Source organism: Fistularia commersonii, chromosome 15 (assembly GCF_037954325.1).
Source record: "Fistularia commersonii isolate RoL2024-O1a breed Wild chromosome 15, RoL_Fcom_v1.0, whole genome shotgun sequence".
Lineage (NCBI taxonomy): Eukaryota > Metazoa > Chordata > Actinopteri > Syngnathiformes > Fistulariidae > Fistularia > Fistularia commersonii.
Window position 1 is genome coordinate 18,194,567 of NC_141298.1, and position 68,249 is coordinate 18,262,815.

The 68,249-nt window shown below is 55.0% G+C and overlaps 5 protein-coding genes across 9 annotated transcripts; 2 read left to right on the plus strand and 3 right to left on the minus strand.

The window, feature by feature from the left end:
- Nucleotides 1-3,483: 3,483 nt before the first annotated feature.
- bhlha9 (basic helix-loop-helix family, member a9) lies at nt 3,484-4,816 on the minus strand. The gene has a single exon (XM_086160764.1). It carries the CDS (start codon nt 4,700-4,702, stop codon nt 3,872-3,874), a length of 831 nt encoding a protein of 276 aa, XP_086016890.1. The 5' UTR covers nt 4,703-4,816; the 3' UTR covers nt 3,484-3,871.
- A 9,566-nt stretch (nt 4,817-14,382) lies between these two features.
- On the plus strand, nt 14,383-38,188 carry sptbn4a (spectrin, beta, non-erythrocytic 4a). The gene is made up of 20 exons (XM_086160274.1): nt 14,383-14,947; nt 15,162-15,316; nt 24,548-24,811; nt 25,418-25,651; nt 26,407-26,496; nt 26,571-26,849; nt 26,930-27,060; nt 27,187-27,391; nt 27,567-27,812; nt 27,956-28,090; nt 28,426-28,667; nt 29,904-30,042; nt 30,138-30,222; nt 30,629-30,840; nt 31,203-32,491; nt 32,623-32,683; nt 32,776-33,044; nt 33,276-33,446; nt 33,551-33,593; nt 34,686-38,188. Exons 2-20 carry the CDS (start codon nt 15,194-15,196, stop codon nt 34,983-34,985), a joined length of 4,518 nt encoding a protein of 1,505 aa, XP_086016400.1. The 5' UTR covers nt 14,383-14,947; nt 15,162-15,193; the 3' UTR covers nt 34,986-38,188.
- Nucleotides 38,189-40,268: 2,080 nt separating this feature from the next.
- On the plus strand, nt 40,269-52,486 carry micu2 (mitochondrial calcium uptake 2). Its single transcript, XM_086160189.1, has 12 exons — nt 40,269-40,535; nt 42,952-43,087; nt 45,150-45,181; nt 45,259-45,334; nt 45,721-45,768; nt 49,355-49,437; nt 50,335-50,397; nt 50,475-50,572; nt 50,645-50,816; nt 50,889-50,997; nt 51,067-51,224; nt 52,092-52,486. The coding sequence occupies exons 1-12, from the start codon at nt 40,326-40,328 to the stop codon at nt 52,191-52,193; spliced, it is 1,287 nt and encodes a 428-aa protein (XP_086016315.1). The 5' UTR covers nt 40,269-40,325; the 3' UTR covers nt 52,194-52,486.
- A 55-nt stretch (nt 52,487-52,541) lies between these two features.
- Nucleotides 52,542-57,391, minus strand: LOC147226725 (interferon regulatory factor 2-binding protein 1-like). The gene is made up of 2 exons (XM_086160188.1): nt 55,288-57,391; nt 52,542-53,408 (listed from the first exon to the last, which is right to left on the minus strand). The coding sequence occupies exon 1, from the start codon at nt 57,080-57,082 to the stop codon at nt 55,310-55,312; it is 1,773 nt and encodes a 590-aa protein (XP_086016314.1). The 5' UTR covers nt 57,083-57,391; the 3' UTR covers nt 52,542-53,408; nt 55,288-55,309.
- Nucleotides 57,392-58,473: 1,082 nt separating this feature from the next.
- On the minus strand, nt 58,474-67,706 carry hnrnpl (heterogeneous nuclear ribonucleoprotein L). Of its 5 annotated transcripts, none has more exons than XM_086160282.1 (14): nt 67,588-67,706; nt 67,050-67,168; nt 65,856-66,093; nt 65,652-65,737; nt 65,456-65,552; nt 65,295-65,367; nt 60,610-60,645; nt 60,253-60,321; nt 59,901-60,151; nt 59,669-59,790; nt 59,384-59,585; nt 59,243-59,300; nt 58,885-58,980; nt 58,474-58,804 (listed from the first exon to the last, which is right to left on the minus strand). In XM_086160282.1, the coding sequence occupies exons 1-14, from the start codon at nt 67,669-67,671 to the stop codon at nt 58,746-58,748; spliced, it is 1,590 nt and encodes a 529-aa protein (XP_086016408.1). In that variant the 5' UTR covers nt 67,672-67,706; the 3' UTR covers nt 58,474-58,745. The 5 variants fall into 5 exon arrangements, with proteins under 5 accessions (XP_086016408.1, XP_086016407.1, XP_086016411.1 ...); XM_086160281.1 differs by having other exon boundaries at nt 58,885-58,988; nt 59,242-59,300; nt 67,588-67,691; XM_086160285.1 differs by having other exon boundaries at nt 67,050-67,129; nt 67,588-67,690.
- Nucleotides 67,707-68,249: the final 543 nt, after the last annotated feature.

Below are 68,249 nucleotides of genomic sequence, written 5' to 3' on the forward strand. Positions count from 1 at the left end.
GCTGTTCATCCGAATCCCGTCCATTAGCCGTGCGCTAACTGTATCCAGATTAACCGCCGCTGCAGCCGGTAATCCGATTACAGTCCATCAGCTGTATTCAGATTACCCGGCCGCAGGCCCTTAATCTGAATACCTTCTATTAACTGCATTCAGATTAACGGCCTCTGCAGCCAGGTAATCTGATTACAGTCCGTCATCTGCATGCAGATTATCAGCGGCTGTAGCCCGGTAATCAGATTACAGTCCGTCAGCCGCTCCGTGTTCCGGGGCTGAGATGCTGTCAGTTTAAGAATCCACGGGGGAGCGTGGAAAGCCTTCTGCGCGGCACCGAGCCCGACGCTCTGGCGCCATCTGGCGGCCGCCGGCGGAACTGCAGCTTTTATTGTGCGTGTGAAACCAAACAGATCAATAAAACACGCCACGGCTTGTTGTGCGTGAGTGTGTGAGTGTGTGTGTGTGTGTACATGCGTGCGTGTGTGCGTGTAAATCCCTCAGTTTTTCCACAAGGAGAAGGAAAAGGTGTAACCTACTTAGATCCACAAAGCCCATCACACATTATACTGTACTCTCGATGAAGGGATGGTGGGAATTACGACTAGACGTGTGTGTGAAGGTGGGCTGAGTGTGTGTGTGTGTGTGTGTGTGTGTGTGTGTGTGTGTCTCAGACATGAAGTAATAATCCGGGCATAGTGTTTGTACATGTCGTGGGAACTAACTGGCACATCGTGTCCCGCGGGACCTTGGCTTCCTGCATCTATGCTAGTGATGTCACTGCACTGAATTGTGTGTGTGTGTGTGTGTGTGTGTGTGTCTGTGTGTGTGTGAGAGAGAGAGAGTGTGCGTACGTGCGTGTGCATGTGTGTGTGTGTGTGTGTGTGCGCTCGGGGGCATCCGCAGTATGTAAAGCATGGACGTGCACCTTCTCCCGAGGCTGACTCACCGCCGTAGATCACGTAAACGTCCTGGCGCCGTTTGCTTGTTTTGTTTTCCTCGGGCTGGGAGGGTGTCGGAGGCGGGGCGGCTCCCGGGGAGGAGGAGGAGGAGGTGGAGAAGATGTGTCGCTGACAGACCGGCGTGTCGGCTGGGTGAGGTAAAATCTCTCCGGTGAGTCACCGTTGGGCAGGAAGTCACGGATCCTGTAAACGGCGCGGCCTCAGAGCCTCCGGGATCATCTCCGCCCTCTCTGAGGGACGAGAAGGTCCCGCGAGCCCACCTCATCGATCCACCCAAATATTTTCTCCACGTGACAAATTCAAACTAGAACCCCGGTCTCGGCGCAGATGATCCCGATGTTTGCGAGCATCGTTTCCTGACCTGGCGTCCGCTGACCGTGGAGACCTCGGAGACCTCGGAGACCACGTCCGGCCTCCTTTACGTCTGAAGCTCACATCTTCTCGCTCTCTTTCCTTCATCCTCTATTGTCCCGATCCAGCTTATCCGGGGTCGCGGGGGCCGGAGCCCATCCCAGCTGTCATCTGACAGAACTTCACCCTGGACCGGTCCTTCACAGGGGTCCAGATAGAGACCTCCAACCATTAACAATGCAGGGGCTCCATGAAGCTCCTGCATGTATTTGGGCTGCGGGAGGAACCCAGAGGAACCCGGAGGAACCCGAAGAACCCCGAGGAACCAAGAGGAACCCCGCGCAGACACAGGGAGAACGTGGAGGATCCACACAGGAAGGAAGCCTTTAGGAATCCAACCAGGGACCTTCTGGCTGAGAGGAGGCGGGGCTAAGCTCTGCCCCGCTAAATACATTTTCAGGTTCTTCAATGATGGAGTGTAAAAACGATACTAATAATCATTTAAAAACAAAAAATAATCCTTTTTAATTTCCGCAGCGAGCAGAGGCGAGCGGGGGAGGAGGAGGAGGAGGAAACGTTACACTCCCTTTGAGGGTCTCAGGAGGCGAGCAGGTCCACTTTGGAAGGTGACCTTCAGGACGTGACCTCAATACAGTAAGTCTCCCTTCCTGCTGCTGAACTGTGTCGATGTAGAACGCCGGTCAAATCCAGGTGAACTGCAGAGTGCAAGTCATCTAAGATCTACGGGCCCACTTTCTCCAGGTTCTCCTGGTTCTCCAGGTTCTCCGCTGACTGGAGATCTGCTCCGCTGCCAGAGTGGGAGGGTGAAGAGACGTGCCGTCACCTCGCGCTCGCCTCGCCTCTCATTGGTGATTCAAGGTTTCCCAGTGATTCACGTCTGTTGAAGGTCGGGCTCTGAGCGCCGTCACTGCCGCCGCACACCTCCAGCACTGCACACCTCCACCTCCACACACCACCACCTCCACACACCACCTCCACACACCACCACCTCCACACACCACACACCTCCACACACCTCCACCTCCACACACCACCTCCACACACCACCTCCACACACCTCCAGCTCCACACACCACACACCTCCACACACCACACACCTCCACACACCACCACCTCCACACACCACCACCTCCAAACACCTCCAGCTCCACACACCACACACCTCCACCTCCACCTCCACACACCACCACCTCCACACACCTCCAGCTCGACACACCTCCACCTCCACACACCTCCTCCTCTTCCTCTCCATTCATGCCTTTGTCTGAACCCTCTTCACTTCCTGCCTGCTAATTGTTGTTGTTCCTGCGGTCTTGCAGCAGTTCTTCTCACTAACATCTCCCCTCCTGTGTGTGTGTGTGTGTGTGTGTGTGTGTGTGGGTGGACGGGACCTCCAGGATGTTCAAAAACCCCCCCAAACCCGTCCCTCCTCCCCTCCTTCTCCCAGCGGCCGCTTCCACCGGCGGGCCGACGGGGGATTTTGGCGCTGATGACGGGGCTCACTCTTCCTTCCTGCACCCACATAAATCTGTCGGTGTTCTGCGTCCCACGGCCTCATATTAGAGCTGTTTCCATGACACACTCCTCGGCGGGGGGGGGCGGGGGGGCGAGGGGGGGCTGCGGTCGGAGTTTACGCTTCCTGATCCGCCGCCGACTCAGGGCGGGACGGAACCCGGCCAAATAGCATGGAGCCGGAGCCTCTGCTGTACCTCGGGCCGCCGCAGCATCCACACCACCGGACGCACCGCGACACGGAGCCGCCGACCGCGGCGCGTGCACGTCGACGTGTTGGGCGAGCGTTGGGTGTTCAACCCCCCCGCCTGAGGAGCACAGAGGTGAAAAACCCGCGGGTGTTTTTCCGTCCCGGCTCCTAGTTTTGCCGTAAAAAGCAGCTCGGAGGAGAAAAGAGATGACAAGAATGGACTTGTGAGGACGTTTCTCTGCCGGCTGAAGGACCTCTGTCATCTCCAGGCTGAGTGGAGGAGGCCGCTGACCTGAGGCTATAATCAAATACCCCTTCTCACACACACACACACACACACACACACACACACACACACACACGCACAAGTGTGTGTGCTCGCATATTTGAAAGGCAGGGAGTGTGTAGCCACTCAGACGGCGCAGGGAAGAATCACATCCTTTATTTTTTCCATTTAATCCTGACGTTTAATTTGAATAAAATCACGTACAAAGTCTTTACAAATGTACAGGTGGGACTTTCAGGGCCGAGAAGACAATAAATACATTTACAGCGTTGGCTTGGAGGGCGTGTCGGAGGAGCTCCTGAAGCGACGGGGGCGGGAGGCCGGCGTGGAGCGCTGGATGGAGAGCAGGACATTCTTATGTGCAACATTCTGCGTGCAGGCCGGCCGGGGTCCGGATGGGAACTGGTCCCGGTCCGGATGGGAACTGGTCCCGGTCCGGATGGGAACTGGTCCCGGTCCGGATGGGGTCCGGCCGGGTTCCGGCCGGGGACCGGTTGGCGAGACGGCGAGGAGGTGAAAATGCTCCCTGAGATCCCTCCTGGCCGGCGTCGGTGGCGGTCACAGTATCTCGGCGGCGAGCGGGAGGCCGTGCTCGGCGTCCTGCAGGTAGCCCACCTGCCAGGGCAGCCCCAGGGCCGGGGCCGGCTCCGCGAAGGGGTCGGCGTAGGCCTGGGCGCAGGAGGCCCATCCCCCCGCCGGGTACCCCGGGCCCTCCGCCGCCCCGGGGAACCGGCGGGGGCTGCCGCAGCGTCCGCGGTGGCCGAACGGCGGCCCCTCGGCGGGGTAGCAGGGGTAGTGCGGCGACGGGGGGCAGGAGGACGCGCCGCCGTCCGGGTACGGGTGCGGCTCGGCGGGCGGGCGGCGCACATGGGGCTGCTGGGGCGCCATCTGATGCCAGGGGACGTAACCCCGGTGCTCGTGACGCGGCGGCGGCGGCGGGCCGGGCCGCTCGGGTCGGGCGGCCGCCGCCGGCGCCGGCCTGTGGCACTCCCGGTGGCCGCAGGGCCTCCCGGGGGGGTTGGAGCTCAGGAACACGGACAGGGCGGAGATGCGGTTGATGGCTCGCTGCAGCGTGGCGATCTTGGAGAGCCGCTTGCCGCTGAGGTCGTGGTTGAGGGCGACCCGCAGCGCGTTGAAGGCTTGGTTGTAGTCCATGATGCGCTTCCGCTCACGCACGTTGGCGGCCATGCGGCGGGCTTTGGAGCGCACCGGGCGGTTGCGCTTCTTGGCGCGGCCCTCCTCGGGGTCGCCGGGGCTGCCGGCGGGGCTCTCGCTGTCCCGGAAAGACGCCTTGGGGCTGGCGTCGTCCTCGCCGCGGCTCAGGGCGCCCAGCTCCAGCTCCAGCTCCTCCTCCGAGAACTCCGACTCGGCCACGCTGCTGCAGCTCATGGCGCCTCCTGAGATGCGCCCTCACAGGCGGCTGGCGGGGGCTGTCCGTGTTCGCGGCGCCGCCGACATCCCAGGTCTCCTCCTCGGTTCCCCGCGGTTACCTGCGCCTCGGCGGGCGGGACGGCCCTTTTAAAGCGTCCGGAGTCACATGGTTCAGTCACCTGGGAGGAACGCCGCACTCTCTCTCCCTCCGCGGGTTTACGAGCGCCCCGAGGGCTCGTGGCGCTGTCGCCTCCTCCTCCTCCTCCTCCTCCTCCTCCTCCTCCTGCTCCTCCTGCTCCTCCTGCTCCTCCTGCTCCGGACTCTCCCTCACATCTCCTCGCAGGAGAGTGTCAACACTCCTTGTCAACAGCACACCAGAAAAACACACCTTTTATTGGCGTTTTTTTCACTCCGTCGCCCCTCGACCGTCCGCACCCGCCGCTTCCGTCCCCCCTTCGGCCGCCAACATGTTTTTCACGCTTCTTCTCCTCCGTGTGAGCCCGAGACGTCTCCCGCCGTTTGGATTCGTCCTTGCAATTAGCCGCCTCCGGAGCGGCCGTTCCCCCGCTCCCCGTCTCTCGCCGCCGCTTTTTAAGGGCCGTGTAATTTAACTTTGCTTCCCTGGAAACCGCCCCATAAATCAGGCCCGGGCAGCACCCGAGGACAGGAGCGCAGCGAGCCGCCGCTTCAAAGAGGGGAACAAACAAGGGCAAATATTTTACAATTAGAACCCGCAATCGCTCCTGGCCGAGGCCATCCATCTCCGTCCCGCCGCTCGGACGCGGAGACCTCTGCGGCTCTCAGATGTTCCAATGTTCTCCGAGGCCGGGCGAGGCGAGGCGAGGGGACGGACCGGGGGGGTATGAGAGTCAAACGTGGCGGCGCGCGGTGAAAGGTGGCGGCGCCGACCTTTAGCTCCTGGCCAAGGTCAGGACACCAAAGGGCAGGTTCTCAGGAGCGGCTCTGAGGCTTGTCGAGAAGGTTCCTTCCCGCTCGCCGCCTCTTTATTGTTGGCGCTGCGACTCCGAGACGCCAAACCCCGAGCAATTACACCGCCGGGTTTTGGGCGCTTTGAGCTTTGAGGGAACGGGAGCGGATTCGGACCCGGAGCTTCAGACCCGGAGCTTCAGACCCGGAGCTCCCCTGAAGGCCACGCATGTTGTTCCAGACCCGGACCTCCTGCGGCGAACGCCCAAAGAGCCAAGCGTTTCAGAGCCAAGATGGCCGCGGAGGGGGTCGAACATCTCCGCTCAGAAGATCCGAACGGGAGCGATGGTCATCGTCACCGGTTTCCCCTCCCCTCCCCTTCCTCCTTCCCTGGAGAAGCTGTAAATTAACCAATTACGCGTCTGGGCCGGCCACGCCCCCCCGAATGCCCCGCTATCCCCGCATACCTTTTATAAGCGTTTGAAACGTCGCCCCGGATGATTTACGGCTTCGCAAACATGTCAGATTTACTGCGCCGCCGTAAAGAGCGCGAAGACGGCGGCCTCGGACTCGCACTCTCCCCGTCCCTTCGTTTCTGACAGCTGACGAGACACCGGTAATTATCAGCCGCCGGGAGTAAATCAAAGATTTTATCGCTACCGTAGAATAACCATTTTCATGCGGCCCGTCCAACGCCGCCGAACCCTGGGATTTGTAAATCTCCTGCCCGAGCCCCGTAATGACGGGTTGTTAGCGGCGGGTTATTAGAGGTCTGCGAGCCAAACGCTGGAGATGCGCCTTTGCAAAGGGGTGGTTAGGGCTAATAAGTGAGTAGGGTCCGGGTTCGCTAACCTTGGCTTTGCGAAGGTATGTTAATGCATGTTTTCGGTGGCTGCCCAGGAATTTTCTCACCTCAATAAAAAAAAAGAGACCCAAAAGGAGAGGGGGGTCGTGCTCCTCCAACCCCCGGGACCCTGAACGCGGGTGAAGATCGGCCCGTCAGAGGAGCACGTTGCACCTCGGGTCGGGGACCGCCATCAGGACCCCAAGGGTCCATCCATCCGTCCGTCCATCCATCCATCCATTCCTTATCTTCACTGCTTGTCCTCCAACCTGAGTTGCAGTGGTGAAGGAGACATGCAGCCGTTCACCTTCTCAGCCACAGGTCTGGACATTGAAGGTTCTCTAATGAAGCTCCTGCAGGTGTTTGAACTGTGGGAGGAACCCGGAGAACATGCATGTTTACGTCTCCCTGGAGGTCCATATTCGTGCAGAGGGTTCGGAACCGACCCCCGCGCCCTTCCAGTCCTTCTCATCTAGCAGAAGAACGAGTAGAATATGTTCTGTTCTTCCTCCCTGTACTAGAAGGTTCTCTGCTTCCACTCCACCAAACCCCTCTCGGGAGCCGGGCCTTGACCGCCGCTCGTGTCCCCCGAATTGGACACACAAATGTCGGCGTTCGCCTCTTCTCAGGTCTGGACTTGATGCGGCAGCCCCAGGAGATGGAGGCCTGGGCTCCTGTGCAGGTGCAGGTGTCTCTGCAGGACCAGCAGCCAGAAGGTAGACTTCTGTCCACTCCTGATCTGGGCTGTCAGCAGCAAACCCAAACCGCCCGAGTGAGGCGCGAACCCGGGCCGGCCCGTCCACGACGCCGACGGCCTCCGTGAGGCGCGTTATCGCCCGTCAGGATCGACGGCGGCCTGGCGCTCGTCCCGGCCGTCAGTGAGAGTGGGCGCGGCCTCTGAGATCACGTCAAACGCGCTAAAAAACAAAAGCCGTGGAAACACGAAGCCCCGCCGCCGCAGCTATTGTGAATCACCGTCTGAAACTCCCGGTCCCTGGCGGCGTGCACGCCGGCTATAAAAGTCGGGTTAAAACAGCGCCCCTGGTATTCTGGCGTGGAGGCGTGCTCTCATTCCTCAATCACAGAGGCGCGGCGGCGATTCCATCCCGTCATGTTTCGCTATAAAAGGGGTTCGCGGGTCGCGACCCCCCCCTCCGATGGTGCGATGCCAAGATGGAGGTCGCGGGCACGCCGCGGCCCCGTCGGCCGCCGACTCTCTAATTTAGCCGTGACAAGAACCCGAAGGCCTCCTCCCTCCGCTGATTTATACCTCGTGACCAAAGCGTGCAAATCTGTCAGCGCCGATGTCACGACATGTCGGGGCGCTTCCTGCGCAGGAAGCGCCCCGACATTCCTGCGCGGCCCCCCGAACACGCCGACCGCCGTATCAATCACTCGCTCCGACAGAATGAGCCTCGGTGTCACGCGGAGCCCGACGCGAAGGGGAAGCCGCTGTATTTACGGCGCTGGGCGGCGGCGGCCGCGCCCTGGTGAACGGGTGGATTTTTGTGATCTTTTTTTTTTCTCCGTGCGAAAATGGGGGTTGGGGGGGGGGGATGGCGAGCAGAGGTGTGCACGCCGCATTCCTTCCAGAGGAGCACTCAGTCATTACGGCGGGTCGTCATTAGAGGGTCCGCTCGGACGGCTGGAACATGTGGTCAAGGTTAACTGTCTGCAGGCTAGTTCCCACACTAACTGAATGCAGAAGCGGCGTCGGGGCGCCGCGGCGACCCCGGCCCGTAAACGACTCGTAATAAGTTTACGACACACGCCTAAGTGGATGCGAGCGAGGCGTCTCCTCCCGGGGACGGGCTTTGACGGACGGCCGCCGGAGACCCCGACCTCCACGGGTCGCGGGAGGAGAGACGGGCCGGGAAGAGGAATTTACACACAAAATGGCCGACGGCCGGAGAGGCGGACGGAGGTTCGCGGCGATCGCAGCTCGGCGCTCCGGACGGTCCCGAGAAGATCGAGACCTGCCCGGCGGCGGCCGTGGAGGAGGAGGAGGAGGAGGAGGAGGAAGAGGAGGAGGAGGAAGATGCTGGGCTGAGAGGCTGTAGACGTGGCTGCAAGAAAAAAATAAAAATAGGAGGGGGGGGTTTCTCTTCTGTCTTTAACAAGAAAGGATTGACTTTGACCTCATTCCATCACTTCCAGCCCGCAGGGGCATCTGGAATTAAATATTCCCTTTTATCCAAAGAGCCAAACACTCGACGGCTGTCGTCGTGACGACCGCGACCGACCGAAGCCCGTCAGGTTTGGATTCCAATCCAGGATGTCCAATCATTTTCGTCATGATTCCCCTTATTTCTAATATTCCAAACGCGTCAACAAAGAAATACAGACATCCGTTATTTTTAGTCAATACTAGCACACACACACACTCACAACCACACACACACACACACACACATACACACACACACTGGGGACAAACAAATTCCTTATGTTGGAGCAGATGGGGGATTCACAATGGCTGCATGTCTCGTGGTTTCACACACTTCTTTTTGTGTGTGTGTGTGTGTGTGTGTGTGTGTGTGTGTGTGTGTGTGACCCCAGGGTCACGGCGGCTCCTCTCCTGCCCTCTCCAGGGTTCTCAGATGAACCAAACAGCACATTTATTCCCAGATTACCATCCTGGTACCTGGATGATCACCTTCTGCTGCTGCACGCAGCAGTGTGACTCTTGCAGACACACACACACACACACACACACACACACACACACACACACACACACACACACCCCCTTCCGTCTTGCAAGCTGTTCCCCCTCGACTGTGGATTTTCTGTATTTTATCTGCTGCCATTTTTTTTAATCTGCAGTCCCGTCTGGCTCAGTCAGCCGTGCACGCCGGCCCCGTTTGATTGAGTATTAGCCCGACGTATGTTATCGCTCCTCGCCGGCGCAGACACACACACACACACACACACACACACACACACACACACTCACACAGAGCGAGCGCAGAATATAAATATTATTGGTGTCAGATTTACGGGATGTAACGCCACCTGGAGATTAACGCCCACTTTATTTATTATGAATTGCATTTAATGGAGGGAGTGTGACGTCTTCCCGCCCACATCCTGCAAAGTCCTTCCAAGCCTCCTTGAAGGAGAAGCACCAGGCAAAGGACGCGTCCACAGAGACCTCCAGTGCCCCCCCACCTTCTCTTCTTCTGAAGCGGCTGGAAAGGAAACACCTGGGGAGATGGCGTCCTCTGGTGGTTCAACGATTGCGTAGCAGCCATAGTGGATTGTTTGTTTGTTTAGAAGTTTATTAGGACAATGTAGAATTACATTAAGCACAGAGGTAGAGATGTTTGTACCAGATTGTAGCTCATAGCTAATTTCCATCTGTAGTCCTGGACAATACAAATATAAAACTGGATTCCAGCCTGCTGGAGATCATTTCAGATGTTGTTTAAAGACGTCGAAAGAAATACTGAACCGTCCAATCATGCCGTGTGATAATGGTTTGATCGTTCCTGAAGGTCCAAACCTCCTTCTACCCACCTCTGAGGAGCAGAAGCAGATCCGGAGGGAGACCGATGGTTCGGACCAACCGTTTGTGCGTTCGTGAACGTTTGCGAGTCGCTACGTCCACGTGCTCCAAAGGACCCGCACTGATGCCTTCTCTGTGGGAGCGGGTTTTGGACGTCGCCTCTGGTCCTCCACGCAGATGTTGCAGAACGTCACCCGCTGAAATGGAAGATAGGATCCAGCTCGGGAGAGTCGGGACAGCTGGATCCGGGGTAAGTTCTAACTTCATCTGCGGCGCTATGTTTATGTTTGCAGACTCACAATGAGGATGCTCTTCTACACTTTGCTTAGAACTTCCATCCTGTGTGTGCGTGTTTTTGTGATGTGCATCCTGTTCATGTGTCTGAAACCTAATTGAAAACAAGAAGGACTCACCTCACGTGGGCTGGACTTCACCTACTGGACTCGATTGTCAGGAGAAAATCAAGTCCGGTTGCTATGAGAAGAAGATTTTGACAAAACGATCGACTGCGACCTGGATGACCCAGAACCTCCGTGGACATCATGTAGGAGGCGCCTCTCCGCCAGCTTGGTGGTGCATCTCCACGAGATCCACTGAGCAGGTCCAGCGGAGGATGCCGGCTAGAAGAAAGGCCATGCTATGCTATGCTAAAGAACCTGCTTGCTTAACAAGCCATGAATTGGCTGGTGTTTACGGCGCAGCCAGTGATAAATACCTCCACTGTAGAAGTCGGGGTGTGTCGCCCTCCTGTGGATGGACGAGGTACTACAGTAACATTTCAACACTCCAAAGACTTTCCTCCAAGGAGGTTCGGACACAGATTAGAACAAGTTTGGAGGAGAAAGGCCTCAAATTACAATTGCAATTGAGGTCAAGCGTTGGAGATCAGTCTCCAGGCTGGCGTCCAGTCGGAATCCAACCAGGACGTCTCGCTGCGCCGCCTGCGCCTTCATGTTTTTCAAATAATGTAAAAACCTGGAACCCGATCCAGCAGTTTGAGGCCGCACTCCTCCTTCTTCTCCACACGGTGGTCCGGTTCCACATTCTGGCAGCGTAAACCTGCTCCACGTGCAGGGTGGTTCCTCGGTTCAGCTCCACTGATATATATCTACTCCCATCTCCAGCCTCACGGTGCGTCACTCCGACCCTCCCTGAAATTTCCTTGGCAGAGAAAATCATCCCACGCATTTTCGCAGGTCACACTGGAATCCCATGTGATCATAAGGATGTCCAGCCACACCTTCGTCCCCGACTTCCTACATCAGTGTCTCCGTCTTCTTCTTGCGACGTGTGTGAGATGTTTCCCTGCAGGTGTTGGGTGTCACCTGCCTTCCCCGATGCTGACGGTGGAGGTTCTGTGTGGCAGCTTTGAGACACACCGTCACGCTGACCTTTTCTCTGGTTTCTAAACAAACCCAAGACCTTGTGATGAAGGTCTGCCCGCCTTCTGCCAGGACCCGCCTTTGCCACTAGAGGGTGCTGTTCAGCCGCTTCTCCTCCAATCACCTGTTCAGCATCTCTGTGAGGTGAAATTCACCCGCGTAGAGGGAGAGCCAATCACCTCAGCCAATCACCTGCCTCCATCTGACCCTCAGCCAATCACCTGCCCCCATCTAACCCCAAGCCAATCATCTGCCTCCATCTGACCCTCAGCCAATCACCTGCCTCCATCTAACCCTCAACCAATCACGCGCCTCCATTTAACCCTCAGCCAATCACCTGCCTCCATCTGATCCTCAGCCAATCAGCCCCCATCTAACCCTTAGCCAATTGCATGCCTCCATCTAACCCTCAGCCAATCACCTGCCTCCATCTAACCCTCAACAAATCACGTGCCTCCATTTAACCCTCAGCAAATCACGTGCCTCCATCTAACCCTCAGCCAATCACCTGCCTCCATCTAACCCTCAGCCAATCACCTGCCTCCATCTAACCCCCAGCCGATCACATGCCTCCATCTAACCCTCAGCCAATCATGTGCCTCCATCTAACCCCCAGCCAATCACCTGCCTCCATCTAACCCTCAGCCAATCACCTGCCCTCACTTGACCCTCAGCCAATCACGTGCCCCCATCTACCCTCAGCCATCTACCCCCCCTGCATGGAGGAGCCTCCCCTCATGTTCTTCCAGACCTCCTGCCATGCAGCTGCAGCCTGGGCCTCCTTCTGCCCAGATGTTCCCAGTGACCTTCTCTCTGCCAGGCTTATCTTCAGAGAGCTCTGGTACTGGAGAGCTCAACCCGCCGAGGGAGGCGGCCGAGCACCAAGTGCTCCCTGGATCCCCTGCATCTGCTCGGGGTTCATCCAGGTGCAGGAGCAGAAGACTACTTGGGGAACTGGATGTGTCTGAATGAAGAACTTCCTTCTTCCTTCTCCTCTTGTCCAAATCTTCTTGTCGTGGCCACAGGATTTGAATTTCTTCCCTTGAAGACGTTCCGGCCCTCGTCCCGGAGGCTTCTTCGGCTCCGGTGACCTCTGGATGTTTCCCAATATAACCTCCAGATCCAGGTTAGGGTGGATTGTTATGGAAACGGTAGATGGCGGAAGCTAGGTAGCTATGCTAATGGAGGTTGTTATGCTAACAGTTATGCTAAGAGTGTTGTAAAGCTAAGGGAGTTGTTGTGCTGTCGAGGGTGTCATTGGTTGGGACAAAGGAGCAACCATTGCTGGACTGGGATGTAAAGGAAAGGTCAGTCTAAACAAAGGAGTGAAAGCTGTTCAGACGGACGTTAGCGGGGCAGCTTCTGGTGGTGGGTCTTATCCACCACCACCTATCGGTCTGGAGGGTGCAGAAGGTCCCGGTCCGTCTCCGTATCGATCCAGTTTGGCGTCGAACGTCTGTCAAGGGTGTTGTCTGAGGCCTCTGCTCTTGTCTGAGATGCTTTTTCTGTTTTGACAAAGATGTCTTCTTTGACTCCTCTCTGGAACCATCCTTCTTCTCCGGATGGAATACCGACATCGCTGCTTTTGAAGGAACGGCCCTCGTCCTTCGAGTGGAGACAAACCCCGGAGCACCGTCCTGAAGCGGAGGCTCTCCAGGGTCGGGCCTTCCGTTTGTGCCGAGGTAGTTTGGTCTCTCGGGTGTCTTTTGGATTGTTGTGGTGCGCCGGTCTTTGTCTTGGGGTTTGAAATGTACCGGTATCTGGTGTTTGCCAAACACCCTTTGGAGTTTCTCCAAAACACCAGTGACGTACGGTACAACGACGTTCTTGGGTTAGCGGTCGTCTTCCTGGTCTACGTCCCTGCGCCCGGCGGTTTCCTTCTTCTCCCTGACCTCCTCCTTCCTGTTCTTCTGCCGGTCCAGAAGATGGAGCCGTCAGCAGCGTCGTGCAGCAGGTCCCGGCCTGCCGTCCGGGCGCCCGATGGCCGAAGCGCTCGGTTTCACGGGCGGCCGAAGTTCATCCGAACCGGAGCCGAAACGTCCTCCTCCCCTCGGTTGGAGCGGCGGCTCGTAAATCCAGGGAGGAACGCGGGAACGCCTTCCTGAATTATGAATGTTTTATGACGCTGTGAATGTTTCTGTCGATACGGCCCGCGGAGGCCGAGGTGTTACGGGGCCGCGTTCCCGTCGCGGAGACGTAAATAATTAACCGGCTCGTATCGACGCCGACGAGGTCTTGGGGGCTCGCCGTGGAACCGGGGCGTCTTCAGACACCAACGGCGAAACCACGCCACGCCACGCCACGCGGGTCGGGTTTGGGCTCGCCGAACGTTCATCCGTTCGTCCGAGTCCCTGGCCTGCTGGGCGCCGTGGAGACCGGACGCTGGAGGTCAGGGGTTTTGGAGGCGGAGGAGCTTCTGCACGTAGCTTCATGGAAACGTAGAAGATCTTGGCTCGCCTCGCCCCAACACCGCTCCTACACCTCAACACCCAAAGAAGGAAGGGATCCACATCAGTTCCTCACTCTGAGGGCCACCATGTGTTCACACCTCCTCCTTCCCTCTACTTCAGCTGTTCTACAACACCTCCTCCATCTCCTCCATCTCCTCCTCCTTCTCCATCCCATCTCCATCCCAGCTCCAGCTCCCGCTCAGAGCGCATTGGTTTCCAGTGCAGAGAAATGTCCCTGGTGACACTGAGGGATGACGCAGACTCTCTCCTCCTCTCTGCTTCACCTCCCCTCCAAAACCAACACCATCTTCTCCCTCTTTTGACTCGCTCTCTCCTTTTTTCTTTTTTTTTTTTTCTTTTTGCTCCGGCGCTCCCCCTTCCTCCATTTCCTCTCGCCGTCTCTCCCTCTCCACCCACCTCTCGTTCCCGCTCCCTCCCTCCACCTCCCTCTCTCTCTCTGCTCCGGCACTGCAGTGCTGATTGTGATTGCACACACACACACACACACACACACACACACACACACACACAGAGTCACACACACACACACACACACACACTCACACATGCACGCTCAGAGGAGCGTAGTTGCGAGTGGAGGACTGCAGCAGCGTGCACCAACCGCGGCCGTGCGGCGGTGGGACGCGGGGACGCGGCGGTGAGGAGCGGCTGTTGCGAGGCGCCTCCCGGCGTCTCTGCGGAAACGGCGGATAGCTTTTGTTATCCGGCCTCCTGCGCGCCGCCGCTGCGTCCCGTTCATCCCCGCTCCTCCCACAACGACTCTCGCTCCTCTTCCTCCTCTTCTTCCTCCTCCTCCTCTTCCTCCTCCCGTCTCCGGCTCCATCGGACGGGACCGCGGATCGAGCGGGACCAGCGGACGGGCGAGGTGGGTCGTTTTCCGCCGTGCTCCGCCCGCGCCGCCGCCGACTGGATTGTACCGGCCGGCCGGGGGGCCCGAAGAGACCAAACCCTCCGGCCCCCGCCGGCGTCATCCTTGGCGCATCCCCGCCGCCCGGCCCGGTTGTTTTGGCCTCGGCGAGACTGCGAGCGGGAGCACTGCAGCATCAGGACCGCCGCAGGAGCCGTGAAGCGGCGGGGCATGAGGACCCGGGGAAGGGCTTGACCGCTTCCACTGCCACCACAGCTGCCGAGGTGCTCGTCTTCCTCTTCTTTTTTTTTTTTTTTCCACATTTTTCCTCCAGAAAAGGGTGTCCGGCGGGGCGGGGGTGGGGTGGGGGGGTGGGCTCGGCGGCCGGGGGTTCGGGCTCCGGCCGGGACGGGCGGGACGTCCTGTGGGAAAGGAGGGCCGGCTGCGGCTCCGGCACCGGCTCCGGTTCCTGACGGCGGCTATTTTTGTGTCCCCCAGCTGAGCGACCGGGACGGCGGGCGGAGGAGAAGATGCTGATGGCCCGAGACACGGCGAGAGATGAGGCTCAGAAGCTGCACAGGAAGTGGCTGAAGCACCAGGCCTTCATGGCCGAGCTGGCCCGCAACAAGGAATGGCTCGCCAAGATCGAGCAGGTGAGTGCAGGAGGCCGAGGACGCCGAGCGGGCGGCGCGTCTCCTCCGCCGCCGCGTCTCAAGGTTACGCCGCGTCATGTGACCGCCTGGACTCCGGGCTTCCAGGTGGGGCAGCCGTGTGGCGTTCAGGGGTCCGGCTGGATTTCAGGCAGTGAGGAGAGTTACATAAAGGACACACACACACACACACACACACACACACACACACACACACACACACACACAGGAGGCTTCCCATGACAGCCAGCAGCTGAGGGGAAGTCAATTTCAACCATGAGAACCTTCTCCGCTTCTGCTGTCCTTCCTCGGCTTCCCATCACGCAGCGCCGACAGAGCTTCTGCTCAGAAGGTTTCCCAGCTTTGCCTCGCTGACGCTCAGGAGGCCTCGTGCACGTAGCGTAGGATCGGGGTTCCCGTTTGGGAAGAGGACCCTCAGGGGCGGGTGAGGGCCAGAAGAAGGTCCAGGTGGTTTTCTGTTGGCGTGTTTCTGCTCACGATGTGGAAGTGAAATGTGAGGCGAGCTGCACCGGATCTGGACCCGGGATGTCCTGAGGAGGAACGGGCCGTGTTCTCCTGCGCGGACCCTCTTGCCTCCGGGGGGTCTGGAGAGGGCCGGTTTCTTCGGCGCTGTCCTCGTTCTCCCCCCGAGGAACCTCCACCCTCAGGCCGAGCAGATCCCCGCCGTCCTCCGGGCCTCCGCCCCCACATTTGTTACCAGGCTAGAACACAAAGGCCCGTCGGCTCGGGTGTTGGTGAAGTTGGTGTTGTCCGACGTCCGGGCAGCTTCTGCCCGCTTCTTGGTGCATGTCGACCACCGGCGTTCTGTGGGGGGGTCTGGAGATCCGTCTGACCTGGTAGATCTTTGCTCGTTCTTCTTGGTGGAGTTTGATATGGAATATTGATGAGAAAGCAGTGGAGTTGATCATAACAGCGGCGCCTTGAAGTGACGCCCCACAACTGCACGAGCTTTGCCTCAGCAGGAGGTCCTCATGTCCCACCAAGGTGTTTCAGGGGCCACGAGGAGGACGTTTACCTCTGGCTGTTTCCTCTTCTTCTTCTCACTTGTTTGGAAATGCATGTGGCGTTTGAATGAAATTGTCGTTTTAACTTCACCGTCATCAGACACGGGCGCGCCGGCCGGGGGGGCGGAGCCAGAGCCGCAGCTAGCTAGCGTCGCCTCAGAGGCCTCCGAGAAGAACCACGAGTGGTGGTTCCCCTCAGTGATGGTTGAAGAATCCAGTTTGTTAAGACAGTTCTCAGCACCGGCAGCCCTGAAGAGCCCGAACCCCGGGCAGCGGCACCATCTGAGGAACCCATGACGACCTCCAAACTCCAGCCGGAGCGTCCAGACAGATGGTCTGCTAGGATGAAGGGAAGGGAGAGTCAGGAGGACGGTTTGGTTCTAGTTGGGGACGCTAAACCCTCGTGGTGGGGAGGGGGCGTCTGAAACCGCCTTGTAGTTAGAAAGCCCTCACTGAAGTGAGGTTCTGGTGAAGGTCTGGCCCAGAGACCAGGTCAGAAACTCTGAAGCTTCAGTAACGCCAAGCTCTGCGGGTCTAAGCTCGCGGGTGGCAGCAGCAACCATCCACAATCACAACAGCCTTTATCCTCAGATTGAGATTGTCCACCAACCCTTCCACCTATATACTCATCCATCCATCCATCCATCCATCCATCCATCGTTCCATCCATCCATCCATCCATCCATCCATCCATCCATCCATCCATCCATCCATCTGTCCCCCTCGTTGTTGCCCCCCTGATGGCACCGTGTACAAGGTTGTGGTCATGTGACTAGCGGTCAGCTGAGACGAGATGTTCAGGGTTTCTGCTGAGAGTGGAGGCCTTCAACCCCAGGCAGGGACCAGAGCTACGCAAAGGGCAGCGTAGACCTCTGCTCTGCAGCAGTGACACACACACACACACACACACACACACACACACAGGCCAATCCTTATCGTCAGTATCTGCAGGTGACGTGTCTGAATCATTCTCCTGTTCCACCACGCTCTGCTTGGCCCCGTCTCCACCTCCTGCACATAAATCGGTCAATATGGCTCCACGGCGCTGGTGCTGCTTTATATTTAGTCCTTGTCAAAGTCACAGGCGGTGTTCTGCTTCTAGAAGCTCCGCTTTCACTTCAGAGAACGACCCCTGTCCCACATCCAGACACGGCGACTCATGGATCGGTCCATCCCGCCATCGCCGCTCGCATCGCCGATCCTGCGGTCAGGGTTGCTATGGGGGCGGAGCCTATCCCGGCTGCGATTGGAGAGGCGGGTTCACCCCGGACCAATCAGAGGGCCTCTTAAAGAGACACCCGACCATTCACCTTCTCAGTGGAGGGTCTCCAGTGAAGCTCCTGCATGTGTTTGGACTCCGGGAGGAACCGAGAGAACCTTGAGGAACCGCATGGAGACGAGGAGAACATGGAGGCTCCACACAGGCAGGAACCCTTCCCGCCGTCAGGTGGAGGTGCTCGCTAGAGATGTTCCATGTTGCTTCGTATCCCGTAGATGTGATCCGGAGGAGCTGAGTGGGTTCCTCGCTGCAGACTCTGTCCGGCAGAGACCCTGCAGCGGCTGTGGGTGGAGGTCTGGTGTGCAGGAGTGGAGGATGTGTGGAGCAGATTGATATTCGTGGGCGAGTGCGTGTATGATTGACCCCTCTGCTGCCGCGCTCCTCGCCACGCCGCCTCCCTGCCGGCGACACAGAGGTGCCACTCTGCCGGCCGGCGCCCGGCAGCATGCTAAGGAGGGTTAGCGTCTCCGCAGCGTCTCCGTCTCCAGGCAGACGCAGGGAAACCACTCCCACAGCGCCGCGCTTTACCCCTTTTTTTGCTTTTCCGACAAAATTCGCTGAACTTTCTCCACGCGTCACATCGGATTTGAAAGTCGCCGACGTGGTCAGACGCTCCCTCGCCGGGCCGCCCGTCCACGGGGGGGTTTGCAGCCGCTGACGTCAGGAGGCTCCAGGACGAACGGGCGTCATCGTCCCCGAGAGCCTCAGAAGGTCCGACTCCCGAGGGTCTGACCTCCGGCTCGCTCTGGAGGGAATAACGGGACGGGAAGCAGGACCGCATTTATGTGATCCTCCCTGCAGAAGGTTCCTCTGCTCCTCACCGGACCGGTGGACCGGGAGGGTCACGCGGGGCCGGATCTGCCGCCACCTTTCCACGGTCCATCTGTCCCTGCTGTGGTGGGACCACGTTCTTCTTGGGTTCTCCTGCCGAGCTCGTCTGAACCAAAGACGGAGGTCGACGGGCTTCCCTGTCTTTTCCAAGGACAATTCTAGACGTTCTTCCACACACACTCTTCCTGGGTGTGTTGGACGTGACGGTGACGCTGTCTATGACTGCTTCAGTGGCCTCCACCGGTGCTGCTCTGAGTGAGGAGGAGCTGTTTCAGCGGCAGGTTTGGACCTGCGAGGGCGGACCTGCTCTGTCCGCCACTCTCTCTCTTTCCACTTCGCCCGGTCGAGGCAGAAGGCCGCCCACACGGAGCCGGGATCTGCAGGACGTTCTGGTAAAATGATCTCCAAGTGCTGGGGTTTCTGCAGATCATCAGAGCCGGTCCAGACCTGCTCTCCGTGGAAAGCGTCCGCGGCGACGCGAGCCGACATCAGCTCTCCTGCGGGAGGCCGGAGGACTCCGCCGGCGGAGAGCCTGCTCGGCTTACTCCTAAATATGCCGTTTGAATTTACCAGCTAGTTAAACGGCGGGCTGAGCCCCTTATCGCTCGTCCGTTGGCGCCGATCTGAAATGCGCGGGTTCGTTCATCTCGGAGCGGCAACGGCGTTTATTTCATCTGAATTTAAAAGGTCCATCACGCCGGAGTGAGAAGAGGATTTGGATTCAGACCGTTATTTCAGGAAAACACAAGATTCGGCCTCCTAAGCCGCGTGGGGGTCGACCTCCACCAGCTGATGCACCTTCGGGTTTGGAGTCTTTGTCCAAAACATTGCATCATCACACACACACACACACACACACACACACACACACACAGAGGTCGGTCAGAGTGATTCTAAAAACCTGATATTTCCAAGCGTCTCATCAGGCAGTGAAATATTAAACGTCACCTGCGGGCGGCGGAGAAACAAACATCCTCTGGCGTCACTTCAACCCACCAGGCTTCTCCTTCCCTGGGATATCCAGGTTCCTTCCACGCCGTCAGATCGGACCTCCAGGCTTCGAGCGATGGCTCCTTTCCCGCCACTGACCGGAGGAAAGCGTTGTGGAAAATAATCCGCCTTTTGGTCCAAGTGTCCTGTGGATCTGGACGTGCATTGCAGAGCCGGCCGGTCCCGGGCGTATCTTCTGGCCGGTCCTCGACTCAGCCCGGCCGGTTCTCCCCGATATTCCTGTGTATCTGTGATGTCGGAGACAGTTTCGGAGACCCGACGAGCACCTCTTCACGTCCGCCGGGAGGACTCGGCGTCCTCTGGCCTCCCGCCGTCCTCTCTGGTCTTACTCAGCGCATGAGGTTCAGCTCAGAGCTCCGGGTCGGCCGGGGTCGCCCCGCCCACCGGAGGCGGGACCCGGAGGTGACCTTGGCGGCGGCTCGGGCGCCGGGGCTGTGCGGAGGCGCTAATGGACGCAGCCTGGGCGGAGTCGGCGGGGCTCCTCCCGAAGCCACAAACGTTAGGAGGTGCTCGCCGGTCCGGGGTAGCTCCGCCTCTCGCTGGCTGATCGCCGGGATAGGCTCCGCCCCCGCCCATGGTTGTAAGATGGGCTTCACAGCAAAGGGCTGGATGCATGAATGCAGTGCAGGCCCCCCCCCTCCCTCCCAGCCCTCGCTATGGGTTCTGGTCCCAGTAGGTGGACTTGTAGGAGGTGTGGTCCCCCTGGGCTCAGCTGAGGCCCCCTGGTCCTCCTCGGATCTCCTCGCCGGCCCTCCACCTGTGAAATGTGTGCACGGCGTTCCCGGGCCACGGCAGAGCTCAGCTCTTTAACCAGCCGCTCCCAGAATGCTGCATCATGATCAGAAGTCCGTCTCCGACGGCCGGAGGCCTCGACGTCTGTGGCCTCCAGTGGCTGTCGGCCCAAACAGTCAGATGTTCCCGGGCTTGTGGGCCTCCATGTCTCTGATGATGACGATTAGATGGTCGTTGCTGTGATCACTGGCTCCCTTCAGAGGTTCCTCAGCCAATCATCTGCCTCCATCTCACCCTCTCCTCTCACGCCAACGACCTTCCTGTCCTCCTCCCTCCATCCGTAAACCTCCTCTCCGGTCTTCCTCCAGACCTCGGCATCCTTCTCGTCAGATCTTCTCCACCCCGTCTCTGTCGAGGTCCGAACCATCTCAGTATGACTTTGCCACCAGAACATCTACCATGTGCTGTCCCTCTGATGGACTCCTTCCCAATCCTCTCTATCCTCCTCAGTCCTGGAGAGGAACCTCCACATCTCCATCTCTGCCTCCCATCTTTCCCTCAGTGTCTCCAAACCAGACGCCATGGCAGATCCTCTTCCACCCTGACGCGATCCTCCACCTCCTCCACCTTCTCCACCTTCTCCACCTTCTCCACCTCCTCCACCTTCTCCACCTCCTCCACCTTCTCCTCCTTCTCCACCTTCTCCTCCTTTTCCACCTTCTCCACCTCCTCCTCCACCTCCACGCATGCAGGCTCAGGTGTCTCTTGTTGTTTTCCAGGTTTTTTTTTCAACCCCAGTGAACGGCGAGAGCCGCCCGCAGCTTTTTGAAAATATTGAATTATTAATGTGTTTTGTTTTATTTAACGTCTATTTGGCGAGACTCCTCACGTCAAGCGTCCGCCTCCTCCCGGGCCTCGGACAGGGACGGACCAGATCCACCGCAGGAGCAGATAGATTAGCTAAACACAGCTCCAGATGCTAGCGAGGGGCGCGGAGGAGATCTGCTCCACGTCTCCACGGTGGCACTCCGGCTGCTCATCCCTCCATCCTGAGGTTCTTTCTGAATGCGTGAGACCTTCAGAGACCTGGAGAACGGATCTTCACCGTCAACGATTTGAGCTCAGCGTGGTGAAAAGGTTCACGCCTCCTTTCCCGTGGTCCTCCAGACCCGGATTCAGGTCCGTCCGTGATCTGCGAGGACCAAAATCCTCGGCCACATGACCGGGGTGGGTGATCTCCAGCGCGGGGCTGCTGGCTGGCATCCACGCCGGCGTCCGGTAGCGACGTGGGACGAGAGCGTGCACGTGAGCTTCGAGCAGCTTCCGGAGCAGATGGCCGTCCGTCAGTCCCGGTCACCTGTCCGGTGTTCCGCAGCGGGTGAAGTGACAGCCTCTCCGCGGTCATGATCTCGGGTCCTTGGCGTCAGGAGTCCTCGTCACGTGGTGAAATGTGAGCGGCTTCGCTCCGGCCGCCGACGTCCAGATGACATCCGAGGGCTTTCGGCCGGCGACGTTCGATTCTGCTGCCGCGGTGGAAACGCTCGGCTGCATCTGGTGGGAGAAGCTGTCAGGCAAACACAAGCCGATCAGCTGGACCCGGGACGCGTGGGCAACGGATCCGTGTCCGTGGATCTTTTGGAGAAACGCAGGACCGCATTCGTTCTGCGCTGAGATCGCACTCGGATGAAGCTAACAGCTAACAACAGAACCCATTTAGTTAGCTTAGCTGTGCAGCCGACGGACGGATTAGTGTTGGTACGCGCTGTTAAAGGGGTCGGCGCCGCTACCGAGCTAATGGACGCTCACGGGCGTCAGCTTTGACCTTCTCGCCGGTGAATTGTATATTGAAATTATCAAGATGGCAGCACGGCGAGAAGGTCGCTGGTCGGATTCCGCCGAGGGGCCTCTCCGTGCGGGTCATCTGAGAACATCTACGTGACACGAAGCGACCTGCGACATCTGTAGCTCGCACCTCCACCTCACAGCAAGAAGGTGGGTTGCCACGGGGAGCCTTCCTGTGTAGACTGTCCACGTTCTGCGTGGGGTTCCTCAGGGTTCTCCGGGCTCCTCCCACAGTCCAAACACATGCAGGGGGTTCATTGGAAACCTTGCGTTGTCCGGCCGTCCGGATGAGAGGGTGGATGGTTGTACTAGAAGTGGGAGATAAAGATGAAAAGATGCCTTTTTGAGAAGAATACCCTTTCTTCACCCGAGATGAGGCCGTATTAGTCCGGATTCAGCAGGAAGAGAAAAGATAAACAGTTCGGTTTCCGTCCGGCTGCTCGGCGTGGCCGTAAACACCTCGTCCCCCGTAGTAAGACGAGTCCTCCATCCCGGCCGCTCCGCTGCTGCGTCAGCGCGAGCAGAAAGCCTGCAGAATCTGGTAACACGCCGCCGTGATTCATACGTGTTGGCCGGCCGAGCGCGGCGCGGCGCGGCGCCGGCCACCGGCCACCGGCCACCGGCCACCGGCCCCGCCAAGATTCACTTAGCAGATGCCCTTTGGATCTCGGTGTGCCAGGCCTGTACCAGCACCCCCCCGCCTTCCGCCTCCCTGCTTCCCCCCTCCGCCTCTGTGTGTCAGTAAAACCAAGAGATTGTGGGGGGGTGGAGGGCGGGGGAGTGGAGTAGAGTGGGCGGGGGGGCGCTTTCTTGCTGGCTCTGCATTACGAGGGGAGGGAGGCCGAGGGACGGCGGCGGCGGGAGGGCGAGCGCGAGCAGCAGTTAAACAGAGAGCGGATGCCAAGAGGAGGATTGCAGCACTGCATCATGGAAGCGCCATCGTCATGGGGTCCGGCTCGCGGCTGCAGGAGCACCGCCATTATTGCAATAGTGTAAGCGAGCGCCACCCCCTGCTGTGCGCGCCGCACGGATTCTTGTCGTGGCAGTCGGACTCGAGGACGTTCGCAGCCGCCGCCACCAGAATTCACCGCGACCCGGGTGACCGAGACCCTCCGGAAGCAGGAAGGCGCTCGGGTGTCCGCGAGGCCGCCTCTCCTCGGCGCCCGGGAGCCGGAAAAAAGAGGCGGGTTCATCGGCGCAGAAGAAAAGGCCACGGGCTCAGATCCCGCCGCGCCCCCTCGTCCGGATCGCGACTCCGACGAAGGCAGAGATTTGTGGATCGCGAGACTCGCCATGCATGATTTTTAGGTCAGCCCCGGGCCAGAGTTTGCTCCGTGCACGGAGCGCCATACCAGCCCTGGCGGGGGCCGCTGTCCAACACGGCTATTTTTGGGAGCAAACACAATGTGCGGCGTTCGTCTGCCGACCTCATCCAGTAGAAACTCCCGATCCCGAACGGGATGACGATCATCCTCGGCTCACGCCGGCCTGGAAGGGAGCGCTTTCTCTTGGCCCGCCGTGCCGCCGCCCCCCGAGCCAGCGCTGGTATTAACGTTTGCCGGTGAGAAGTCGCTGGGCCGAGAAATGACGGAGGAGGGGTTGATCATGAAGTCATGGCAACCTCTGCCTTCCATTTCCTCTCCTTACGTCACGATTTATGTAACGTCAGAGAGTTTGTTTCTTTTCTGGTGAAGATTATCAGCCGGATGCGTGAAATGTGCGTTTTGTGTCGAATTGGCTTCACGGTCAAATAGTGAAAGTGAAAGCTGCAAATTCACTCATAACAAAAGCCTCTTTCTCGCTGCAGGAGCTTTCTGCTGCTCCCAGAACCATCTCAGCTCCTTCTCCGAGTCGGGGTCTTCTCACACTTCCGTAGGAGCTCGTCGGCGCTCGCCGACCGGTGGAGCTCATAAGCGGCGTCCATCACCAGGGACTTCCTGCGTCCTGCAGAGCCCCGTCTTTCAAGGCTCTCCTGGTCGCTGCTCAGATGTTGTCATGGGAAAAAATGTGTAGAAGCAGTAATAAATGGAGCAACAAGGAGGTCCAAGCTCTTCTGTCCTGCTACGCCTCAGAAGGGTTTCCGGGGCCCGCAGAGGAACATCTACATTAGCAGAGTCAGCTAATGGCTAACGGGGGCTAACGGTTAAACAGAGCAGGGAGAAGATAGAAACACTCCAACCGTCCACGAACGCTGTGGCGGCTTCACCTCCACGGCCTCCACGGCGTCTTCTTCTTCGTTGGTTTGTTTCTGAGTGTGGAGCGGAAGGTGAACATCTCAGCGGTCCATACCGTGGTCCCTCACCGCCTGTGGGAATGCGCAGCTAGATGGTTCCTCTGCAGGAGGCGACTTCCCGGAGCCGACTTGGATGTGTTCTGTCTGAGAGTGGTTCAGATTCTGTGTCCAAGAAACCATCATGTCCTTGATAATGTGGATGAATTGTCTTTGTGATTTGAAGCAAAGGTCATTCGGAGGAGAGGTCGCCCCCCAGCTCTAAGTGTCCTGTCTATCTTCAGGAGGGTCTGGAGCTGATCCAGGAGAAGCCCGAGCTACGCCCAGTGGTGCAGCAGAAGCTGGAGGAGATCAGGGAGTGCTGGTCCGACCTGGAGACCACGACCAAGGCCAAGGCCCGCCAGCTCTTTGAGAACAACAAGCCGGAGCCGGCGGTGAAGAGCTACTCGGACCTGGACGACCAGCTCTCCCACCTGGAGCGGCAGCCGCCCCAGCTGGAGCAGGCCCACCAGCTGCCCACCTTCAACGAGCAGCTCCAGAAATTCCAGGCGAGTCTCAAACGAAGCCCGATAGACGTCCCGTCGGTTCCGGACTATCGAGGTCGTTACCACGGTCTGCAACGTCGTATTCAAAACATGGGTGACGGAGGAAGACGGTGGCCAGAATGATCTGACGGCGGATCAGACCAGTGAGCATCAGTTTGCTTGAGTCTGCGTGAAGGTGCTTCCAGCGTCGCCATCCTGAGAGCTTCCTGCTGGCGCCTCCGGTGTGTGTGGATAGTGTTAGAATCAGCTGACACACCACGGAGGGTCGAATAAAACACGAGCGGACGCAACTAGAAAGGATCGTAGTTGAGGTCTGCGATAGAAGCTCTGCATCCTCCTGGATGGAGCCGATGCTCCTGCCAGGCGCTGGACCTCAGGGACCTCAGGGACCTCAGGGACCTCAGGGACCTCAGGGACCTCTGGGACCTCAGGTCTCGGCTCAGTGTTGTCGCTGAAGTGCTTCTGACGCGTCCCGAGAGCCAAAATGACACCCGACGCTCCCCTTCTCAAACCCAGGGATGCCGTTGCGTAATCCTCAAACGTCCCGACGGGAGAGGAGCACGTCCACCCTTCGTCCGTAACCTGACCTTCCTCTTCCTCCTGCCGCAGGCTATGGAGTCTCAGATAGGCGACTTCTACAAGGATGTGGCGGAGCTGGGTAGCTTGCAGGGGGTTTGCCTTCCCCAGCGAGGCGTCATGGCGGACGAGAGGGAAGGCGGCGAGCAGTCGCCCGTGGTGGAGACCCGCATCGTGCGCCTCATCGAACCCCTGAAGGAGAGACGCCGCATCCTGCTGGCCTCCAAGGAGATGCACCAGGTCGCCCAAGACCTGGAGGACGAGATCGTGAGTCTGAGCTTCCTCTGGCTTCAAACCTCCGAACGCCGCCGTTGCTCGGACGCTGGTCTCCTGTGTCTCATCGGGAAGGTGCTTGTCGTTCCGGCTCGTATTCGCTTTCCACGATAACCAAATTTACCATTTGAGGTGTTGAGAAAACGTCCCGGCGACTTCATTACGTTGTGAAGTAATCGCCGGAAACACGGTCGACTGCGGCGGCGTCCGCTGAGCGAGCCCGTATTGATCAGGGCATCACATGTCTCTTCCGTCGGGGTGGAAACAGCCTCCTCCTCCCCGTCCAATGTGGGCTATCCATAAGGACGTGATTGTGCGCATGAATAATGCACAAACGGTAAGGCAAACACAAGATGTGAGCCGCTGACGGTGTGAGCCAAAGTACACCGTAGGGAACGGCAGCCGGCGTACGCTCGCTTTTTCCCCAATCACTAACGACTTCGCTCGTCGTATTAATCCGAAGTCTGCTCGTGAAACGCCACGATAAACCCCCTCCGTGCTCTCGGCCGACCGCGACACTACTATTGTCCCGAAATCACCGTGGAAACCGCAGACGCTGCATCCCGGAAGTCAGGCTCTGCATTTTATACTAATGTTTCCCCGCGGCAGAATGAAGACATTACTTGAGAAACCCAGGTTTGCCGTTCAGGGTCGATGAAGTCGCTATCAGAGGAAAATCGATGATATCAAACCCGAGCGTTTGTGAGGCCTCCGTTTTAACATCTGAGGCGACTGTGCTTTCTGGACAGATGTGGATCCAGGAAAGGCTCCCGGTGGCCTCCTGCAAGGATTACGGAAGCAACCTCCAAAACGTCCAGCAGCATATCAAAAAGAACCAGGTAAGGGTCGAAGCGCCGCCTCCGGACCGCCGCCGCCCCCGACCGGCTCTTACCGAGCCTTTCTCCTTCTGAAGACCCTGAAGAGGGAGCTGGCTGGGCGGCGCGCCCGTGTGGAGGAGGTCCTGGACCGGGCCGGGATCATCGCCTCGCTGCGCACTCCCGAGGTGGAGTTTGTGCGCGAGGGGGCCGGCCACGTCCGGCAGCTGTGGGAGCTGCTGCAGCTGGAGACGGAGAGGAGGTCTGTGATGCTGGACGCCACGCTGCAGTCCCAGCGGTACTACGGCGAGGCGGCCAAGGTGGAGTCCTGGCTGTCCGGGCAGAAGCTCCAGCTGGCCAATGAGGAGAAAGGCTCGGTAAGGACGCAGCTCGTCGGCTCGCCGCCTGAAGCGAACGCGAGACGACGACATGCCAAATCTCCGCGGGTCACTTTCAGGACGAGGCGAGCACCCTGCAGCTGCTGAAGGCCCACCTGGCTCTGGAGCAAACGGTGGAAACGTACGCGGAGACGGTGGGCATGCTCTCCCAGCAGTGTCAGATCCTGCTGGAGGTGGGACATCCTGAAAGGTACGGCATGACTCATCTCCACACATCACACGGAGGCGGAGGGAGGAGGGAGGCTCGCCACCGCCCCGCCGCCCATCCTATGGCCGGCTCGCCCGATGATTCGGCTCCCTCTTCCCCCCCGAACAGCGAGCAGATCACCAAGCAGCAGTCCCACATCGACCGGCTCTACGTGTCCCTGAAGGACATGGTGGAGCACAGGAAGACCAAGCTGGAGCAGCAGTACTGGCTCTATCAGCTCAACAAGGAGGTGGAGGAGCTGGAGAAGTGGATCACTGACCGCGAGTCGGTGGCCAGTTCCACCGACCTGGGCGGCGACCTGGAGGACGTCACGGTCAGTGCCCTCGGCGAGACGCCTTCTCCGAAATCGCGGCGCCTCAAGTAGCACCTATTTGTAGCTCACTTCTCGGCGCGCCCGGACGTAGCCCGGTGTGCTCGCGGTGCCCTAAACCCACACAAATCGTACGGCACGTTACGCCGCGTATCAACTTTGCGCGACTTCGTTCCAGGTGCTTCAAGAAAGGTTCATCAAGTTTGCCTCGGAGACCAACGGCATCGGCCACCAGCGGATGGAGCAGGTGAACAAGATGGTGAACGAGATGATCGACTGCGGCCACGCGGACGCGGCCACCATCGCCGAGTGGAAGGACGGGCTGAACGAGTCCTGGGCCGACCTCCTGGAGCTGATGGAGACCCGCAGGCAGATGCTGGCGGCGTCGCATCAGCTGCACAAGTTCTTCACCGACTGCAAGGAGGTGCGACGGCAGCTCCGGCCCGCCTGTGAATCAGCCGTAAGGCGCTCGGCCTCGCCTCTTCGGAGGCGGGCCGTCTGGCCGTGACGCAGGCGCTGCTATTTTTAAAGCGCCGGCGATGACGCCGCCGCTGTCCTGTGTTGTAGGTCTTGGCTCAGATCGCAGGCAAGATGAAGCAGCTGCCAGAGGTGAGGGCGTGCCAAGCCAACATCACCAATCCAGCCACCCTGCAGAGACTCATGCACTCCTTCGAGCATGCCCTTCAGCTGCTCGTCACACAGGCGAGTGAGAGGACTTCTTTCCAAACACCTTCGGTCGCCCTACTTTCTCAGAATGAGCGGACGCCGGATTCGCCGGCCTTATCTTTGACAAAAGTGTGCTTAGCGCATCGTCCGAGGAGTAATTCCTCCTCGTCGCTTTCGCCCTTTTACTCTCGATCTGCTCTTGTAAATCTTCAAGGAGCCGTTCGGTTGTCGGAAACGGTTTGTTTCCTTCTACCTCTGGATAAAAGAAGCGGAGGCTTAGAAGGAAAGGGGCCGCTCACGATACCGGGCCCGTCCCGAGCAAAACGCAAACATCTCCTTCACCTCGCTCAGACCGTCCTGTCCTGTTGTAGGTCCGCCAGCTGCAGGAGAACGCCGCTCAGCTGAGGACCATCTACGCCGGCGAGAAGGCCGAGGCCATTATGGTCAAAGAGCAGGAAGTGATGGACGCGTGGAAGGAGCTGCTGGGCTCGTGCGAGGCCAGCCGGGTCCAGGTCACCTCAGTCACCGACAAGGTGCAGTTCTTCTCGGTGGTGCGGGAGAACCTCATGTGGATGGAAGGCATCATGGGCCAGATCTGCTGGGACGAGCCCAGGTATGACGTCCAGCTTTGCACGCTATCGTGCCGAAGCGTTCAGATTCTGTGTCTGATAGAAGAACATCTAAGGTCAGAGATGCCGGGCGGTAATGGCCGCAAATACCTTCTACTCCACTTCGGCTCAACCTCTCACTGCATGGTGCGTTTCGTCAACACTTTTCATGGACGTACATATGAAACGCATACGTTAATGGATATGAAGGCGCGTCTAGTTATCACTTACATTGTCGGTCGACCTTTTACGTCCTTGGAATTGATTATTTTATTTGTTCATTTTTATTTTTATTTATTTCTCCTTTATTTAAAGGAAAGGAAAGTCCCATTGAGATTAAAAACCTCTCTTTCAAGGGAGTCCTGGCCAAGAGGCAGCAAAAGAATACAATTACATTTAAAATGAAATTAAAATATCATACAAATCATATAAAACAGTTACAAATCTGTGGAGTCGTCTCAAGTGCTCTCAATCTGGACTTAAAGCCGCTCAATGAAACGAGTTCCGTGAGTTTCCGGTCCTTTTGCAACATGTTCCATGGAGACGGGGCAGAACAGACAAAAGCCTTTTTTCCCAGTTCCGTGCAGACAAATGGAACAGAAAGAAACAGCTGATCATGAGAACGTAAACCATAAGAATCAACACTTCTCTGTGTGATCACGTTATAAATGTAAGAGGGCAACAGTCCCAGCATAGCCTTGTAAATGAAAGTGCACCGGTCAATAAATCTCCTGGTGGACAAAGAGGACCATCCCGCTGGAGAATACAGCTCACATCTCCACAGAGACGGGAGAGTAACTCCCATCCTCAGGCAGGATCGGTCGTGTTCAGGCTCTGCTCTTAAGCCAAAAGCATCGTTGAGGAAAGGCACGCCTCCGAATTAGATAGTCTCCTCATTCTCACGCTAGCACGTAGCATGTTGCTGTTTTAGCTGTTCGGGCTAATCTAAAACAAGTTACGCTGTCCGGACTGGAGCTCAGGACGAGGGTGCCTTAAATGAGCAATGAGAAGAAATCGTCCTGATCTTTAAATGTACTTGGCTATTGATTTTTGCCGACACGGTGGTTCTTCTGAACACGGAACCATGAGATGTGGGGAAGGGAAGGTGCTTCTGGCGGCGCTGCTCGGGCCCGTGCGGCTTTAGCGTCGGCCAACGCTCTCGTAATGTTTACCGGGGAACGGGATCATCCATAGTATCGGACCCGAATCTAATCCGAACGAATCGATCCGTCCCTCGACAGAGATCTGACCGCTCTGGACGTGATGATGAAACAACATCAGGAGCTGAAAGCCAAAATAGACGGGCGCGGCAAGACCATCCAGCAGTGTGCGGATCTGGGCAAGATCCTGATCGCAGCAGGCAACCCCGCGTCAGAGGAGGTCGGGCAAGGACGTCCGCCGTACCTTCGCACGGCGCACAGTTGCGTCATTAGGATATAAACGTGTTTTTTTGCGCCGCTTGTCCGTCACCACAGATAAAGGAGAAGTTGGACTGCCTTCTGGCCAAGCAGAAGGATGTCGTGGACAAATGGGACAAGCACCAGGAGCGGTTACAGCGCAGTGAGTCAACGGCTTCCTCGGGGTTTCCCGGAGCAAACACCACCCGCCTTTCCGATCGTGTGTTTCTCTAAACATCAGAAATGCACCGTTTGAATAGGCGGCGTATTTCGGACGGCGAATAGACGTTCAAATTGAGAGGTACGGACCTGCCGCGCGTCTCTCCGCAACACCATGTTGTCAAAGTTGTCAAATAGACTCGAGTGGGAAACGGTTTATTTACGTGAACCGGTTTCACGTGCCGTGAATTCTAAGGCGGCGAAATCGCACACTTGCGCATTCGATCGAGGAACGTCCGTTCTCGCACGTGAAGCGCCCGCACAGCACGCCCGTGTGTCTGGTGTTCGCCGGCGTGCGTGGCGACGCGGTGCGATGCTAAGCCGACCGTCGGTCTGCTTGTCCCCTCCAGAGCAAGAGCACTTCCAGTTCGCCCAGGAGACGGTGAAGGCGGAAGCCTGGCTAAAGGCCAAGGAGCCGCTAATCGCCTCCAAGGCGCCGGAGGGAGGAGCCGCCCAGGCCCAAACAGACGAGGTGGAGCAGCTCATCCTCCGTCATGAAGCCTTCCGCAAGGCTGCTGTAACCTGGAAAGAACGCTTCAGCTCTCTCCGCCAGCTTTCCGCAGTAAGCTTGACTGTAGCTAAATGTTTAATCAGTTTGGTGGAGTCACAGTTTAATGGCGCTACAGGAGGAGAAAAAAGAAAAGCGGTGACCTTGGGACGGTGTGCTTGCTTAGCAGACATGGGCGCATACCATGAGTTTGCATCATCATAGGCTGGAGTCTGTCTCGTGACATTTAGCGCACGTAGTTTAGCCTCACTCGCTCACCGCCCCCCCCATTAGCATTTCACGCTACATTGTTTAGCCGTCAATAAAACGGACTCGTACGAGCGATACCTCGGTTTTATTGGGTCCTTTCTGCTACTAGCTTGTGATTTCACTGGGGGTCACGGGGGGCCGCTAGTCATCAAACTTCTGTCTTGTAGGCTGAGAAGAAGAAAGAGGAGGAGAGAAAGACCACTCCGCTGTCCAGTCGAAGGATGTTCCCGCTGTCGTGTCTGACGCCAAGCGTTCCCTCCACCAGTGCTACCTCGCCCTTCTTGAGGCAGACAATTCAGGCGCACGTAGAAGCCAAACCCTTACAATCCGGTCTGGATCTAGGCGCCGTGGCGGCGTCCCAGAGGTTGTCCTCGCCGCGCGCCGCCTACAGCGCGGCCATGAACGGCTCCGGCTATCACGGAGCGGAGCAGCAGTGCAGCGGGAAGCTGCCGGGCTCCTCGTACCTCGGCGTGAATCACCAGGTCGTCGGAGGCGGCTGCGACTCCGGCGTTTCGCCTCTGACGTCCCACGGCGGCGGAGCGGACTCCACGTACCTCGGAATAAACAATCAAACGGCCGGTAGCGCGGAGACCTCCGGGTATTACGGGATGTCCTCGGGCTGCGTGGGTAACCCCGGCCTCTCGATTCAAAGCCACACGGGAAGCGTCAGGTTGGGAAGTTCCGGTAACCTGGCGCAGCAGCAGTGCGCCGGAGGTCAGGGAAGCCCCGGCTATCTCCCGCCGCAGAATATGGGCAGTTCTGGGTACTTGGCACAACCGCAGAATATGGGCAGTTCGGGGTACTTGGGGCAGCAGCCCAATTTAGGCAGTTCAGGCTATTTGGCTCAACAGCCGAACACGGGCAGTTCCGGGTACCTGGCGCAGAACTATCAGAGCAGCGGAGGGCTGGGGAGCTCGAGCTACCTGGCGCAGAATCATTACAGCAGCGGAAGTCTCGGTAGTTCCGCCTACTTGGCCCCGAGCGGAGGCATCATGGACCCCAAAATGGCGTACGCCTGGCAGCACCTGAAGGCGGACTTCATGCAGCCCAGTATCAACCACATTCACAAGGCCGTCAACCCGCTTCTGGAGGCCAGCAGGATGCAGCGGGAACAGTACGGGGACATCCCCATGGCAGACATGATAGGGCCGGAGTCGGGGCTGGAGCTCCTCCACGGCCGCCTCCAGAGGGACCCCCGCGGCAGCCGCTCCGATCCTCAGATGGACCACCTGAGGCGGGAGAGGGAGTACAAGCTGGGTAGACAGACGTCCAGCGAGCAGGAGATCCAAGCCAGGTTGAACGAGCTGCCGCTGATCGTGCGCCAGGAGCGATACCGGAGACGCCTGGAGCGGCAGTCGTCCAGCGAGCAGGAGGGGAGCGGCAAGCAGAGGCTGCAGAGACAGGACTCCAGCGACCTGGAGGGCTCCGTGAAGGACGGCTCCGACAAGCGCTCAGGGTACGTGAACGGGCGGCGCCGCCAAAGTCCGAACGTTCGGCCGGCGGAGCTTTGCGACCCCGCTCGTATGTCAGTCACATCTCGACGGCGATCCGTGTTCTGGTGACTCGTGTTTGTGCTTGCCGTCGCAGGGACAAGAGATCCACCATGGCAGAGATTGTAGAGCAAGTGCAGGAGAGAGAGGCGGCGCACGTAAGTTAGCTTCCACGCCGTCCCCGGAGAAACGGGTGCGCGAGTTGTTTCACGTGCGCGAGTACATGTCCTGCGCGCTTTGTGCCCCGCAGGCCCGAGGCGAGCCCTACCGGCCTCCCAGCAGCCTCTCGGCGCCGGTGACTCGTTTCGACGGCCGCCCGCGGGCCCGAGACCGCCCCAAGCCCAGGAGGAGGCCGCGCCCGAAGGAGCCCGAGGAGACGCGGCGTTCCCGCTCGGCCCCCGCCACCGGCGCCCCGACCACGCCGCAGCCGCCCTCGCACACCGCGCACAACGAAGGCTTCCTCTACCGCAAAAAGGCCTCCAGCTCTGACCTGGAGGCCCAGCAGCGAAGCCCAAACAGGTACCGGGCAGAGAAACCGGGAAGTTCCTCTTCTAGGGGACGGCCAGTCCTCAGTCATGCTTCCTCCTGTTTCCTGACAAGTCTTTAAAACCGGGAGGGAGCGGGCTGCGGCTTTAAAAGCCCAGCTCACGGAGATACCAGTGGGTCCAGACAAGCCATGCGGTCCCGCGTGTTGTATCTTCGTGACACGTTAAACCCCAAACTAATCCATGTGGCATTTTGGACTTCCAGCAAATCCTGGGTGAATGTATACTGTGTGCTGAAGGAGGGACTCCTGACCTTCTACAAAGACGCCAGGAACCACACCGCGACCTACAACGGAGAGCCTCCCGTCGACCTCTGTAACTGCTCGTTCGATCCCTCCATGGGCTACAAGAAGAAGAAGAACGTCTTCATCCTTCAGTAAGTTATGACGCCGGGGGATTTTTACCCAAATCAAACCTGACGCTCACAGCCTGATTATGTGTGTGTGTGTGTGTGTGTGTGTGTGTGCTTCTCTGAAACAGAGTGAACGACGGAAACAACTTTGTCTTCCACGCAAAAGACGAGGTAGGAAAGTTCTACCTGTCCTTTCATTTAGTTCTGAAGGCGCTCTGAGGAACGGCTTCCAGCCCTCAGGGAAACACGAACCACCGCGCTGGCATTTGGGCTTCTGGAAGTGGCGGCGCAGCGTGAGGCTGAACGCTGCTTTCCAGGAGCAGTGTGTCCACCTCCGCCGAGGCCTCTGTCCTCCACGAGGAGGACGGCCATCACCCGTCTCTTTACCCTCTAAGAATCAAATAGAAGTTTGTTCTTTTATCCCCTCGACGGTGGAGGTGAGAGCAGACACGGTGAGGAGAAGACAGGAGGCAGAGCTGGAGGCAGCACAGGTGAAGATGGGGATGTTCTCTTTGGGAGCGATGAGGAAGGACAGGATCAGGAAGGAGTCCATCATCACAGGGACAACCCATGGTAGACGCTCTGGAGATAAAGGGAGCTGGAGAAGATCTGGGTAGAAGGTTGGAGGTCTGGAGGAAGATCAGAGAGGAGCTTTATGGATGGAGGGAGGAGGTGTGCGAGGAGAGGGTTAGACGGAGGCAGATGATTGGCTGAGGGTTGGATGGAGGAAGGCGATTGGCTGTGGACACCACTGAAGGGAGGAGCTCAGAAGAGAAGAACACAAATACACTGCACGTCATGAAGATAGGAGTCCGTAGAAATGAGATCCAGGATATAGAAATATATATTTAGATGGACGTCTGCTAGCATAGCGGAGCTACCTTCTTCTGTCTAACCTGGTGGTGGCCTGAAAAACATCCAGGTTCTGCTGAACGATCCCATGCCCTCCGTGCACGCCCCCCCCCCCCCCCAGGTGGTCGGTGTGGTTCGGCCGTGAAGCGTGGACTTCCCGCTTGTCCCTGGTTGTCTGCTTCGAAACAAACCCAAAGTCAAGTCAATCGCGTTGTCGTGTTTCTTATGGTCGACCACATGGGCTTTTGTCTTTTGGACAAAACCGGCCGGGGATTATTTTCAGAAATGGCGAACGATTTTATGCTTATCCGGTGTTTTTCCTCGATTACCGTCGAAGCCGAGAGAAAAGGCCCGACGTAAATGAGCCGGCGCGTCAAGACGTCTGTCTTCCGTCTCTCTGTCCGGCCGCAGGAGGACCTGAAGGCCTGGACGTCCAACATCACCACCTGCATATCCGATCACGAGGCCATGGCCAAGTGGGACAAGCCGGGCACCTCGGGCATGGACGCCGACCGCTCGGAGAGGAAGGAGAAGTCGGAGGGGGACGCCGACGCCAGGTCAGAGAGGTCGGAGCCGGCGGAGGGCGAGGAGAGGTCCGAGAAGGAGAGGTCAGAGAAAGGGGACGGCTCCGAGAAGCTAGACACGTCAGAGATCGCTGACAAGATGGAGGGCGGGGCGGGGGGCTCCAGCACCTCTGGAAGGAGCAAATGAGGAGCTCCTCCGAGTTTTATCCACTGACAAATGGCGTAGGACGTGTTGGGTGGGTGGATGGATGGATGGATGGATGGATGGATGGATGATGGATGGATGGATGGATGGATGATGGATGGATGAACAAAGAGCATGTGCAGCCAGGTTTGCAGATCCTCAATCACAGAGCTGGGACACACCGAGGCCGAGGTCCGCCGACTGACTATTGTAACTGTGACAGTCTAATCTCTCAGCCCTCCCCGTCACCATGGCGATACATCAACGCTTGCATCGCGCCACCCGCCGGTAGATAAGGAGGTCGGCCGAGACGCGGACTCCCGACGAGCGCTCCCAGGAATTAGTCACCGTCACGTTCCCGTCGTCCGTCGTTTAACCCCCCGGATCCACAGCATCTCCCTGTAAATAGAGTTGACTGATAATGCAATGCTCTGTCTGTCCCCTGGAGGTGCTGAATGAAATGTTTCACAATATTCTCAAAAAACAGAAAAAAAAAAAGTTTTTTGAAGCAATATACTTTTTTTAATCCTACTCTTTGTCAGAAAGAGAGAGAAAAAAAAGAGATAGTCGTGGGAAAAGGAGGGATAGTTTCACATGTGAAGGCGTCCCCGGGCAGTTTGCACCTTAGACACTGGACACGCCTGTAATGTAACCATGGAGACGGTGAAACCCGGGAATGCCGGCGGCACACACACCCGACGACACCGGCGTCGACGAACACACACTTTGACATTTTCTTTAAAGTTATGGCTATAATTTGTCTGAAAAAAAAGGGAAAAAACCCGAGCCGTCCGTGGAAGCCCCGGAGTGTGACGGCACACGTGACCCGCGGACCCGAGGGAACCTGAACGTTGCATGAACTAGTCTATTAGTGGCGCCTGTTAGACTCGCCTTTGTTTTCGCCTTCTTCGGATCACGTGGGCGGCGTCGGGAATGCAATAAGGAAACGGCGGGAGGGGAGGAGTCGCGCTTCCGGCGGCCCGGAGGCGTGTCGGGGTTTTCTTCCACGCACGGCGAGCACCTGAAGGCACCGCCACCCCCCCGCCCTTGACCTGTGACGTGAACGGCGTCACCGAGCGGCGCCCGTCGTCCTGTTTCACTGCGTTTCATTTTCCACAGAATGTAAAAGTCTCGGCTGTTTGCCCCCCCCCCCCCCCCCCCCCCCCCCGAAAAAAAAACAATAAGACCCCCCCATATCTGTGTGTGTGTGTGTGTGTGTCTGCGCGCTAACACAACACCCCGAGGTGAAGGGGGGTGAAGATGAGAGTGTTTGTGTTAACCCACATAATTAAAAGCAATCATCAGTCAGATATATTAATGTTTATGACATTTAAATCAAAATATGCAAATTAGGAGACACTATTTAATATCATAGCGTATAGAAGCACCCGGCGTGTGGCTGGATGAACCTCTCCGACCAGGGAAGAGCAGCGCCACAGGCTGGGAGTATGTTTGTTGTATTTTTATAAACCTATATTTATTCATGTCACATTCAGGAACGAGAGCGTCTTTCCAACAGCTGACAGAGCGGGTCAGTGTGTGTGTGAGCGTGTGTGTGTGTGTGAACGTGTCTGTGTTTGCGACGGGGTCGGAATCCACGTGAGCTGCCCCCTCCTCCCCCCTAAAAAAAAAAAAAGAACGAGCTGAAGGTGGAGCGGCGTGGCTCAGTCCCTGTACCGTCTGTTTGCCATGTATGTCCGCTCCTTTAACACGTATACCAACAATAAAAGACTTTCCGAAACGTCCGTCAGATGTGGCCGTGTTGATACGTCCTCCTCACATTCCAGACGTCAGCGGCCCGGACCCTGCGACCAAATACCCTCTGAATCGTCTTCCTTTCTGCAAAGCGAAGGACGTTTGTCCGCGGGCGGCCCGTAGGAGGCGGGACCGCCGCCTTCTCGTTCCCGACGCTCTCTGTTCGAACACGAGTGCCGTGTCGCGCTTTGGTTTACGAGTCGTCTCGACGGAAGGCCGCCGCAGAAGACGAGCGAGCCGATGAGTTCGCTGTGGCCCGGAGAGGAGCTGCGGCGTTTGGGCGAGGACGTAACCGTCCTGGCGGCTCTGCAGGTGTTGATCCACCGACCTGGCTGCTCTCCATCTCCTCTCACAAACTCTGGCTTTGGTTTTCTTTTTGTTCCTTTTGTTCAACCCCTTCAACGGACGTCCAGCGTAACTGAAGAAAAGAAAACACAGGGCCGAACAGTGTGTGCGCGTGTGTGTGTGCGCGTGTGTGTGTGTGTGTGTGTGTGTGTGTGTGTTTGTTACTTCCCATTACAACCTGCTGCTATGACATTAAAATAAACCTCCAAACCTGCTGATGCTAACGTGATGTGGAATTGCTGTGGACATGTTTTGTCTGCCGTGCTGATCTAACACACACACACACACACACACACACACACACACACACGTGCGCGCTCTCTGCCACCGCCCTCGGTGACTGGAAGGCCAAGACCCTCATGGAGTGGCCCTTCGGTCCGAGGGGCCGCGCGACAGACTCGCCCTGTGGATCCGACGTTCAAACTGAAAAGCCAATTTAAATGTTGAACATCGACACTTTGTGTGTGTGTGTGTGTGTGTGTGTGTGTGTGTGTGTGTGTGTGTGTGTCCTTCACATCTTAAAAGTGTAAATGGGACCTGTGAGGAAGGGCCCGACTGCCTTCCCGCTCTGCAGCAGGTCTGAGTCACCGGTGGAAATCAACTGAAGGGCTGATCTTTTCAAAAACCGTCCGTGTCCAAAAAGAGGTTGTGACCAAACGCCTGCCCGCCGCCCGCTTCTGTACAGCCCGTCCCTGACACACACCTTTCTACGCTGTATCTATGGCTTTCTTAGAGCAACCAATGAAAACGCTGAACCTCATCCCGGCTTGGCGACGTTCGAAACGCAAAGCGAGCGGACGCGTGCGAGCGCAAAGCGGAAGGAGGGGGAAAAAAAAAAAGAAAAAGAAAAAAAAGGCAATGCAACTTTTGCTCTGCAGCGGTGCGGAGCAGCGGTGGAGATGCAGGGTCTATTCTATAATAATAAGGAACATATACAGTATTGCACAACTTCTGCACAACTCGATGTATGCTTTACGAATGTACATTTTCATTCTGGTTTGTTTTATTGAAATGAAAACCATCTGCCAATATCTGTCTGTGGAAACATGAAAGAAAAAAAAACAAAACAAAACATGGTATTGTATAAAATCTGTTCATCCATTCAACTTGCCATCGTCTTCTTTCTCCTCTCCAGGTGTGGAGAGGCAGCGGTAGGAATGTAACCCTGAGATAAATCAAGAGTATCCTTTACCGACACAGAAACCGCAGATTTTCGGCTTTTCGAGTAAATGTACGGCTCCGTGTGGACGGCGACTGAACGAACCGATACTTTTACTTAAATCGCAGAGGGCCGATGATGCGTTCGGGTGTCGTCTGAAATTCGAAACCTAATCATCTCGTTCCTTTTGGGAATTTAACACGTTCAAGTCAGAGGGCGTCTTTTATTCTCCAAATATCAGGGTTTTCCTGCAGAGGTCATTTGGCCGGTGATGCATTCAAGTGGCAAATGTTTTGAAATTCAAACATTCACGTCAGAAATGTCAGCAACCCGATGACTAATTTTGGCCCGATGTCCCGATTCCGGGCGGTGACCTTTGCCCTCGCCGACTCCCCGGATGGGTTTGTGAAAGCTCTCCGAGCAGAGCCGTGACATTTACCGGGAAAAGACGTTAAAACCGGGAAAGCGGAGCCCGCACATTTTCCCCTGGACGTCAGTTAAATTAGAATTTCCGCCGTACCGTCAGCGTGTCTCCTGGTCTGACTCAAGGACGGCTGAAGGACGTGATCAGATGATGGTTCCCTCGTCATGACGTTCCCTGAAGTGGACGCGACACGGACGAGTGTCTCGCCGCCGTAGATCCTGAGAGCCACCGAAGAGCCTCGACCCGTTTCGAAGGTCACAGAGAAAAACCCTTTTATTCGCCGCAGATGAAAGTTAATCCGGCATCTCGCCGGCTGAGAGCGAACGAGGCTCCGGGACCTGCGAGGTCCGGAGGTGGAACAGCAGGTTCTGGCGGCGGCTCGGGAGGACCCGTCGAGGTCCGTGAGGCGACGAACCGCAGGGTCGAGCCTCGAACCCGCGACTGACGGGGCTCGTCAGTTAAAGGGAGTCAAACCCCCGAGGCCTAGAAATGTAAACTGCAATTAGTACAGAAAAGGCCGGACGCCGTTTTCCAATATTTATGACCTCGCGATCTTCATCCCTGTCTCAGTGTGCCAGCATCAGATGTATCCTCTCCAGAGGAGGCTTCTTCCTGAACTCATGGCAAAATATTTTTGTTATTTGACAACCTGCCTAATATCGGGTGTAAACACACACTCCTACGCGTGTCTGATGTCGGTTCCTGTTTCTGGACCTTGAGGAGCAGTGAAGGTTGCAGCTGCTACACATGTGACCGAAGAAGGTGGAGGAGTTTAACCGTCCACAGCAATGGAGAGGCTGGAGAAGAGGTGCAGGAACCTGTGCAGCAGCTGAGACCAGGTGGAGAAAAGGGGAACGGTGGAGAAGATGGAGATGGGAGCAGACATGGGGTTTGGTTTGGACGCACTGAAGAGGCCGGAGGCAGAGATGGAGATGTGAAGGTTCTTTGGAGTGAGGAGCATGGAGAGACTCAGGGAGGATCCATCAGAGGGAAACCACATGGTAGATGTTCTGGAGATAAAGTCACACGGAGATGGTTTGGACGTGGACTGAGGAGGGATGGAGAAGATCTGGGGAGAAGGATGCTGAGGCTGGAGGAGGTCTGGAGGAAGACCTGAGGAGGTTCATGGATAGAGAGGAGGACAAGAAGGTGGATGGTGTGTGAGGAGGGGGTTAGATGGAGGCAGATGATTGGCTGGGGGTTCGATGGAGTCAGGTGATTGGCTGAGGGTTAGATGGAAGCAGGTGATTGGCTGGGGGTTAGATGGAGGGAGGTGATTAGCTTAGGGTTAGATGGATGCAGGTGATTGGCTGGGGGTTAGATGGAGGGAGGTGATTGGCGGAGGGTTACATGGAAGCAGCTGATTGGCTGAGGGTTAGATGGAAGCAGGTGATTGGCTGAGGGTTAGATCGAAAGGAGGAGAATAATAATAATGTTAACGATGAGAATACTTGTGAAATAGATCAGAGCGACTTGAAACCCAAATAACCGGACAAGATGGATGTGTGTTATCGATTCGATCTGATCAAGTATCGATGTGTCCGCCTCCCGTTAAACGTGCACGCCCCCGTGGACGCGCATCCCCGCCGGGCAGGCGCGCCGCCGCCCCCTCGCTTCCGCCATAGATGTACGGAAGCCGCGCAGGTACCGCTCCCTGAACATGGCCTGTCTCGGCAGGGTGGCCAGCGTCTGGAGGAATGTGGCCCGGCGCTCCCGGTCCTTTGGAGGCTGGACGTGGCAGCGGGCCGGCCGGGCCGCCCGGGCCGGCCTGGTGGGCTCGGCGGTCGGGGCGGCAGCCGTGTGTCTCCACCGCTACCGAGCTAGCAGCGCGGGGCTAGCGCTCGTCGTCGTTCACGCCGAGGGAGAGGCGGTGAGTAAACGCCGAGGAAAAAGTTCCTCCCGGCGGCGAAACGCGGCCTGTCCGTCCGGACGAGCCCGGATCCGGCCGTCGGCGAGGCGCCGGGCTCGACGGTTCGCTTTTGGGCTTTTTAATTTCGTTTTTTTTATTTGAGGAAAAAAGGGCGTCAAAGCGCAGGTAAAGTTTGTATTGACGACCGGCGCCCCCTAGCGGCGGCTCGGCGAACTACAGGTCAGGGTTGCCAGATAAGTCAGAAGACAGAGTTGAAGATTTAACTCTCAACATTGAGGACTTGAGTTGTTCTTCTGCAAAGTGCAACCAAATGTGGAGATCGCGGCTCCGCTGCAGTCAGAGACGTGCAGGCAGGAGAGGCAGGAGAGACCGTGCCTCACTTGTCAATATTGGAAAGAGAAAAAAAAAGCCTAGTGAAATAAATATTGACATGGTTCTACTTGCCAGTGATTTGCATGACAAAGAAATTTTTCACTTCTCCGGTTTTAGATTGATTTTCACTCAAATGGCTGGATTTTCACATTTCAAATTCTGAGAGGAGATAAGCGGCCAACTGTTGACAGCTGACTGCTAGCATGCATTGCACTAACAGCCTGCTGCTGTCTCTCAGTATGTCACCATTAAAATGTTCAAACAGTTTTGCTCCATGAACTACACCTCCAATTTGTCAACATCTCTTTATGTGTTACTAGTTTCCTGTGCTGAGTGATCACAAAATGACGGCCAAGAGCCATTTAGTGAGGCGTGCAGTTCTCCTGCCTCAGGGCAGGGGGCGCTCCTGAGTCCGGAGATTATTCTTGCCAGTCCTCGCCCTATTCGATGGAGAAGCCGTTTTTTAAGGTTCATATGTTTGTAAGTCTGTTTGTTATGAAGGCAGTGCCTCATCAGCCATGAACCTCGGTGCACGCCGCTGGGTTGAGTGTAATCAAAACACTCAGACCACCCTTAAAAGACAGGACACCACACAACAATACAACAATAGCACCATCTCTGGGTTAGAGGTATAAGACAGAAAAGATATTTAATAACATCCAGAAGAATAAGTAGATAAATATGTAGAAAGAACAAAAGTGGAAGCCAGCGTTGCCAGATGATCCTGACCAGATCCAACAAGCGTTTCCAGATGAGGCCGGCAACGTCAGCCAGGGTTGCCAAATAAGTCACTGCTCAGCCAGTGTTGTCTGATACGTCCATGTTTCCAGCTGTATCGCAATCTCAAATCCAGACAGTTGAACAAGAAAAGCTGCTCAATCCTTTACCTCTAAGGAAACTGGGTTTAAACCCAACATATATATGCTTACGGGAAGCACGTCCATGTCCTCGGAAGCTCTTTGAATATATTAACACAAAGAGTACAGGTAGGCAATGTGAAGCAGCTTCAGCCCTTGTTGTTGACACTGCGACTCACAGCTGTGGCGGTAAAGCGAGACGACTCGAACACCGTGTTTCTTCTCTATATTCTGATCTTCAGTTCACAAAGTCAGTGAAATGAACAGAAATGTCTCCTCCATCAACATATTTGAGCTATTTGCACAACCATCTGGAAACACCATTTCATCTTGAATATGTATTCCATTTATACATATTTATTCTGGTTTGTATTTAGTTTTTGCCCATAATTTCCTTATCTTTATTTTTATCTTCCTCTTGTTTTTCTGCTAATGGATCCCAGAATTTCCTTCAGGTTAAATAATTTAATTTATACTTTATTAATCCCTTGTGAGGAAATTCATTCTCTACATTGACCCCATCATGGATGATCCATGATGGATGAGCAGGTGGCTGCTGTCCATCGAAAGTGCCATGAATGAAAATGAGTTACATATTAACTTTATTCAATTAATGCATTTAAAAATTCAGCTAAATGCACTGATAAAATTTGAGATCTAATCTATGTAATTTGGAAAGGCTTTGGTTTTGTATATTTGTAAAGCAGGCTTCAGCTCACCATGCAGAGACTCCAATGCTGTCAGAAGATGATTTGTTGTGAAACACTCAGGTTGGGCAGCGGCTCTGAAACAGGAAAACCCCAGGTTGTGATTAACGGCACCAACGGTCTCGTTCCCGGTGCCTCCACATTCTGCAACGCTACACCAGGAGTCACAGCATCCCGAGTGCACTGGATACGTAGTTCGGCTCAATATCGCCAAACTTTGGGAAGCCGCTGAGGTTGTCAGGTTCCGGGGATGCTGGAACATTTTCCCACAATACCGTTTCAGCTGAAGCTTGCAGCAAAGGGACTCGCCCTCTCTCCTCACTAACACTGGATACGACTCCTGACAGTCCAATATTTGTTTACTTAAACCCTCCAACCGCTTATTTAGGATAAATTGCTAAACAAAAAGGCGGCCTTGTGTATTCAAATCATGAGCAGTCTACCAACACTGCACATGTGTGTGTTTGCATGTGGTTGCAGGAGGCGGCGGTGCGCCCTCCCCAGCTCTCAGCCAGGAAGAAGAGGTTCATCCAGTTCGCCTCGGTGGCGTACGAGGACGAGCCCTACATGACGCCCAGGGACTTCCTGTTCTCCGTGATGCTGGAGAACGTTGACCGTAAGAGGACCTCCTCTGCTGCTCCTTCAGCCGCATCTACATTTTAGTTTATGAGAGGTTGTCTGAGCCCATTCATTTGATTTTTATATTTATTGCATGATCATCAGCTGCAGTCCATTACGTACCAATTCCTCTAGAGGTGGTTGCATTTAATTTGAGATCTGCTGGGATTCGACATCTTTTTTTTTCCAGTCTGGCTAAATGGTGCTTTTTTTTTGGCAGTGCATTTTCCTTTAACTTTCCAGGAACAAAGTTGTCAAATATTAGTCGGAAATAGAAATAGGAATCCAGCTGTTGTGAAAGGTGCATTTTCGCCCCTTCCAGTCTGGCACGGTACAAAGTCATCTCAGTCACACTGAGACGTCGTACCTATCTCACCATGAAGGGATATCGATGATATCCCTTCAGCAGATCTGTGATTTACAGCTGCTTTTAAAACTAGCACGTCCTCCTCCAGGAGAGCTAGCGGGGCCAGGCCAGATCTGGCCTTGGCCCCGGCGCTCCATGGCAGCTGCACATGTGATGCAACCCCACGCTTCTCTTTGAGCGGGCCGAGCAGACGCGCCTGCTGCAGCCTGCTCACTGCTGATAGTTTGTGCCCAAGAGTCACGTGCGCGCCTGCGGAGCTCAGCCGAGGAGATAATAACGGGCACGGTCAGCACGCGTTGTATCCGTGCTGATAAGGCGGATGCCTGTTTTCCACGGCTGCAGGTAGACTGGAGGGGAGCGGCACCGACGGGGACGGGCGGTTTCTGAGAAGGAAGGGGGACGATCTGGTCCCGAGCTTTCATCTCAGCCATTTTTATTCAATTTGATTTTACTCACATTTTTTAAATCACTATATGAATGGTCTAGTCCACCCTGTGTAAATACATATACTAATATGTATTTACACAGGGTGGACCAGACTTTCGTCTTTTCCCTTCAGGTGTCGCCACAGTGAGTCAACTTTCTCCATCTAACCCTATTCTCTGGATCCTCCTCTCTCACACCAACTACCTTCATATCTTCTCTCACTACGTCCATAAACCTTCTCTTTGGTCTTCCTCCAGACCTCTTGCCTGGCAGCTCCAATTCCAGCATCTCTACCAATATATTCTCTATCCCTCCTCTGTCCATGACCCAACCATCTCAGTCTGGCTTCTCTGACCTTCTCTCCAAAACATCTAACATGTGCTGTTCCTCTGATAGACTCATTCCTGATCCTCTCCATCCTGGTCACTCCCAAAGAGAACCTCAACATCTTCATCTCTCCAACCTCTAGTTCTGCCTGCTGTCTTTTGGTCATTGGAACAGTTTCTAGTCCAAACATCATCGCTGGTCTCACCACTGTCTTGTACACCTTTCCTTTCATTCTGGCTGATGTTCTTCTATCTCTTGGTACCCCTGACGCTTTTCTCCACCCATTCCAACCTGCTTGGACCGTCTCTTCACCTCTTCTCCACACTCTCCTACGCTCTGGACTGTTGACCCCAAGTACCTGAAATCCTCCAGCTTCTTGATCTCCACTCCCTGTAGCCTCACCGTTCCACCTGAGTTCTTCTCATTCACACACATATATTCTGTCTTGCTGTGACTAACCTTCATTCCTCTCCTATCCAGAGCATACCTCCACCTCTCTAGATGTTCCTCTACCTGTTGTCTGCTCTCACTACAGATCACAATGTCATTTTCATATAGTTTCTTATATTGTTCATATAATTTAATTTTATTCACATTTTTTAAATCACTATATGAATGAACCCTAAACTGCCCAGATGTGTGAAAGAGAGACTGGATGGTTGTATGTGTCCATATGTGATCCATACCCTGCGGCCCCCAGTCCCTGCTGGGACCCGGGATAGGGGTCAAACTTTATGAATGGATGCTTTTCACCGCAAACAAAGCTCCTGTTTTGTGTTTGGAGACTGCAGCTGGAAGCCTACTGCAGTGTGCGCACACACACACACACACACACACACACACACACACACACACACACTGAGCCTCAGCAGCAGCCCTGCAGACGTTCCTTTGTTAAAAGTGTAGCACTGAGACAATGTTTCTGCTTGGTCTTCTGAAGGGAAGCTGCAGAAGAGGGTCTTAACCACTGAGGTAAGTTCACACCTAAGGCGGTTCCAGCGCCGCTCACCGGCCTCGCATCACGCCGTCGCTGTGCTTCTCCTCGCCAGGACATCCATCAGATGTCGGTCGCCGCCTCCAAAGCCTCGGCCGGGAACGATCTCTTCAGAAACCTGGGAGACAACGGTGAGTCCGCGGAGTCGGGTCTGATGTCCGACTCTCCATCCAGCCCAAAATACCCAAATACATTTGCCCTTCTATGTATCCATCTGCAAAGCTCCATCTGCCTGCTGAGCTGAGAATCATCTGCGCAGCCCGAAACCACAAATATATGTTCGTCTTGAGAAAGGGGCTCCAGACCTGGGAAATGAATATTTTCCGTATCATTATATGTTACTCTCCCCAGAGGTTACTGTAGATCTTCTCCCCCGGCTTATCCGGAATCTTCTTTTAAAGTCTATTCACTGTTAATAGGTTTCGAGTTGCATTAAAATCCCCTGAAAAGTGTGAGGTCCTCTGTTCCTCCGCCAGCGGGAGCTCTCTGACGGCAGTATGTTCTCCATGTCCCGCAGGTCTGATCTCTTACACCGAGTATTTGTTCCTGCTGACCATCCTGACCAGTAAGTGCTTCCCTTCGACCCGGTGACCCCGTTCCTGGCGTGAACCCCCAGTAATTCAGTCAGGAAAGAGGAGGAGCCTGAGGTCTTCCCTCTCGCTCCCTCTCCACCCTCTGGTTTCCCAAAGCTTCTGAAATGATAATATGGTGTTGCTGCTGCTGCAGTCAGGCTGCGTCTCCTGGGTCTTCTCTTCCCAGAACCTCCCAGCTTTCACCTCCACGTGCAGGTCCTTCAGCTGGAAGCTGACAGCCGGCCCAGTTAAAGCCTCACATGTGGCACGTTGGATCCAGCGTTTGTTTTTTGTTGTTTTTTTGTTGTTTTTTTTTTTTTAGGCTGGCGTTGTTTTAAATCTTCTCCACAATGTCTTTCACCTGGCAGTGAAGTCATGTTATGATTTCCACAACCAGGGAAAGTGTAGCGAGCAGACCCAGAAATGAGTTTCCTTGAAAGTCACCCGGTCAGGACAGCCCACAAATCAGGAGGAAATCCTGAAAAATTACTCAGATTTTGAAAAGTCCAAGACGGAGTCAAAAATATTGTAGGCTTATTGATATATTAGCACATTTCTTGAAAAAAAATGTTTCTATTTATATATATGTGTGTGTGTGTATCTGTATCTATGAATATGTACGTATGTGTGGATATGTATGTGTTTTTGTGTATGTATATGTATACATATGTATGTGTGTGTATGTATGTCTATATATATTGTCTATGTATACAGTATATATGTTTATTTACATAGATATATACAGGACAGTCTCAGAAAATTTGAATATTGTGATAAGGTTCTTTCTGTAATGCAATCAAATAAACAAAAATTACTTTTTCATGATATTCAATATTTTGAGATAGGATTTTTGAGTTTTCTTGAAATGTAAGCCATAATCAGCAATATTAAACTAATAAAAGGCATGGAATATTTGTAATGAATCCAGAATGTAGGACATTTTTGTTTTTGTAATTGCATTACATAAGATAAAGAAAACAATATGCTGATTTTCTGAGACAGTCCTGTTTATGAGTGTGTGTGTGTGTGTGTGTGTGCGTGTGTGTATACACACACGCACGTGTGTGTGTATATGTAATCATATATTAGGTGTGTATGTATATATGTATACATATGTATTTGTACATATGCACGTGTCTGTATATACAGTATATATATGTACGTATGTATACTGTATATATATATATTTACATATATGTGTGTGTGTATATATACAAAAATACGTATTAATATATGTATATATATATATATATGTATTTGTGTGTGTGTTAGGGTTAGGGTATTTATAGATGTGTATGCATTCCTATTTGTGTGTGTGTGTGCATATAAATATGTATTGTATGTTTGTATGTATATGTGGATTTGTACATATATATTTTTATGTATATATGTATGTCTATACATATGTATGTATGGGTGTGTGTATATATATGCTTAAATATGTATCTATAAATATGTGTGCATATATATATATACATATATGTATTTATACGTAGATATGTTTGTGTACGCGTGTACATATAAATATGTATCATATGTGTATATGTACATACGTTTATATATAACTATGTGTATATACATGTGTGTATATGTAGATTTGTACATATATCCATGTATGCATGTGTATGTAGATATATATGTGTATGTGTGTGTATATATGCATATTTAAATATTCATGTATGTTTGTGTTTATATTTGTATGTATATATGTTTTATATGTCTGTATATAGCTGTGTATAGATATCTATATGTGTTTGTGTATACATGTATGTACATATACATGTATTTATGTATGTGTGAATACATATGTGTGTGTGTGTATATATATACATGTATATATGTGTGTGTATTTGTGTATATATGTATGTTTATGTATGTATGTATATCTTCATATACATACATAGATGCATTTCTCAAAATATATACACATATAATGTGTAAATGTATGCATATACATGTTCATATATATATATACATATTTATATCACATTTCTACACGTGTTTATATATGTATGTATATTTACAGAAAAAATATATTGCGATATCCATACATATATGTCTACATACATATATGTCTGCATACATGTATTTGCATGTACATATATATATAAATACATTTATATACATAAGAAAAATGTTATATATATGTGTACAAATGCATGTATGCATACATAAATATACATATGTACATACATAGATATATGCACAAATATGCATGTATACGTGTATGTAATATACACACTATATGTATATATATATATAAGCATTCATAAATATATCCATACATTTATACTTCCATATATACATGAACATCTGTATGAATAAACATCTATACGTCTTTATACATGTGTATGGATAAACATGTATATGTGTATGGATAAGTATTTATATATGTATATGTGTATACGAAAGTAGATATACATATATATTAATCCAGACATAAAAATATGGATATATATATATGCATGTACATATGTGTGTTTGTGTATATATGTATACATGTAAATGTTCTCAAGTTGTTGTGTAAATATATATGTATATATAAATATGTTAATGCATATATGTTTATATGTACATACATATGTGTACATAAATATATTTATGTATCTATAAATATGTGTATATTTGTCAATGTAACTATATAGATATATATGTACATCTATATTAGTGTATCTATATGTATATATGCACATATATACATAAATACATACATATACACATATGAATATATATACATATTTACATATATTTACATATGTGTGTATGTATGTAAAATATTTGTTTTTATGTGCATACTGATTCATATGTATTGATATTCATATGTATGCATATATATCTATACATATTTAGATATATATGGGTGTAGTAAGTATATAGGATTTAGTATATATTTGCATTCACATTTGTATATATATATGTATTTATAAATATATATATATATATATTAGAATCTGCATATATGTGAATAAATGTATATATATGTATGTGTATAAATGTACATATGTGTATATATACAGGACTGTCTCAGAAAATTTGAATATTGAGATCAAGTTCTTATCTTCTATAATGCAATTAATAAAAAACAAAAATGACTTGTTCATGATATTCTAATATTTTGAGATAAGATTTCTGAGTTTTCTTGAGATGTCAGCCATAATCAGCAATGATGAAATAGTAAAAGGCTTGAAATATTTCAGTTGATTTGTAATGAATCCAGAATGTATGAGATTTTTGTTTTTGTAATTGCATTACAGAAGATAAAGAACTTTATCACAATATGCTGATTTTCTGAGACAGTCCTGTGTATTTACACATATGTATATATACGCATATATATGTACAAATAGTCCCTTTGCTGCATGTATACAAGTCTATAAATATACATATGTATATATAGTTATGTATATATTCAAATGCATATGTACGTATGTGTTTGCGTGTATATATATATATATATACACACACACACACACACATATGTATATATATATATATATGTGTGTGCGTGTGTGTGTTTGGATAGTGTGAGTTGTTGTCTTCCCCGTTGTTGACCCAGATGTGTTTGTGGTGCTGTTTCAGAGCCGCGCACAGGCTTTCACATCGCCTTCAAAATGCTGGACATCGACGGCAACGAGCACGTGGACAAGAAGGAGTTCCTGAAGGTAAAGACCTCCAGCCCCACCCTTCTGTCCTGCTGGATTCTGACGCTCTCCTGGGAGGAAACTCTTGTGTTTACGTCTCCGCTCTTAAACCTTTAACGCTGCCGCAGGGTAAGTAGTGTGGAGCCGAAGAAGGTGAGGGGGAGCCACTCTCCCCGTCCGCCATGTGCCTGCAGCCTGGCTCCGCCCACGGCGCCGGGGCTCCTTAGCCCGCCGACATGCTAGCGCCTGGGTCGCGGACACCAGAGTGTGTGTGTGTCGTAGTTCAGGCCTCCGTCGGCTGCATCCTTGCACGTCCTCTCATCGCTTCCCGACGGGGCCTGGTTTGCTTCACCCCTTCCTTTCAACAACGACCTCCGTCTCTTCAGGGACGAGTCCACAACATGCTCGCCTCGCCCCTCGTGTTTTCCATGGTTTCCTCTCGGCTAGCTAGCTAGCTAGCGGCGGCGCGCTCCCCTGTCTTAACCGCAGCGTCACTGAGAGCGGCGGCCATGTTGGCTTTCATCCCGCTCGCCGCTAACTCAGATCTGGGCTCCGATCACGAAGCTAAAACTCGGAAAGCTCCTCCGTCGATGCACTCGGGAGGCGAGTTTTCACCGTATTTCTTTAGACGCGGGTATTTTCAGAGCTCTACCGTGTTTAGCGTCTTCCACGCACACTCCTGCCTTGCCCAAAGGCTCCTGCTCATCCTGAGCCCCAACTGTTGCAGGTTTAGTAAATCAGGCTCCTTCTGCTCGGGTGTCACTGTGGGAGGAGAAGTTGCATGGATTCTCTGGAGCGTCTGGCCCTCGGAAGACTCCTCACGTCTCCGCCGTCCATCTTGTTTGTCCACGTTTGTCGTCGGCGGGTGAGCCGGTGAAGTCCTGCAGCTGATGTCTCCTTTCTCTCTGGCCGGCACAGATGAAGAACATCATCGGGAAGAGCAAAAAGGCGGCGGCGGCGGCGGCGGCGGCGGGCGCAGAGGTGAGTCTCCACCAGAAACCTCAAATGTCAGTTTTGTTGGCGCGGGTTGAAATCCCCCCTGCTGCGGGCGTCTGCAGAGGCCGGAGGAGGAGCGGGAGTGTCCAGACACCACCCTGCAGACATACTTCTTCGGCAGGAAGGGAGACAACAAGCTGCAGTATCAGGAGTTCCTCAGGTACGAGAAGCCGCGCCCATCGCGGAGGTGGGTCCCCCCCCCCCCCGCGCTCACTGTCAGCGCGTCCCTCAGGTTCATGGAGGACCTGCAGGCCGAGGTCCAGGAGATGGAGTTCCTGCAGTTCTCCAAAGGCATGGACACCATGCGGCGAGAGGACTTTGCCGAGTGGCTGCTGCACTACACCAACGAGGAAGACAATGAGGTCTACTGGGAGAACATGAGGAGGAGGATCCCTGCAGGCCAGGTACGGCCTCTGCCACCTACACCTTCTCAGCCGCCGGGACTCACCCGGACTCACCGGATCTCCGTCTCCTAGAGCATCACCTTCCAGGAGTTCAAAGCCTTCTGCCTCTTCACCAACAACCTGGAGGACTTCGCCTTCTCCATGAAGATGGTGACGGGGGCCAACCGTCCCGTGGGATTGGGTAAGAGCTCCCTTCCTCTGAGCCAGAATGCCGTTCGCTGCGCCCGCTGAGACTCCGCCCCCTCCGCAGCACAGTTCAAGCGCGCCGTGAAAATCGCCACGGGCCACGACCTGTCGGAGAACGTCCTGGACACGGTCTTCAAGCTCTTCGACATGGACGGGGACGACTGCCTGAGCCACAAGGAGTTCATGGGCGTGATGAACGATCGCGTGCTGCGCGGCCTCAAGGTGGGCGCGTCCTCCTCCCCGATCTTCTCTGATCTTCTCAGATCTTCTCAGGCCTTCACCTGCATCTCCAACTTGTGCGGGAAATACCTCATTCAAAGTATTACAGATAGCCTCTGTACTGCTCGTACTACAAGCGGTATAGTTGCAGTCCAGTGCAATGTGAGTTCTTCTCTGGAGCTGCATCCATGTGGTACCTCATGTGTTCCTTCACACCATCTGGCAGCCGTGGAGGTGATAAGAAAACTTAAGAATTAATGCTTAACAAATCCCACATGGGGAAATTTGTTCCCTGCACCATGGATGCACCACGAGCAGCAGGTTCGGCGTCTTAATCGACACACTAGGAGAGGCTGAGAATCGTACTGGAAGTGTTCGGTTTCAAAGACGGTTGCTCTGCCTCCTGCTCCACCCAGCCCCAGATGCTCCATGGATGGACTAGTTTGGGCGTAAGAGGAACAAGACCCCTTGGGCGCGCCGTACATGGAGCACTGGTCATTGGCCTCCTCCATTGGCCGCTCCAGCAGGCCTCAGCAGATCCAAACATCTCAGCATCCAGGGTCTGGAGGGTCCACCTTCAGACCCCAAGAGAAAGTCAGGGCCTGAAGCTCAAAGCATAGGGCAGGGCTGGGCTGTGTGTGTGTGTGTCTGCTGTGCGTGGACACACACACACACCGGGCTCTACTGTAACAACACCAGTTGGTCAGTTCATTCAGCAAATGCAAAACTCCAAAAGAAAATCAGACCGCAGCGCTGACGACGACGTCTGAGCTTCTTTCTGTTGCCATGGTAACACCTCACCTGTTCAGACTTGAACTCCCTCTCAGACCCTCTCCCGTGTGTGTGTGTGTGTGTGTGTGTGTGTCCCAGGTGCAGCCACAGTACGGCCTGTCTGGCTACTGGAAGTGCGTGAAGCGTGAGACCCTGAAAGGTGCCAAGGAGGCGCTGGGAGACGTCGGCTGCCCCATCTGAGCCTCGGACGGGACCGCTCACACACACACACACACACACACACACACTCACACTACTGCCGGGCCGCCGTCCACGTCCTCGACCGATGGCGCGACCCGAGGAACGTGAAGCCACACCACTATGTAGCCATGTTTACATGTTTCTATTTTTCTACGCCTGTGATTCTGCGCTTGGCCTCGGAACGCTCTCTCTCTCCCTGTGACGCCTCGCTTCACTCCTGACGCACTGTGGGTTTACCTCCAGGGACGGGTGCAACATTTAAGTATTTTTCAAATAAACCATTACGAAAAACCACCTTTGAGCGACTCTTGACTGACCGGCGTGAAACACGACCACACAGACGGTAACTAATAACTACTTAGTAATTTATTGTAGAATTGACCTGTTAAGATCACATGATTATGTGGGTTAACCATTGAAGAGTGAGGTGCTAATTATCTTACCATACACGTAATTTAAAAAGTAAATAGGACAACAAAAAGAAATAAACAAGCTTAGCTCCATGATAGATGAAGAAATTAGTGACTGATGGAAAGTTCTCAGTGGACACAGCGTACACGGCTACAATAAAATAAAATGACATTGAGCGTGAAGCCATCTTTGGTCTTCTCATCACTATAAACAAAACATAGAAATTTGTATTGTATCAAAAATAGAAATTACGTAGCCATATTGAAAGTAAATTCACATTGTTGACATACAATATAAGGAGGATAATAATGTGAGATTACATTTTTTTCTTTCAATCCTTGGCTTTAAAAAAAAAAAAAAAAAAAAAAAAAGTAAAAGGAACCAATGGTTTTTGCCACATTATGAACATTCTTTTCGTTTTGTTTTCGTTTGTAAGAATAATTGCATCTTTGTGTCGAGCCTGTTCTCAGTATCAATGATCCACCTGTGAGCGCGACGGAACCGGAGGAACGACGAGGACAGAAGACGAAGAGATTGTCGCTCGTAAAACAAAAAGGTGTGCTTTCGAACCTGGGCTTAGAGACGAGGGGAGGGGAATCGGGAGGGGGAAGGTTCTGCAGCCCGGCGTTCACAGGTGAGCCCGACGGACACGTCTCCTCTTCTCTGAGGTGAGTCTGGCTGCGTGGCGTGATCCTCGGAGGAACGGCGTGATCCTCGGAGGAACGGCGGCCCCCCCGGCTCCCACGGGGAAGTGCTTTTTTTTTGTTTGTTTTTTTTTTCGGTTTTCTTTAAGTGTATGATCCACTGAGGAGGAAGAGAGGGAGAAGCAGCGTTAGAAGGTGGGGAACAAAGAAAAAACAAAAAAACTAAATTCACGTTTCACGCTTCGGTTCCGGTCTGGACCGGCCACCCGCAAGGACGGGACATCCCGGCCAGCAGGGGGCGCTGTGGGCTTCCTACGCCCTGCGTGGTGACCTTTAGACGACCCCAAGGTTCCTTCCCAAGCAAGCACATGCGAGAGGTCTGCAGAAGAACATCCCCCCCTCGAGCCCGGGCCTCTTTGTGCTATCACGTCTCCTTTAGCGGATCAGTACACTCAAGAAATTCAACGTTTGAATCTCCCGCGGACAAACTAATAGGTTGTTCTGGGCCGGCAGCAGAGCCCGAACATCTCCACGCCTCCTTCACAGCTGCTGGCTCAGCAGGAGAGCTTCGGTGGTGAGGAGGTGAGCGGGAAGCGACTGAGACGCTTCCAGATTTAGATTTTAGACCGTCCTCCATCAGCTGCTTTGGGGGCAGAGCAGGGAGGAGCTGCCTGCATCAATGACTTGGTGTTTGAGGAAACCCAGCACAAGAAGAAGGAGAGAAGAGACAATGTGGAGAGAAGACAAAGACGAGGGGAGGATAGAGGGCAGGACAGTAGAAGACAGGAGGAAAAAGAGGAGAAGGTGTTTGGAAAGGTGAGGAACATCAATCTGTCCAGTTTTGTTTGCTTCAGTCCTACTGAAAGAGGTCCAGGGTCCTCTTGAAGGAGGTCTATAGTCCTATTGAAAGAGATCCATAGTCCTACTGAAGGTCGTCTAGAGTCCTACTGAAGGAGGTCCACGGTTCTCCTGAAGGTCGTCTACAGTCCTACTCAGAGGTCCATGGTCCTCCTGAAGGAGGTCTGCAGTCCTACTGAAGAAGGTTCAGGGTCCTCTTGAAGGAGGTCTATAGTCCTATTGAAAGAGATCCATAGTCCTACTGAAGGTCGTCTAGAGTCCTACTGAAGGAGGTCCACGGTTCTCCTGAAGGTCGTCTACAGTCCTACTCAGAGGTCCATGGTCCTCCTGAAGAAGGTCTACAGTCCTACTGAAGGTCGTCTACAGTCCTACTGAAGGAGGTCCATGGTTGTCCTGAAGAAGGTCTACAGCCCTCCTGAAGGAGGTCCACGGTCCTCCTGAAGGTCTACAGTCCTACTCAGAGGTCCATGGTCCTCCTGAAGAAGGTCTACAGTCCTACTCAGAGGTCCATGGACTCCTGAAGAAGGTCTACAGTCCTATTGAAAGAGATTCACGGTCCTACGGAAGGTCATCTACAGTCCTAATAAAGGATGTCGACGGTCCTCTTGAAGGAGGTCTACAGTCCTACTCAGAGGTCCATGGTCCTCCTGAAGAAAGTCTACAGTCCTACTGAAATGGGTCCATGGTCCTCCTAGAGAGGGTCTACAGCTCTCCTGAAAGAAGTCGATGGTCCCCCTGAAAGAAGTCCACGGTCCTCCTGAACGATGTCTACGGTCTTCCTGAAAGAGGTCTAGAGTCCGATGGAAAGAGGTCTAAGGTCCAAAGAGGTCTAAGGAGACACCTGTTTCACCTCCACGGCTGTCTGATGTTTTCTTGTGTCGCGTGAACATTTTGAACTACAGCCAATGAACATGTGGACCGACAGCGGTGAAGGAGAAGGTGAAGGAGAAGCAGAAGGTCCGCACGCGGCGCTGACGTATGGACGTCGGTCTGGATCAGCCGCGTGGACCGATCAACACCTGAGGCGGGAGGAGGCTGCGCTCAAAGTGAGGAGCGCCTTCCGCGCCGGGTCGGAGGTTAAAGGTCTGGTTGAGGAGGAGACCTTCTGGGACGGGGGGGCGGCGAGGCGGGAGGAGGCCCGAAACACAGAGAGGTTCCGGTTCTGAGGCCGGTCGGCGTACCGTTCGCGAGAGGACCAAGACGTCAGGGGTCGTTCTCCTTCTTTACTGTCACGTCTCCGTCGCCGGCCAGGATGGTGGAGATCTCCCCTTGCATGAAGGCCCAAGGCACGGTGGAGCCGGTCAGGGGGCAGCGCTCGCCGCTGGGGCAGTAGACCTCCCCCCCCTGGCCCTGGCTGCGGATGAAGCCCCTGGTGCAGGGGAAGCAGAACTTGTGGTGAGGGACCGAGGGGCACTGGACGAAGTGGGTGTCCTCCAGGCGCTCCCTGCAGAGGGTGCAGCAGAGCAGGGCGCCCTGGCCGCCGCCGCCGCCGCCCGGCTCCCCGGCGCCGGAGGCGGGGCCGCCGCCCAGCCCCTGGCCCAGGGCGGCCTGGGACACGGAGGTGGAGGCGGTGGAGGGGCTGCTGCTGGCGGGGCGTCCGGAGGCGTGGGCGCCGGACACGCCGGGACTCTCGCGGGCCATCTGGCCCGAGCTCAGGCTGTCGGCCACCCCCATCAGGGCCGAGATGGGCGAGGGCTGGCTGTGCAGGCGCGGCGGGCCCTCCGGCGGGGCCCCCAGGCCCGGCAGGGGCTCCATGCCGGAGTAGGCGCCGCGGGACCACAGCTCTCGGGGCGGGTGCTCGGGCCGGCCTTCGCCCTCGCCGTTCTCCGAGCCCGGCGAGGCCTTGCGGCGGCGGGCGGCGCTCTTGGCGGCGACGGCGCGTCCGGCCCCGGCCGGCGGCGGGCCGGCGTCGGGCTGCGGCAGCACCTCGGGGATGGGCGGCTCCTTGAACATGCGCACGCCGTCGTTGAGCAGCTCCGACAGGCCGCGCCAGTCCCCCGTGCCCTGCCGCTTCTCGTACTCCACGTAGCGCAGGCCCGAGTTCACCGCCTTGCCGGCGTCCTTGGCCGAGTCGCGGAACATCTGCCGCACCAGGTCCGGCACCCCCGAGTAGATCATGCCCGAGCCGGCCGGGTACTCGGCGAACACCTTCAGCTCGAAGTCGGGCGGCGAGCCGGCGTCGAAGGCCAGGACGCGGCCCACCAGGCCGTGGTCCTTGCGGAAGCGCACGGCGAAGGGCACGCAGCCGCCCAGGGCCACCAGCACGTCCCGCACGGCCTTGGGCCGGTTGGGCCAGCCCTCCACCTTGCTGCGGGCCACCTCGTTCAGCTCGGCCACGGCCTCGTTGTTCCTCCACACGGCCGGGTCGATGCCCACCAGGGCCGACGTGCTGGCGGCCCCCGCCCCCAGGGACGCGGCCTGCCTCCGCGCCGTGTCGCTCATGACGGGCCCCGCCGACACGGCCATGGGGGCGGCCCCCGCCCGGGAGCCGGCCAGCGGGGCGAGCAGCCCGTGGGGGGACGCGACCAGCCCCTGCGCGATCAGGGCGTGGGAGAGGCTGCCGTGCAGGCCGGGCACGGCGCCGGCCAGGGCCCGCCGCGGGTTGGGGCTCTGCCGGCTGCCCTCCGCCAGCGCCGCCGCGTCCTCGGCCCGGTGCAGCCCGTTGGGCAGCCGGCCGGCCGCGCCGTAGTCCCCGCGGCCGCGCTCCGCCCGCTCCCCGTGGGGCCGCGCCGCGTCGCCCGCGGCGCCCGCCTTGCTCTGCGGGGGCCCCGGCGAGCGGCCGTCCAGCACGCCGTGGGTGCTCTTCAGCTGGCGGGCCGTCTCGATCAGCAGCTCTATCCGGTCGGCGCCGTCGTAGTTGACGCAGCCGCGGCACACGGCCTCGCTGAACTCCCACAACATGGCCCACGGCATCTTGGGCAGGTCGCACAGGTAGCACCACTGCCGGCGCGACGACGGCGGCGCGGCGGCGGACATGTTGTTTACGGGCCCGACGGCAAACTTTCTTCGGGAGGCCTCGACGCTTCGCTCCGACGCTGCCGCGGTGTCTTCACTCGGCCGACCGCAGGCCCCGCATACCGGGGAGGGAGGAGCGGGCGGCGGCGGCGGCGAGCGGCGGCGGCGAGCAGCTTTCGCGGCCTTTCCGACCGGATCGACGGAGGCTAGGCCCGGAGCAGCGGGGCGAGGAGGGCGGCGGCGGCGGCGGCGGCGGCGGCCGACGGCATCGAAAAGTTAGCGACGTCTTCTTCCTCGGCTCGCTCGCGTCGAGCTGTGCGGAAGGAAGTGAAATGTTAGGAGACACCGGAAAAGCCTCGGCGGCGCGGCCGCCGGGCATCATGGGAGATGGAGTCTCCCGTCCGCCCGCCCGCCGACGGGGAGGACGGACATCCGCCGGCCACCTCGGAGGCCGGACGGCGGGAGACTCGACCTCCATCCCAGATCCTCCGCTGCTCTCCTGCTGAAGACCTTCAAGTCCGAGTGGACCTCCAGAACACCATTTGGACCGGAATTGACCGAGAACGGTAACAACTGCTGACGCCGACAAGCGGGAGGCTTCAAAAATAACACATCTGCTCATTATAAAGCCTCCGCTGCTTCTTGTGCAGACAAAAAAGAGAAAAATACTTTCTGTACGCTGTCCTGTCGGTCTGCAGAGAGATCTCTCACACACACACACAAATACACACCTTATCAGACAGGGTTCGGCCGCTTGAGTGCAAAACCAACTTACACGGCGTATACATGATTTCGCGGCCTCGCACACGTGAGATCCCTAGATTTCGGGTCCGTCCCTGGGCTCCAGACATGATCTACTCACCGGTGGTCCCGGCCTTGCAGCCGGAAGAACCGCTCTGCGGGGGAAAGTCCACAGTCCCGCGTTATGTTTGACCCGCGGCCAAAACGAGAGCAACCGCCCATAAATCTCAATATCTGAGCGCATTTGTGGAGAAAGTAAAAGGACTTTATTTGAATCGGCTGGCCGGGGGGGTCAGGGAGTTGTTCCAAACGGCAGGGCTGAGCTGAGGGTCACCAGTACACCGGGATGAGCTCCGAGTCCTGGACTCGTCCGACGCCGGCGGGTCGGGAGCCCGTCGAGCCGCCCCGAGCCAAGCGAGCGGTTCCACTTCTCGTTTCCGCCGGAGAGGAGAACGACAGCCGGCAACCAGAATCTCCAACTTGACCGAACGGCGTCCGCCGACCGACGTGCCGTCGGCGCACTTGAAGGCACCCGACGGGCGAGGACCTTTGGACCTTTGGACCTTTGGCGGCTGCTGCGCTCCACGCCGGTCCACGGACTCACGCGGTCGCCAGATGCTTTTCCCTCAGTGACCATATCTAAAGACGCGAGAGCGGATGAAGGCGGCTTCCATTGACAGTCACTTTATTTAAAAACAGAAGCGGGGAAGAAAACAAAAAAAAAAGGGCAAAAAACCAAAAGGGACGTCCACATTGAAATGTTACTTCGGAGGGCCGGGCGTGATTAAATCTAGTGTCGTGAAAAAACAAAGAGGTCATACACAAATTCAAAGTCCTAAAGCACATCCATCCTAGCGTTTGCCGGCACTGGTTGTTTTTACGTGACGTGACAACAGCGCCGCTGTAGAATCTACGACAGAAGGTTACCGACGGCGCGGGGGGTTTAGTTGGCGTGGTGCGTGGTGGAGAAACACAGCTTCAGCGTGTACGGGTAAGGCCCACCTAGGACACAGCAGAGGACAAACATCTCAGCGAGGACGTCACGTCGAAGGTCTTTGCCAGACAAACGCGACGGCGCTTACTGGGGTTCTTCATCTGGAAATGGTTCATCATGGCTAGAGCTTCCATGGCGTCGTTGATGGACTCCCACTCCAGGAGGCCGGAGGAACTTCGCTCACCTTTCACGCCAGAAAACAAAAACAGAACAAGCGGTTACGTTTCATGACCGTAAAAAGCCGAGCCGGACGATAAAGACGCCCGACGTCTCCTCCCTCTCGTCTCATCTGAGAAAAACTACGTGTTTTGGCTCGAGCTCGCGCTGGACGGCGTCGGCGTAATGACAGACGGGACCGGACGTCACTCCCGGGGGCCGCGGCGCTCCGAAAAGCCGCCGTTCCGCAGCCCGGAGATAGTTTACATCCTCACACATATGTTACTCACTCTTCCCAGTGAACAGTTTCACATTTGACGGGGTCTTGATGCCCAACTCCTCGCAGACCTGGAGTGGAAAGAGAGAGAGAGAAGCTTCAGCGGCCGTTTGAGACGGAGGTCGGTCGGCCGGACCTCCGGGACTTCTCTCACCTGGTTGAAGATCTCTGCGGAGATGTCAGGCTGCGCGTTAAAGAAGTGTAGCACGTTGCTGGGGTGCTGGATTCGGTTCTTGGCCGCCTGCTCCGGGGAGGTGAAGCGGTTGTTTCGAGAGCCGTGGAAATCCTTGAAGCTGCTGGTGTTGTCCTCCAACTGGTAGCACTGTCCCGGGACGATGGCCTGCTGCTTGGACACGCTGCCGAGGAGAGGGAAGAGCGGTCAGCTCCGGGCCGGGTCGGACGGGAAGAGCTGGCACCGTCGCACCGCCGCCCGGCTCACCAGACGTTGAGCTTCTGCCCGAAGAGGAAGTTGTTGTTGAGGTGAGTGATGGCCCTGTCCACGGAGTAACAGTCTCCCATCTCCACCATGGCCGCTCCAGGCTTGCTCTTCATGAACTTCACCTGGGGAGATCACGCAAAGCGGCCCGAACGCCGTCCGTCATCTCTCCTCTCTTTTGCGCCGCTGGCGAAAATGTAAAATACGCCGTGCGTCGGCGGCGAGAAGGACTCACTCGCTCCACGTTGCCGTAGAGGCAGAAGATGTTGAAGACTTTGTCCGCGTTGATCTTGGAGGGTTCCAGGCCGTAAACCATGAGGACCGGGGAGTCGGCGTGAGGCCCGTACTCGGGCGGCGGCGGCCCGTAGCCGGGGCCGTAGCGCTGGCTCCCTCGGCCGCGGCCGCCCATGCCCGGCCCCATGCGGTGCGGGGGAGGGGGGCCGTAGCTGTCGTCATTGTAACCGTGGTAACCTCCCTGAGGGCCACCTGGTTAGAGAGAGAGGGAGGGGGAGAAACAAAACAAAAGGCCGACATTAAACGTCTCGGCCGAGGTCCTTCAGTCCTCTCTTCCACGATGGGATGCGTACCATAATCAGGCGGGTGGTCTCCTAGGAGAGCGGGCTGCCTCTGCCGTTTGTTGGGATTGGCATTGGGATCTAGGACGGTAAAATCAAAAGTTGCCAGTCACACGGTTTCCCGGGGAGCAGACACATCAGCAGGTCCTCAACACGGGCTACTTTGCGCTACGGGACGAGGTGGTGATCGGCATGCGGGAGGGGAGGGGAGGGGGGGGGAGGCTTCTAAACACATCTAACGTCTGCAGGCTCTGTTTGGTTAGCTCATAGGTGACATAATGGAGATTTTCCTGCATTTAAAATTCCACAGATTACGGTCCTTGTAACACACGGCCTACATTTTATATCCTAGTACGAACACGAACACACCTTGTGAATTGTTCCAATTGCCTTCACCGTCAGCATCTGTGCAGGTACACATATACACAGGTCAAATCCAGGGTCACATTGGAAAACACTTGGCAGCACTGCATTGTCACATTTGTCAGAAAACAAACAGAAAAAACTCAGAATAAAATGTGCATCAGGGCTTCGGGGAGCGCCTGTTGCTAAAGCATGTTTTATTGACAACTATTGGGAACTACGCAGTGTATACAAATCACAGTACAGTACAAAGCTACTGACAAAAATCCCTGTTGCTGTAAAAAACAAACAACAACAACAACAACAAAAAAAAAAAAAAATCCATCATTTCAAGAGCAAAAAAGCCGAAGGCTCCTCCAGCCTGGGAGGAGGACCCCCACCCTGAGGCTTGGACCCGTCCAGAATAGAGGCGTACGCCGGGCTCGGTCCGGTCTAATGGACGAAAACAATTTGGAAAAGCTTTTTTCCTTGTTGCTTCTCTGTCTGTAGTCTCTAAACTACTCTGCGCTACAGACTGGAGCGACACCAGTGAACCTTAGGGTCAAACCACTGGCGGCTTCTACTGCACCCTCTGGTGTGCGGGGGGGGGGGGGGGGGGGGGCACTTCAGTTGACTTAATAATAGTCCGCTTTCAGGGTTCCCCATTGAAACGGTACTATTTTTAGGCGGCCGCTGCTGTGACCTTGTGCGCTGACACGCCGCGGCGGCAGAGACACTCCTAAAGCCTTTAGCGATGCTTCATCTAGGAGTTCTTTAGATAAGCCCGGGCCTTCTGATGGGGGAGATGATTTGTGCACTAAGCACACGGAGGCCTGTGCCTCCGACGGAAATCTGGGACTAAAGGCGTCGGACCGCCGGGGAGAGCGAGCAGCAAAAGCAAACAAATGTGTCAGATCCTTTGGTACGTGATGAGCTGCCGAGACGTTAAGTGTCACACGTCACAAGACATTAATATATAAAAAAGAAGAAAAAAAAAAAAATCCATACTTTTCAGAAACTAGGCTTAATCTACAACACAGACAGGGTCAAAGTTTACTAGCTGGCCGCTTTGGTCCTCACTCACGCTCGGCCCCTAATTTATTCGGAGGGCCGGTCGGTTGTGCGGCGTCTACATAGCTTAGCGCTAACAGTGAGTTCGGTTTTGTCCTGTCACACACTTGCAACTTGTAACCATTTAATCAGATCGGCATTTGGTTGAAGTACTTACAGCACCACACCTGGAGCATGGGACACAGTGGGCAGGTAGGGGGCAGTCTTCAGCAAGGATGCTACCCGCCAACCTCTGACTCCAGCCTCAACTCATTCTCCCTCTTCATTCTTTTCTTCCTTCTGTCCTTCTTTGCATCCCCTCCACCAGAGAGATAAGTGCATCCACACGTCCCAGCTTGGTTTTGACTTGCTGTCACTTTGTTTTTGCAGTTGCTACCACGGGCTCATTCGCAGCTTACCGTGCTCTGACCACAAGGCAGGGCATTTGCACCGTTTGACAGCGGGCTGCCTGTCCACAGACACACTGAGCCAAACCTGCATCACACGGGAGGCGTTAAAGGCATCACTATGGGCCAGTGCAAAAATAAAAAAAAAAGGGGGAAAAAAAAAAAAAAGAAAATGAAAAAAAAATTGAAAATAAACTTGGGGAGGGAAAAAAAAAAAAAAGGTAAAATGAAACAACGGAGAAACAACACAAGAACAGCACAAAGAGAAGGAGGGAAATGGGTAGAAGGCAGAGGGGGAAAACAACACCAGTCCATAAACGATGAGCGCTCTGGGGAAGGGTTTTAACTCTGTTTGCATCTGCGCTTGTATGCTCGGCGGGTGTTTGATGCTTATGTCTTCGTGGGCCCCCCCGTGGATGTTTCCTCTTGTGTGAAAATCATGGGCGCTTGCGTGATGCTTTCTTATTTGGCTTAACGGCCGCCAGCCATCGTCAAACGTGAAAGGGCGTCTAGCGCTTGACGATGAGCCGCCTGGAATATCTGCGTGACGATGTGCTGTCGTGGCGGTTCAGCTCTGTGTGTTGCCGTGGATATTGGGCTCGCTGTGTTGTCGTGTGGTGTTCAGCACAGGGCGGCGGCGGCGGCGGCGGCCAGCTGTACGAGCGTCAGAGAGTTTACCGCCCCCGTATGTGTTGTCGTCTGTCCCCTGGTCGGGACGAGTGTGTCTGAACTGTCCTCCGTTACGGCAGGAAGGCCCCGCGGGCCGGGAGGCGACGACACCGACTCCCGCCCGCACGGCCAATGTGTCGTGTCAAGAGCGGCGGCTCCTCGGGAAACTGCAGATGTGCTGTGGCGATGGAAGCTTCGCGTTCTATCGAGATCAGTCTGTGGCGGATATGCGCAGTGTCTGCTCGCGTGGCCACGGGAGTGTTTCTGTCCCTCAAAGTGAAACGGCGGCTATCGTCCGCTGCCCAGAGTAAAATGGATTCCCATGTCGTGCGGCGGAGATACAGGTGATGATGGACTCAGCACAAGGAAGCGCCGAGTTGAGCTTGTGTTCCGGTGTTTGTTGCCCCACTGTGTCCGATGTATGCCGGTGCGGATTTACGTCAGTTGTGGCTGTGAGTGCTGTAATACCGTGGCTGTCGGAGCGGCGGCGGCGGCGCCGGCACCGGCAGCATGTGTCAGCCTGTATGCGTTTGCACAGTGAGGACACAAGGAGTACCTCTGGTTCGTAAGGCAGCTCAAACATGACAATCTCAAGAATCCCGTCGAAGGACCCGATGCCAAACACCTGCATGGAACCGACGTGGCGCACGTCGTCGTCCCGGTCGCGAACGAGACGAGGAGGCGTGGCTTTTGGCAAAAAGGAACGCGCCCTCGTCAGATCCGTTCATCAACGGACGCCTACGGCTTTGAGTTTGCAGCATAAAATTTAGCACTCGGGGCGAATCAGAGGCCGTCGTGCAGCACCAAAGACAGGACAGTTACATGAAGCTACTTGGATGGAATCAGACCGCGAGTACCGGTGGGCTCCTGGAGCTCTGCCCGCGTTAAAGGACAGGAACCAAATCACATTCCTGGCTCACCGCTCACTAAACTGAAAAGAATAAAATAAAATGATGAGCCAAAAAACAGTGGAAATAATTAACCCAAGGTTACACAACGGAGGAAAGCTACCGAGGCCGGTGCGGTGACCCGTATTACTCTTTTAACTCTATCCAAAAGAGAGAGAGAGAGACAGAGAGAGAGAGAAAGCGCCATCTGCTATCGATAGGCTATCATTTAACTGACTGCAGTTTCTCTCTGAATTGATGGCGACGTCCCGTCAGGTCAGAGAGAAGGAGCGGTGAGCGGCAAACGCTGGAAACGGCAACAGAATTTGTCACAAAACACACCCGTCGCCCGGCAGGCGGGTGTTTTCATGGTCTCCGCGCGGACACACCGGATCGAAACAAAACCCCACGGCCGGATCTCTGTCTGCAATTAACTGATAGAGGTGGAGGAAACGGATTCGTGTAGCGGCTGAGACCGAGCTGCGGCGGCCCGCTGACCGCAGCCGCCGTCATTTCAAATAAGACACGGAGGAAATACGGTGGCTTCGCCGCGGTCGGCCGTCGGCATCTTGACCGACGTTTTCGTCTTTATAATGTGACGCCGGGTCGGACCGCCGTTACGTCCTGGCTCGAGGCCTCACGACATGGCGTTCTGCACGTGCGGAGGTAAAGGAACGATCACAAGCGGTCACTCAAGACCCGCGTGGAAAGAAAGGCATTCTCACGCCGGGCGTGAAATCAGAGCGGCCCACTTGTGATCGGATCACCGGGGCTCGAACGATACCGGGTCAGGTTTCCTTCCATGAGGCCACCTGAGCAGGTTTGATTGGTTCTGAATGAATCAATGCATCAGCGTGGCGATGGCGCCATTAAATCCCGTAACACATAACGCTTAACTTAGAGCCTCTTAGATGCTAACGCAAGGACGTGACTCCAAACAAGGGTTCCTTGATGTCAGAACATCTACTTGATTTCAGGTCTATTGACGGTTCGCACTGCATGACTCGCTTTAAAAGGTTCCATGAAATCCAGGATTCTTGTGTCTTTCAGATTTGAATTTCCGCCAACCGCACCAGTAACACACGTTTGGACACAAGTACACAATCTGAGACCGTGAATCACCGTCAGCCGTCTGTCTCCCTGAACCCAGAACGTCCTAACGTCCGGCGGCGTGTACCCGACAGCCATCTCCATCTCAGGATTCATTTCATGGAACCATCTGGCGTCTCTCAAAACAAGCCCTATCCTAGTGTTTGGTTTGGTTTCTGACAAAATCTCCAATATGTGTTTACTGCACCAAGAGTGGCGGGGACGTGAGGCTGTGCGGCTGTGGCATGCTCTACAGGGAGCGTGGACCTACGTGAAGAACAGTGTGCCTGCGGACTCTACGGTGGAAGAGGTGCACGAGCTTCTGGCATGCATTAGGCTGTCGTTAAGGTCGGCTGCCATTGAGGTTTCTCCTCATGCCCTAACTTTGTGCCTGCTGTGTGGCGAGAAAATGCATGAAGAACTGTGACGGCGTCACGGGAATACTGCCTTGGAACACTAAGTCGACCACCGCGGTGAACTGTGGAAGCAACCGCTCTGCTGTGATCGAAGGCAATACCCCCAGAGCAGAGGACCCTAACATCCCATACGCTGGCATGAGAGGAAAAAAGGAAGAAAAAGGGGGAAGGAGAGGTCGGGAACTGACTGTTACCTTGGCCGCTCAGGTTGGGGTTCGTGTAGTCCCACGTGTCCTGGTCATTCTTGAAGACGTTAAGGCGAGCGGGCTGCAAGACGCCATTCAAAGACAAAGAGCCAACGGTCAGATCTTTCACTGCGCCGGGTGCATCGACCGCCTCGCCGCCCCCCGCGTACCTTGGCATATTCAATCTTCAGAGTGCAGCAACCGGAATAGATGTCTGCCCCGTTCAGGGAGGCTTTGGCCCGCTGGGCACTTTGAACCGAGTCAAACGTGGGAGCCACCGGTTAAGGAGACCATACGGACGTCTGAAGGCCGCCGACGGGCGGGGGGACGGGGGGACGGGACAAGGGACATGTTCGTGAAGGATATTCAACCATGGCCTGAACGCCGTTCTTTCTGAAGATGACGATCCTCTGTACCGGACCGCAGTTGTTGCAAATGGTGTAGAGCACGTCCTGTGAAGGCAAACGACGAAGCGTTAGCGAACGACGGCGCACCGAATCGACGCCGCCGTTAGAGACCCAGATGTTCCGAGACCCAAACAAACATGGCGGCGACCCCTGAACACGTTACCGTGGTGATGGGATAGATGGGGTTAATGATGGTGAGCAGCAGCACGTTGTTGACACTGCGGGTGTCGTCCGAGTCCCCGGGCCGGGAGATCTTCTGGCTGGTGGAGTAGTTGATGAAGGCGGGGTGGCCTGCGATGTAGACCTGGTTCTCGGCGGCGTACGTGACGGCGTTGCAGGAGCCGTTCATGTCCTCGTACTCCACCAGGGCCTGGCGCTTCTTGGGCATCATGACCACATAACTGAGTTACAAGAAAACACCATACTTTCGGAGTTGGTTTCGTCATATATTTCAACACGCGTCACGCAACATTTATATGCGAGCGGAACTTGCGCCTACAATTATTTCCAATCATATCGGTCACGCTAAATACGGTACCTCCTCAAATGTATGCTTCCCACTGACGATAAGGACTATTTCCTTTACTTGTGGCTTTTAGGACATTAGCTCAGCACACCTTTGGAAAACAACTGCAAATGAGTCCAGTGGTCAAGACAAGAAGACTTCGAAGCGAATTCCCAACGACCCGGAGGACCGAGGACCTCCACAGACAAGAGCAAATAAAGAAAACACACGCCGTATCCAGGCTGAGAACCGGAAGCGCGCTGCACGTCGACAACGCGACACACGATGGCGAAAGAGACGTTTGCAGCTTAATTCAAGGTTAGAACCCGAGACCAAAGCGTTTGAGTGTTTTCTCAGGAGACCTCTCGGTGGCCTTCTGAAGCCGGCCGTCTCTTCATCCACATTTATACAAACGCTTGAGTCAATTGCGCTGCACTTCAAGATAGGACAATACTTTATGTCATTTAAATTTGGGACTGCAACGCTTTAGTACCAGGATTGCAAAAGCACGGCAGCATACGGGTGGGTGTGTGTCATCTTTACTCCTCTCCCGGGGTTAAGAAGCGGGGGGAGAACGTCGCTGAGGAATGAATTGTTTATCCCTGATGTATTTTTCCTCACGTATTCTGCAGCTTTGCAGACTATTTCAGGAATGCCCTGCACACGGCGCCTGCTGTGTGTTGGCTAGCTAGGGAACTATCTTGTTTTGAGTCCAGCTGCACGGAGCTTTTTGAGATGTAGTGCATTGTTCACTTGGCACGTCTGCGCATCGCTCAAGAAACCTGCAGCGAGTTCAAATTGAGGCATGGCATCTTGTTGCGTGTTAGAGAGGAACCTTCAGGAGGTTGGTACCTGATGGCTCCGAACTCCTGCAGGGCCTCCACTAGGTCAGCCTCCATGATCCCATCGATCAGGCCCCTGATGTGCACCACCTGGGAGGGTAACGGTTTATGAGGGTCATCATAGCTCTCCTAAAAATGACACACACAGGATGACGCTTTGATAAACAAACAATAGATACGAGTTGTTCCTCTAGAAGACAAAGGGAAACCAAGCGTTCGGATGAAGGACCGGCAGCAGATGTTATCCGCAAAACGTGCGATGGACTTGGAGCCGTTCATGAACGGGCTCGACCCGGGAGGGCGACCCGTTTCCTTAGCTTTTGGCGTGAATTTTATCTTAGACGGGTTCAAAAGCCCGGTTGTACACGGCAAAGCGATCGAAGCGTCCGTCCATCGGCGCCGGGATGCTAGCCCTGTCCTAGCTAGCTTAGCATGGCTAGGGATGAGGCGCCTCTTTGTCGGGCTCGACCTGTCCCTCGCTACAGCGAAAAGCGCGCAGCCTCCGGCTCAACGAACACCCGAGCAGCGAGGCAAGACAGAAGGCCAACCGTTGTCATTCCTCCCTCCTCCGTTTTCTGTCTTTTCGTCGCTCTGCCGCCTTCTCCGTAGTATCGGCCCGCAGCCGCAGCCATGTTGTCTCGTCCCCGGAGTGCAGCGGCCGCCGCTGCCTTCACGGCCTGTTGGAATATCAAACATCCTCGGACAGACGCGCTGAGAACCTTTCGCTTTGTTTCAGGGTTTCCACGCTGCAAAAACACACACTTTAGCGTCCCCGAGGAGTGTCTTGGTGCTCGGTTTTATACTAAACACTTGTATTACGTCGCGGGGACAAAGAATCTAATATTACACATTTGGTGTCTTAGCCCAGGACAATAAGGCGTTGTACTAGAACATAAATATGTCTAACAGGGAGAGTTTGTGCTGTGTGTGCCCCTGCTTTGCTCCCAGACATCTTTTTGGAGAAATCTTGTTTAATCGTTGTTTAATCCGGGGTTAACTCGAGGTTTCAGGCGCTGCGGCTGGGAGAGCTGCTGCGTTCACGTACGGCTCGGACATCTGCGTTGCAGAGAAGCCCCGCTGCCGCGGCTGTCCGTGCAGGACGCCCGGCCCTGGCGGGCGGCGGGGCTTGCAAATAAAAAGTTACACTTCTATCGGTGTTGATTTTGCCCAACTCTGCGTTTACTCGGATTGCTGCGGATGAAATATGACC

What these genes read in the sequence shown, in the direction of transcription:
- bhlha9 (XM_086160764.1), bottom strand. Translation starts at nt 4,702, where the DNA reads ATGAGCTGCAGCAGCGTGGCCGAGTCGGAGTTCTCGGAGGAGGAGCTG.
- sptbn4a (XM_086160274.1), top strand. Translation starts at nt 15,194, where the DNA reads ATGCTGATGGCCCGAGACACGGCGAGAGATGAGGCTCAGAAGCTGCAC. An exon ending in CCAATGAGGAGAAAGGCTCG is followed by an intron (nt 26,850 to 26,929) that starts GTAAGGACGCAG and finishes GGTCACTTTCAG; the next exon opens with GACGAGGCGAGCACCCTGCA. An exon ending in AAGAACGTCTTCATCCTTCA is followed by an intron (nt 33,447 to 33,550) that starts GTAAGTTATGAC and finishes TCTCTGAAACAG; the next exon opens with AGTGAACGACGGAAACAACT.
- micu2 (XM_086160189.1), top strand. Translation starts at nt 40,326, where the DNA reads ATGGCCTGTCTCGGCAGGGTGGCCAGCGTCTGGAGGAATGTGGCCCGG. An exon ending in TTCACGCCGAGGGAGAGGCG is followed by an intron (nt 40,536 to 42,951) that starts GTGAGTAAACGC and finishes ATGTGGTTGCAG; the next exon opens with GAGGCGGCGGTGCGCCCTCC. An exon ending in CGGCGGCGGCGGGCGCAGAG is followed by an intron (nt 50,398 to 50,474) that starts GTGAGTCTCCAC and finishes GGGCGTCTGCAG; the next exon opens with AGGCCGGAGGAGGAGCGGGA.
- LOC147226725 (XM_086160188.1), bottom strand. Translation starts at nt 57,082, where the DNA reads ATGTCCGCCGCCGCGCCGCCGTCGTCGCGCCGGCAGTGGTGCTACCTG.
- hnrnpl (XM_086160281.1), bottom strand. Translation starts at nt 67,671, where the DNA reads ATGGCTGCGGCTGCGGGCCGATACTACGGAGAAGGCGGCAGAGCGACG. An exon ending in GGGCAGAAGCTCAACGTCTG is followed by an intron (nt 59,586 to 59,668) that starts GTGAGCCGGGCG and finishes TCTCCTCGGCAG; the next exon opens with CGTGTCCAAGCAGCAGGCCA. An exon ending in CCGCAGAGATCTTCAACCAG is followed by an intron (nt 59,301 to 59,383) that starts GTGAGAGAAGTC and finishes TTTCCACTCCAG; the next exon opens with GTCTGCGAGGAGTTGGGCAT.